Source organism: Pleuronectes platessa, chromosome 20 (genome assembly GCF_947347685.1).
Source record: "Pleuronectes platessa chromosome 20, fPlePla1.1, whole genome shotgun sequence".
Taxonomy (NCBI): domain Eukaryota; kingdom Metazoa; phylum Chordata; class Actinopteri; order Pleuronectiformes; family Pleuronectidae; genus Pleuronectes; species Pleuronectes platessa.
Genome location: NC_070645.1, coordinates 16445778 through 16516697, shown reverse-complemented (window position 1 = coordinate 16516697; position 70920 = coordinate 16445778). Strand labels below are relative to the sequence as shown.

Here is a 70920-nt window from a genome sequence, read left to right as displayed (position 1 = left end):
GGCTCGTTATATTAGCATGTTAATATTAAGTCCACATAGAAAAAACATAAAAGTGAGAATGAGCTGAAAATATGAAAGAGGTCCATTTGAGACTGAGAGGAAACTGCGTGTGTATTTTTGGATCACGCTACAAAGAAACTTGCTTCATGTTCTGCAAAGAGTGACAACGACGATTCTTGGAAGCGTCTGCGCGGTGGTGAACATGTGAAGACTGAGAGAAAACACAACGTGGCCTCTGGTCCACAGAGAAACACTCAGTAAAGAGTTTTTAAGGTCGTTGGTTCTCAAAAGTTCCTCATGCATCTTCCTTTAAACCTTTCTCAATGAAAATTCGAATGCTTGCAGCTGCACAGGATAGAAAAATTAATTGCAAAAGTCAGCTTTTCCCTTATTCAAAATGTCTAAAAAGTGAAAGTGAGTTTGTTGCTTTCTAGTCTCCAGATTCCCTCAGCTGTAGATGTGGAGTCAGAACGCAGCTCTGACTGATGTTAGTTTGCTTAACCAACATTCACACACTCCCCCACCGACTGACCCTTTCCCAGGGTGACTCCCAGGCCGAGGGCAAAGACCGCCAGTGAACCCACCAACACAAACCCAGCAGGTAAACAGACAAGCGAAACATCCCATCCTGTCCCGAGCCGTCACGTTCACCGCTGTAAACGCGGCGAATTTCAGGCCGAATAAAAAAATGATTCATCTCCCTGCAACCTGATCACTCTGTCTCTCTCCTTTCTCATGGCCCCTGTCTAAACGCCAGCATCTGTGTAAACGCTAAGGTAGTTCGCTCTCCGGCTCCCTGCTGCGAGTGCGGAAAGAGCAGAGGAGGATGGAGTCACTATCGGTTCCTCCTGGATCAGCTGCTTCTGGCTCTCATGTTAATTATTGTTTCGAGATAATACCCTCTGTCTCATTTTGTGGTTTTTGAGGAGATGTGACATTCGAATGTACATTTCAGGCTGCATAATTTCAATCATCAGGTGCTTTTCCTCCCTGTTCAATACCATACACAGGCTCACTGAGGTTAGTGGTGAGATGTAGTGAGTGAATGCACTTTGCTTAGCAGAACTGAGAAACCGTGTGTGACCAGGGGGGGCCCCAGAACACACACTATCATTGCCGCGACAATAGAAGCAGCCCCAGCTTTCACAACCATATATGCTCTGAAGGCGAGTGGCAACTTCCCCTAAACCGTGACTCAGAGTGAAGACAATGAACGAAATAGAATGAGTACATCTGAATTTTTCAATACCTGAATGCCTGCACATTTTCCACAGAGATCAATGGCAACTTAGTGTTTTCTGGAATCCAAAATAGCACTTGTTGAGTTTTATGTGGCAGCTACAGCGAATGTGAAGGGGACTCTCCCTGTGTCCAGATGTGAAAGGAGTTTATAACAGTTGACACAAAGACAAAAGGAAAAACAACAGCACAGCTATTTTTTTTATTTATTGATTCAGCAACAATAAAACGTACAAGAACAATGAAAAATATGGTGATACAACTTTATCTGATTAAGCAACACCCCATATACATCATAACATTGTCTGCACATAGAGATGATTGCTAAAACCTTTGTCATGAATGAAGTCAATATGCAGATGTAACAGTTAATGAACGTACACAGACGAGAAAAGCTATAAAAAAAATAAAGAAGTGAAATTTTGAGATCAGTCCGCATCTGAGGTGCAACACGGGTTATGTCTACACACACACACACACCCACAGCGACAAGTCTGAAAACTTAGTTTGTCCAAATAAAACAAGTTGACTCCGATTTTTAATTCACTTTCGGTTTAACATTGACCTTAAATGAAAGGTTCAGATGCGATGGAGGAGGGACAAACCTCTTCTGAAGTAAGCACCACATGACACGTGTCACTCCCCCGAAATTGTTTATATTCATAAAGCCGAAACAGGAAGGTCAAATTTAGACCAATCGTGTTGCTTCATCCGATGCAAGCGAAACCTCGCACATGCATGGTAGACGTATAACCTGTAGAGGGGGCTGTTCGCTATTTTAAACCTTTTCACCAGATTTAACCGGTGATGCCATTCATATGGGTTTTATATTTGTAAAGCCTGGTTTTGTTAAGCCTAAATTAACTTCCCCAGGGTGTTGAAAGAATACTGTCAGGCTACGAGACGTGCCTTTAAGAAATATATGTACATTAAGTGTGGAGACGAGTAACTTTATTAACTTTACATCAAGACAAGAAACAGTGGAAAACCCTGCTAGGTAACTTTCCGTGCTTTCAGGAGACGGTGTATTTAATTTAAAATGTACACAAACGTTATTTTAACTTTTCGGTTCTGCTGGGTGTATGTTTTGAACTGTGGAACTATGCTAAGCTAGGCTAAGCTAATGGGATTCTGGCTACAGCTTCATAGCGAGCATGTACACAGAAGCAAGAAAGCAACTTTTTGCAATAAAGCAATTAAGCTTATTGCCCAAAATGTCTCCTGTTTCTCAATAACTCGCAACATGACAGCTGCCAAAAGTGGAGCCAAATCCTCTGGATCACCCTCTAGTGGCTGGTTGCAGTATAGATCATTATACAGTCTGTGGGGCTAGGGTTAGCTCTGAATGAGAGGCTGAGCAGTCATGTCCGTGACTGTCCATCAACGGCAGGAGTGAGCGCGGCTCTCAAACGGAGCATTTTGATTTAAAGAGCTTTCAGTCTATACAATCTGTGACAGCTCTGTATACTTTGGTTTCACTTTTGGTTGTATCATCGTTATTTGTGAGTCGGAGCCAAGCCTTTGATTAGAGGCCGCTGTTTAAATTCACGTTGGAACTTTATAGCCTTTTACTGTGCCGTACAGTACAGAATGTTATGTTAAGAAATCTTTTTAACCCAAACAAAGTGATGGGTTTAAATGAAATAAAAGTGCCTGGCGGGGCACGGAGACCGGTGGAGCGTGATTCCTGGAGAGTGCTTTCCCATGTGTGGGCGGGCAGATGGGCTGGACGGGAGCAAGTAGCAGCCTGTGATGATGTTTGACTCGGGAGAGGGCATACTTTCCAACGCACTCCTGCCAAGTCGCAGGCACTCAGAGACCTCCCACAGCTGTCTGATTATTTTCATGCCGAGCCTGGGAACGCAGGGTTAACGGCTCACCTGCAGCAAGTCTGGACACTTTCTAATCCACACGCACACACACGCTGCTCCAGGGAGTTCAGGGAAGATCTGCTCAGAACGGGGGGGAAAAGATAAATGAGATCATCTGCAGTGAGGGCCGCTGTATAATATTACATGATGGCGGGGATAAGAAGATGCGGTCGCATACAAAGACAAAGGTGCATGTGTACACGCACACACATGTGCTCATGAGTAAGTGACCAGATCCTTTAAGTAAAGGGATTAAATGACTGGCGCTCTGAGCGGTTGTTTTAATTGAAGATTTGCTGATGAAGACGCACTAATGCTAAACGGGCCCTTTCTATTTGTATCTCACTTTACCCTCTGTGACCTTTAATAGTAGAAATACAAGCCGATAGAGTCGCAGCAAACTGTATTACTGACTTTAATACCATTAAATACGACTGCTGTGTCTTTTTAACCTTTGAAATCTGATCTATGGAGCCACGTGTAATGAAAAATACTTCAGTTTGCTTTACTTGGCGACTCTATATTTAAATTCAGCATGCAGTTTATCAGAAGTTCCATGTTCCTTCTGCCTGCAAAGAAAACTGCTTCAAAAATCAATAGTTTTGCTTGAGCATGAACTCTATTTGCAGCCTCGAGGTCACCCTGCAAGGAGAAGGGAAAACAGGGGATATTTGATGTGCCTGTGTACATGCATGTGTTTTGCTGTGTGCATTTTTCCAGTCGCGAGTCAGTCTCAGTGTCAGGGAGGCCAACTGGCTGCTGACGCGGGTTCACAGAGTGCAACTTTTGTGAATGAAGCTCCTTCCATTTATGGTGCTGGTGAAGTCTTCGGCGTAAGAGGAACTTAACATGATGCTGATGGTTTCAACTCGTCAGTTACAACTGCAGCATGTCAATGAATTGTAAAAATCCACCGCAGCATGAGTTCACTGAAGTGCACGTTGTGTTTGTGTTGAGTGCGTTCATGCTTCGGCTGCACACTGTGGTGACAACACGTTTAAAAATGTTAATACTGACTTCCTTGAGTCCTCTGGGTGTCTTGCAGTCATTTTTTTCTTTCCGGATTAACCCACTTGTGTTTAATGTAACCTCGGTGGTTCCTGTTAGTGATGATTGATTGTTCAGACTTTCCTGTTAACAAATGCACTTTTACTTTTGTCGCTCTCCAGAGTCACTGCACCTCAAAGTTTTTCATTTGACCGTTTCTCACCGTTTACTGAATAATTGTGAAACTGGGAGTGAGCATCCAGTGACTCATGGTTTCAGGTTGTTTGAGCTGCTCTTGTTAATATAATTTTCAATTTCAAATTTTGAATTGATATGTTCTGAGTCAGAGAGCTTGAGTTCTTTGAAAGAACCCTGAAGGTTGTTTGAGAGCATTTCAGTACATTGTGTTGTTTTACATTCAAATTAATAGGAAATAAAATGTCATATAGTTTTAACATTGTACAAACGTTGTGCAATTTCCAACTTAGGAAACAAGTTTGAAGATTTCCTCGAGTAAGACAGTTTATAAATATTATATTGTAGTGATTTCACTATTATGAAATATCCTTAAAAAAATTACAGTTACTCCTTTTCCCACGCTGAAAATATTTCCCACGACACGTCAAAGCCTTTTGTTGAACGCTTGGTTGGCTTCCAGATTTGTTGTTATGTCACAACCTCATCTTGCACCTACACAGGGTAAATTTAAGACTATAAATAGCTTCAAATGTCAAACTCATTCTGCTGCAGCAACATTAAGTAAAACATTTCTCAGCAGGGGGGATTTTGTTGTATTTTTCGCACCATTGATCTGCAATTTGTTGGATTTTCCCCTTTGACTGTTGCTCTTTCAAACTCATGTGGCTGGTTTTGTTTTCAAACACCAGAGGGGGCGTTTACGGCAGCTCTACCCCACACCGAGCTGTTTTTTGCATCCTTTGACCCCTGGTACATTAGCATCTACGCTTTAAAACACCTGCATGACCTGAGCTCTGCATCTGTGAAGATGGTTCTCAGTCCTGACGTGCTGGTTGCATTTGGTCGACCCCCACGACCCCCACGCCCGCTGTGAGTCATCCCTGGACCCAGCGCACCCCGGCCTGGCCGTCACTGCCACATGCCCTTACTGTGCACATTCGCCCGCGGCAGAGAAGCAACAGGAGAACGATGATGATATCGATGACAGCCGGGCAAAGTGATCCATCTTCACCAGCGAGGAGGCGCTGGACAACATGGACTCCCCCGACCAGGAAGAAAACAGTCCTCTGACCCAGTTCCCTGGCTCCCCTCGTGGTCCTCTCCTCTTCCGAGTGGAACACATGGAGTCTGACTCGACTGGTGCAGCAGAACGCCGGCCCCACCCCCTCCGACTGCTGTCCATCTGCTCGTCTGCATGTGCAGCTCCTCTCCAGGACCTCCCAGACATCATCAGCAGAGCGGGTGAAGGGATGAGATATTCCGCTGCCATCAGACCCTTCTGCGACTGACATGCCAGTCGACGCCAGGAGAGGTGGCGTATGACCCGAGGAAAGTGACGGCCCCTGTTGCGCGCTCTCCCTTTTGAGCAGATGGATCTCCACACACCCCTCCAAGAAGAATCTGAGAAAGCAGAGAGGATGAAGAGAGAGACTTTGTGTTGCGTCACAGTCTCAGTGCTCCCACGCCTCCTGCAGTGAAACGCCCCTCAGCCTCTCCTGCGTCTAACAACCAAAGACCACAGGTTCCATCCACATTACACATTTTTGATTGAAGATGCATCAACTCTGCAACAGATACACCGGACATCCAGTGAAGCCAGGGAAGTTTTGAAACTGAGAAGTTTGAAAACGCTGGGGCAGCATTTTAGTCTGGATGGACAGAAGCATAAATGTTTGGGGACAATGACAAAAACAACCATCTATCACATGAAAACAACCAGTCCTGACTGTCTGAACTTCCCGGGAAGAAAAATAACCAGCCTTTTCCTCGACTACCATTGAGGAACGTAACATGGATAATCAATTACAAGACTCACTGACCCTGTGTTCTTTGCCAACTGCTGTTGTGCAGATACATTCTGCATTCTTACAATGAACTGTTTACTTCTGTAGGAGAGGAGCTTTTATTCGTTTGTAGCCGAACCCCTTTCTGCAACTCACACCCCGTGTGACCAGGCATGCGCACACAGGACGTAACGTGATATGCTTTCTCAGGCGGATTAGTATGGACGGAGATTAAAACTGCCGCCAAAGTGTCACGTACACAACGATTGTTTTAGTTTGAAAACACAATTCGTAAGAAAAAGATGTAGAAGGATGGATGTGCTCCCAAACTTCTGAATGCATTGATGCCATTTTGATATGCGTGTGAAGTATTGTTGATCGACCAGACATGGTGAAGCCACATACCAGAATTTAGTCTGGTTGTTTATTGTCCATAACACAAATGCTCTTTTTGTTGTAGCTTAACAAAAGAGTCTGAAATATAATAACTTTTATTCTAATTCTAATTTCACTTTAAGAAAAACAGCTGCTTTGTTCTGTGACTCAAATGCAATCAGTGGGAAAATCTCAAACGAAAACACGAGAGGCACAAAGTGGAGCGGTAGGATTCTGTGTGTTGTCCCAGTAGTGACGACACTGTTGAGTCTCACAGAGCTCGGGCTGGATTTGAATGCAGGTGAGAAGTCACACCTGATTCTCTGCAGAAAGCCGCCCTGCAGCCACCGAGGTGTGACTGAGGCCGCGTGTTTTCTCACCTCCTGGTGCAAAACGCAAACAATGCGGCGGCAGCGACCGGGCCGGAGCGGGGGATTTAGCAAGTGGCAGATTGTTGAATGGGAGAGGGCAGACCGCTGGCGCTGGTGAACAAACACAGCAGCCACATCAAAAGGCGCGGGGCTGGACCAGAGTCGATAAGGTCAGACAGCCAGGACATTTTCCAAAAGTGAAAAGCTCCAGCTGATTAGGGTTAGACTGAGTGAAGTTATTATAATGCAGATTGTTTGAGTTCTTATCCTTTCTAATACTCTGTTAGAGGAAGTATTTATCTGATCTACAAGACAAACTGTGGATAACTGAACTTACATAAAAATACAAAAATAAAAGTCTCCTCTTTTTACCTTTTCCCTGCCTTTGACTTTCACTTCACCTTGCCCACCCTTCGGTGACCCGGCAAAGAGAAAACAAGAAGACATGGCAAGCTGGTTAAACTGACATTTAAACTGGTTTACTGGGCTGTAAAGCATCACAGCACGTTTTCAGCCCATTAGGTGCTCATTAAAAACTTCACTATCGGATCCTCTTTCCCAAGATCTGACATTAAAACCCCGGAATCAAATATTAACTTACAGCTTAGAGAGAGAAAGCATCTTTAGGTATTGTTTAATGAGAGTGAAGTGTCAGACTTTCTCATCCATTGTGGTGTGTGGTTTGTCGTCACATTTAGATTCTAGTGCTGCCAAACTCTGATTGACTGGAAATACAACACAACACAAGTCCGACCCTCGTAAAATCACTGATAACGGAAAGAGAAATGAACAAAAATGGAAAAGTCCTAATTGGAATAACCACAACAATTAAAACTTAAAGGAGACTTATGATGTTTTTTCCCTTCATTTTGTTATATAGGTTTGTTGTGTATATAAACACAGCTCCACATCCTCCTTAAACACCTCGTCAGTTGTGGGCCAATATTTCCTTATCATGGTGACATCAGAATCCCCGACATTTGCATAATGCACATCTAGCTCATCGTCTGACACGGGCGATATTTCATAAACACGCTGGAAATGGTCAACCAATCAAAACAGAGCAGGAGAGCGGGGCCAATCAGAGCAGACTAAGCCCCCCCCCCCTCCCAACAAAGCCCAGAGACAGGAGCTAAGACCAAGTGTTTCAGACAGAGGCTGAAAAGAGGAGCTGCAGCAATGGACAGTCTGAGGAAAGTGATGCATTTTCTAAATATCGGAGCGTGAAAACCTTTTCAACACTCATTTAAATTATGAATCTGGATATGAGCAGAATCTGTCTCCGTTACGGGAAAAGTTACATGTCTATAGTTATATTCTCACCCCTGTCCGTTTGCCTATAAGCAAAATTGTCTCCGATTTCTCAGGAAATTAAATACTGCCACGTTAAAGGGACAGACTTTATGTACGACTCCAGAAAAGTCCAGATCTAGGGCCTTTACACTAAAGCTTGATGCATCATAAATTATAAATTCAGGTTGAGTAAACACCACGAGCATCCCCAGTCATAAAAAAAGTCCCTGCTGTGTACAACTCTGTACAGAGATGAATGGTGAGTGCGTAAGTGGTGTGTCAACATGGCACTATATGCAAAGTGTGTGTGTGTTTGTGTGTGTTAAACTGTCCTGTATGATGAGGCGGCACAGCGGTGGGAAACTCACTCATCCATCACCAGTCTGGGAGTGAGTGCTGCGGTTTCCTGGTTGCTGGGTGGGCATCGATTCATTACCTGTCCTGCAGTAATTCTGCGTGGGATCTGAAGCACGACCGCACATTCCTGCACCTCCGCACAGGAAAAAAAAAAAAGGGAGTGGGAGTTTATTTTAACGAGGTTTGTGTTTGTTTAACCTCCTCGCTCCTCTTCCAGGTCCCGAGTCAACATGAAAGCCGAGCGATAGAGAAAGTCAGACATCTTGACCTGGCACAGTTTGCCGGTGGCGAACACTCATAATGGTCGTCAGATGAGAACAAGTGAAAGAGCTGCAGGGTTAGGGTTGAAGTGGGAGAGCTGAAGTGTGTGTATGTGGGGGGGGGGGGGGTTTGAGCGTGAGGGTGGGGTTACGTACGTGAAGGGGACATTAACGGTGGCAGGAGGATCTCCAGACCAGTGAGCGTGACCAACCACTCAGCTGACCACAACCAAAAGCTTTGTGCTGGGAAGTAGCGTGAACCAGCACCTGCTCCCTCGCCAAATCACTGTTCACCTGCCCTTGAGCAAGGCACCTTACCTCCATGTGATTCAGCTGCAGCTAGAAAACTGTTTGTTGAAAGGTTCACACTTGTTTTGTTAACCGAGCTGTCTCACCAGCCGATTTCAGCGTCTTCCCGACTTCAGGTTCACAGCTCCAGATTCACCAGGTGCTGCTTAGAAATGTGAAACCTGGTGATTTGAATATGTGGTAACTTTTTTGCAATTGGCTCTTTCAGGAGTCAAACACCTCCTGTCAATCAGCCAACTGGCAACAAGGATGTCTTGTAAATCGCCCAAAAAAAGGCCAAATCGCTTTTTCAACAAAACTGTTTAAATTAAAGCAGCCGCAGAGAGAAAAGCTGGTGTGAATGTGTTGTTTAATCCTAATGATCGGACATGTTGAGTGTCGGATATTTCTCCCGCTCTTTATCTGAGCCTTTAACTCCTGTCAGTTGAAATTGACATCATTAAAATAAGTGGCAGTGAAATCAATGAAGGTACAATCCAAGTTTGTACTGAAGCAAACTGAACAGACTCAACTGCTGTAAATGACTCAAATAACTCCACTGACTCAAATCAGCTGTGACTCACATTTAAAAAATGTTGAGCTTTGTGGAAACTGTGATAACTGGGAAGCCGGCAGGACGACGCCTCATTCTGAAAACAATGCTTGTGTCTTAATCTGAGGATTTTGTGAAAAGTGTGAGGAGCCAGCTTCATTGTGACGGGAACGTGCTGGAAAGAGAGAAGGAAAACAAGAACAAAGAGAAACTCACACTTTGTAAACATCTGCCAGAGAGAAACATTTATTCAGACAAAGATATTTACAAGAAAAAACACAACACATGCAAATTCAAACACATGTGATTTAGAAAAAAAGATTTGTGACTCATTCGAATTTGACTATAGTTCAATTATGTCTCTTTTCAAAAGTAGGGACACAAGTTTGAGTCGGTTTTTACTTTACGATACTGATGTTTGTGGTTGATGCTGATACCGTGCAAAAATATATATATTGATGAAAACGATGGAAATGATTCTTTAAATGTCTTCAAATCCTTTTGACAAAAATATGTAACTTGAGGCTTGAGATTTTTTATCATAACCTTTATTAGAAATCTTTGAATAAAAACACAAATACAACCAAATGCAGTAGAGCTTGAAATTTATTTAAGGTACATTCCTTTTTTTACAGAAAATATAAACACAAAGGCACCATTGTTTATTCTATAAAATAAAAGTTTTAATATTGACAAAGATAAACACAGATACTAATATGTCTGTGAAAGGCTCATATGGGTTGATTTGATCAGCCAGCTAATGAATCAATCTGTCTCCAGTCAATTTGAAGGAATTTAAATACATTTCAACTTGTTTAATTTATATTTTAATTAAACAACATTTCAATAAGCCCATTTGGTAGCTTATAACACAGAGAACACCTCAGTGATCTGCAGAGACAAGTTGCTCACACACTATCCGACTGTATGACTTCTTGCTAAGGTGAGTGAAGAGCCCTGAAAACAGAGCTTACTGTAAATGAGGCTAAGCGGCGCTGCCCCTTTAAAAGCAGCCCAGCATGACAGTTGTAACGCTAGGTACTTCCCAACCACAGTGAGGAGCTCCGCAGGGGCCCAGGCAGGGTGTATCTGTGTCCTCTCATAGAAAGGGGGAAGTAGATAGTATTAAAAACCATGCATGTGTGTTAGAGAGAGTGTGTGTGTGTGTGTGTGTGTGTGTCTCCACTCGGCCCCACTGCGTCTTAATGGATGCAGTGAAACCGAATCCAACACTGTCTGCTTCCACCTTTGCATCCTTCCCATTCAGATCAGTATCTTCTCAAGAGTCCAGCACCCGAGGGTCCTCAACACCGCCCACCCTGCAGAACACAGAGCACAGAACCAGATGAAAAAAGTGTGTTTCAGAAGAACCTGTCGTTTTCGTTATGCACCATGCAAACTTTCAGCTCTGCAGCTGAAGCCTTTTCACTATGAGCTGGGGGAGAAGTGGTTGTAAACAGTGGTTGTGAAATCCAGATAAGGGCCGACGAAAAAACATCAGACTTATCTTTGTCACGGTTCACACTGATGTACGTTTATCTGAAAGGTTAAGAAACAAAGACCCATTTGAAAAAAGTAGCGTAGTCGGCTGAACTAGCTTCCGTTAGTAAGAGATGACAGAGCAAAGAATATAAATAAGTATCGTTCTTTATTTGGGCAACATCTAATTATGTGTTTCATTAACAACTTAGAATATAAAATGTTGCTTTAGAGTTCAACTACTAAACGTCTGATCGGTAAGAGATTATGGCAAAAATAACAAAGGTGATAAAAAAACAATGGAAAATGGCAAAATCCGTTCAAAAATAAATGTGTGGACCAACTCAATTTCATTTACACTAGAGAATCTATAAATGTAATATTAGTCACCATTAGCTATACTGGTCATATGAGGCCAAATACAACCAGAGCTGTAAAACCCCCCGGTGTATTGAATCGAGTAAAGATGGATGTTCCAGCTGTTTTGTATTTATTCTTGTTAACAAACTCCAATTTCCCAAATAACCCTTTAAGTAGCTTAATGGGTTAATTATGTATAATGTATGTTATATAAACACTTCACTCAAACTCAAACCCTTTATAATTAAAACCATGGTGTTCATGTCTGCATGTTTCCTTCAAGTTGAAAATATTGTATTTTAAAACACATTTCACTGACATATTTCAAATTTTCTACCATAGACTAGAGCCTGAGCTGCAGCTGGTGGTTAAACACATGGATGAACCCAGTGATTATATGATCATTATACGAAGCTGTGGTCCACACGACAGTTTACAGCAGCTCCTCACTGCAGAGCCACAGGAAGCATTTCAAAGAAACAGCACTTAAATAGACAGCTCTGCTCTCGACTGGAGTTTCTGTGTCACTGCTAAAATCCTCCTCCACTTCCTGTCAGTGTGTGTGTGTGTGTGTGTGTGTGTGTGGTTGGGGGGGGAAAGTGGCTCAGGAATTTTAAAACAACATTCGTCATTCGATGAAGGTGTCGAGTCGTCTCACGTCCGAGTGGGTTGTAAAACACAGTTCAAACAACAATGAGAGAGGACGTCACCTGGTTTGTCGTGTTTGGGGAAAAGGTGTTTGCCCCAGTGAAATGTATATATATATATATAGCATGCACAAGATATTTGCATCAACAAGGTTTGGATGCATAGAGAAATAAAATCATGATTAAATGATGTAGGATGAAAATGTAGAGACAGGTTGATGATGAAGAGCCGAGGTCGCCACAGGAAAATGCAATTTGTTTAAAAGCAAATTGGTGCTTATGGCTCAAATATGCATTGAGAGAAGAATGCTAATTTTAATTGTTTTAGTGGCAGCCTATCAGTTTGAAATATTACAGGGAGTATTGGCACAAGACGGAACAGCCAGAGCGAGCCGTGAGATGAAGAGCTGCAGGCGACAGGCGACAGGCGGCAGCCCCCCCCTCCCCTTGACTCTTCAACACCGGCACCAGCTCCTTTCACAGGGGTCGTAAAAACCACAGCACCGGTTCTCACAGACTGATGGAAAAAGCCAATTATCGGCCCACTTGTGAATCAAAATGACAAAAGTTGGTTTTGCTGCCCCCAGAATCCGGTGAGCGGTGTCACCGTCTAACCGCCAGTGACCACAGGTGTCCCCGATATCAACCAGGGAGGAGATTGTCAAGTTAAAACAATTCATAAAGATGGACGACGGCTACAAAAGTGAAGCCGAATGTGTCTTGTTCACCCCTGGTGGCTGGCTGCAACCCTGGATCCTACGTTTCCCATAATGCACCTTGATGGCATCTTTTGTTACCTCAAAATCAGCCTCTTATTTCAAACCCCTCACATCCAGGTGGTTATGTCTCTGTTCTCACTCTCCCTCAAAGAGCCACTGAAGACTTCTCATTTTCACAGGTTAAGCAATGAGAATCAATCCAGTGGATCGTCCCTTTAAATATTAAATCCACATATTACACAGTAAAACAGTCAAAAAGTATCAGGAACTCCTCTTTTCTCAGATTCAATGTGTTTCCATCATTGCACAACATTGGGGCCTAATGTGGTTCATACAGAGGTTGAGTGGCTATAAAAGCACGAACGCCATGTGTCAGTGAAAATGTATTTCAAGGGGGCTGACACAGTATAAGAAGGAATGTGGGCGAGGTTATGACCAACACGACCTAACTGGCACGGTGCCCCGCTGCCTGCTCACGTGACCGCGCCCTATTTGTGGCGATTTGGTATCCGAGCGCGGCGCGGCTAAAACTGGCACCCGGATGAAGTGCCGTCAGTCACATGCACAGTTCACAGTGTGCCACGGCTCTTATGGACATGCAGGCGCTGCTGCTCTCTCATATCTGGGCCCGACGGCAAACTCAACTCACTTCTACGCACCACTCGTGTTTAAACATGATAAGCAGCGACCGAAACCGCCGCCACTGAAACACATGCAGGAGAGCCGCTATGACATTTCCCACGGTGACTTTGGCTCGCTGTGGGAAATCCCATTTCATCTGATGTTGATTAAACCAGGTCAGTCGCTGGGACGGCGGCGCTCGAAGGGATAGTCTCGTCTACAATGGGTCACACAAAGGCCAGCGGCTGGCGGCCGTCCACAAAACCTCTAATGCCATAATACCAGCTGGATTTCTCCGTATTAGAGGAGACACATTAGACTGGAATCTCCATCCAACTTCAAATCGAATCAGATTTAACTTTATTACACATTTATAAAAAGGTGAAATTCACGAGGTTTTGGGAGAAGAAAAAACATCTGAGACAGAAACAGCAGCTGTGGATTAATGCTTTTAACTCCAGTTTGAGGCCAGTTCAGTTTTACTGTGCAGTCTTTACATTCTAAGTAAAGTGGGAGAATGAAAGGAACAAAATGGGATTCAGCCGATAAAACAATCTCACCACATGGCCCTATACTCCTTCCTCTCTTGGAGCTTTGAACAGTTTTTAGATTTTGCCCAGTCATCATGAAGACGGTTGTGCTCGACCTCAGAAATGATCGCTATGTGTTAGTCAAGATGCAATACGTACATGGACGGTAGGGGGCAGTGTAGGGGAAGCACTTCACATCAGGTGTTTCTTAATACCAGCATGCAAACCCAGAATATCTGTACGCCCTGATTCCTGTGATACACTCTTGTGGTATTCACTGATACGCTCATGATGGATTTTTGTCGTCTGTATGAACACGTGACCAAACCCCCAGCAAGTTGTTAAAGTTCTCAATAATGTTAACTGGTGTTTCCGAAGTCAAAAAAATGATCGACAGGAAGGATGGGGCGGGAAATAAGATCTGCAATGAGCTGCTTCCAACTAGTTCAATGGAAGCAACGTCAGCCCCTTTGACTCACCAGTTACCAAACTCGCTGAACTCCAGCTGTTTCATATCTCCGCTGTAACCCGAACCGGCAGGAATGCGCAGCAGTGTGGAAGCTCGCGGCAGCTAGCCGGCTGCTCCTCGGCGCTGATCCGCGACACGTCATTCATCGACAACAAGCTCATTAACCCCAAACCCTAATAGGAGATCAGGAGTGGGCACAAAGAGTTCTGGAGGGAGGTCAAAGGTCTGAGCCGGACTGTCCCGGGTTTGAAGGACCACCACGTTGAGACCCTTCACACTTAGTACAGAGTGTGAGTAAACAGGAAGGAGAGCTGCAGATGAGTAGCTTGTTTAATGTGACGCACATAATGCTCACGTCTGACACATTCTCCAGATGTGGCGGCGGCGGCGGCGGCGGCCAGGAGATCCTCGTCACAGTTAGTTCATGGCCGGGTCTTTCCTCAAGAGCTCATTATCAATCTGTATCTCAGCGATTCACCCGCTGACACAGTGACCGACAGACAGCTGCTCCAGAGGAAAGCCAGCAGGCGGGAGGAGACCAGTAATGGGGCACTTCCTAAAATCATCCGTTTACAAAGCGGACACTTCTCCTCATTCTGAAACTGGGATCCAGAGCAAAGTGCGCTCCACGCTCCTCTCACTGCCAAACACCAGAAATAAACTGGCTCTGCTCTATTCAGCCGCTCTGTGTAATGACTCAGCATTGCTAACGTTTCTTCCTCGCACAGCTGCTAGCCTCATAAAATAAAAAAGAGGACATTTTATGCTGCCAAGGACCACACATATGAAAAAAAAAAAACGGGGGACATTTTTAGTGGTCGCTTCCTGTCGCTCTTTGAGTCGCGTGAATGGATCCAAATGAGGCCACAAGGAGAAATGATTGCACCTTTTCTAATTATTAGAAAAACTGTTGAATCAGATAGAAACCAACAGCTGCTGGCAGCACCGTGTCGAATCAGGCAGCTATCAGGTTGAAGGTGGAGCGAGCGGCCCTCACCCGCTCCCCCTCTCTCTCTCCCTCTCCCTCTCCCCCCCCGCGACGTCTTTTTACACCAGGAGCCCGTGAAGTCATCGCAGCTGCCGCGGCTCTCCCATAGAGGCCGAGTGAAAGGTCGTCCCTCCAGCTGAGGGCCGTAAATCCAAGACGTAAAATGGGCGAGACGTACACGCCGCTCAACAGGTGCAGGGCCAGAATGAATGGGCCGCCCTCTTTCTCTCCGGTGAAGGAGCGAGAACAAAGAGGATCGAGACAGGAGCATTCAAACCGGAGAACTTATGATGCTAAAGTGGCCTCGGTCAAAACACAGGTCGTCCTTCATGAAGCCTCCGCAAATTAAAGGACGGCGACACAAACTTGGCTCGTGCGACTCGATGTGAAGCCGTTAGCTTCGGTGAATGGACGACTGTAAACAATTAGAGATCTGATATTCTCCTCCGCACGCCCGCGACCACACGGCCCCGGAGTGAGATTTAAAGCCGTCATGTCCATTTGCAGAGTCCCCGCTCTTGTCAGCTCCCTATTAATAAAAGATGTCACGAGAGCTGCGTCTAATGAGAGTGAGATTGTGTCCAGGGCGGCGTCTTCCAGCGCAGACTCCAGGACCTGAATTATGCATGAATGCTTGTTTTTCTTGTTCGGGGGTTTTGTAACATTGATCTTTTTTGATGATCCACATTTAATTTCCACTCAGCCCGACAGCTCCGACATTATTCAAAATGAGCTGGCATCACTCTGAGATGTTAGTTTGTTCTGTCCTTTAAGTTCAAAAGGGATGATTTCCAATTCTCTGTGAAAAGTCCTCAGTATTAATTGAAGCTGACGCCTAATTCATCCTTCAGTCGTCAAACTGGACAAAGAGACTCGAGGAGCGGCTGTGAAATCTGGTTTTGTCCTTAATGAAGGACGGCGACTGATCAGCTCGGATTCAGTCGCAATTTATTATAAGAATAATAATTAAAAAAATATTCTGCAATAAACTGAGTAAACTTTCCAGGTCTGTTGCTACTTCTTCCATTTTTTTCCATTTGACACTTCAGGACAGAGTCTGTAAATAAAAACCATTGGCAAGGCGATGCATGTCCTGCATGTTACTTTATTAAATATTGCAATAAGGACATCTTGTGATGATATATTAAACCCTTAGATGTTGAAACAATAAGCTATTGATTGTCTCTCTGATCTTATTGGTCGTGGTGTGACATAATCTTCTGACTGTCATGACGCCATGATGAAGTAATTCAGACCAAGTCATATTCAAACTGACTTTTGGTGAATACAGATCCAGGCGTTGTTGAATTGTTGTGTACAAATACACACACATGAACAAAGGAGAAAACACAACTCTTCTCACGGCTGTTCTTGTGTCCCTAGCAAAATACTTCACATGCAAACATTCATATCTTTTCGGTGTTGTAGCCGCTTCCGCCGAGTCTGACGTGTCGGACATATTCTGAAAAATGTATTAATGTGTTGATCCATTGTAACTGATAGAAGTTTAAGTGTTTAAGAAATTGCTCTTATGTAAAACACAACGTTTCATTGAGTCTTACCAAGCCAGAAGTCAGAGTCAGAGTCGAACTGGGTCGCTTCGAAACTTGATTAACTGCTGATAATGTACATAATGTGCGGTGTTCAACCGACTTCCTCTGACAACAGGAAACTTCCCCCGAGTACATTTGTGTGAAATTTCTGAAAGACGCAGTATAAAGAGCAGGAAGAGGCAAACGATTCCTGAGGACAACTGGTGACATAAGAGCGACTGTTCTCGGAGACATTCGTGGAATTTCAACCCTGTTTATTCTTCTTTCATCTTCACTTCCAGTCATTAAGACACATGCCACACAAATCCAATAAAGACAACCCGGCCTCCCATTAGCATTCTGACGGGCCGGCGTTTATTTCCTGCTGTAAGAATGACACCATTATCTTTCTCGGGAACATCAGGCAAAACAATTTGATTTGGGTCTTCCCACATCTTGCCTCCTAATTCCATCCTCTGTCCTTCACACGCATATCTGGACTGACAGTTTCATTTTAGAGGGAAACATGAATTCGCTGCACGAGTTTAAACTGGAGTTCAAACTTGCGTCGTTTTCAGACAAAGGAGACAACTGGAGTTTGCCTTTCACGCATGATGAAGGCAGCAGGAGATTATTCACTCAGCCGTGTTTACAGCAACATAAATCTCCAGAGCCTTCAGGTGAGGGGCTGGTGCAGCAGGCACAGGCCTGACATGTTAATTCCGCTGCTGGCCCTGAGTATCTCCTACATGTGTGACTCTGAGTGTCAGAAACATCATGAACACGCTCAGTCGCTCGCTGTGAATCCAGCTGAGGATCCTCTGCTACCTTCTCACATCGGTTTTGACCAATCGGCTGTCCGGAGAAACTACCGGAGCCCCTCTCGAGAATGTCCGGAGATTATCTGGAGAATCTTTAAAATAAAACACATTTGGACAAACTGCAATTGAATTTAGGAGACAAGTGAATTTGCCGCTTGTGTCTAAAGAGGAGTTGAAACTTCTGGAAACAGACTTGTTACAACTTTCCCCGGTCTTTGAAGTTCATCTCCATTTCACCGACAGCTTTGACATTTTCCATGATGTCAGATCATGTGGTTGAACCGGCCGTGAACCGTCCGATGCTGATGAAGATACGTCTGATTTATCTAAATGTCAATTCCCGAGCAGTCTCTGTGCCCGGGGGGGGGGGAGACAGAAACAGTCTAGGCATGTACCTACAGACATGAAATGACAAATGAACTTCCAGAAGAGGTAAAGATCTTATTCATGTATCAATATCAAACTCTGTTTATCTACAAATCAAAAGAAATATGTCGTGCACAGACATTTCCAGTGGGTTTCACAGGAGGAGTCTGATTGTGAACAACAACACAGCTCCGACACTTTCAAAGGGTCGTGACCTTTCTTTGGCCGCACCGTCTGGAGGGCAGAGAACCTTCCATCTTCCAGCAACGTGCCCGTGCCCGTGCCTTAAACGACCTTCCACAATCTTGAGACGTGACCTCTGACCCTCTCCGCCCCACATCCCCGCAGGCCCGTCATTGTGAGTAATAACAAATAGCTAACTCAGCTTTACAAGACAGTGGAGCTCAAACGTGAGGCACCCAAATTAATCAACAACCGTGGTGGGAAAGTGAAGTGAATGAGAAGAAACTGGACGCTCCGGTGTCCTCTATTCCACATTAAAGACACGTTTGTGATTAATTGGCGCCCATTCACACTGTTGGTTTAGCCGTGAAGTTCCTTTATGGACGTTTAGCTCAGCTTCTTTTATCTTGGTCGCAGAAGTCGGAGCATGTCCCCCATTCATTTGCTCACCGGCTTTGAACTCTCCCGTACGGGGAAGGCTAAATATTTACACGTCGGCCTCGGCTTGTTTAATGTTAACGGCACACTCACACAGGAGAGTAACTGAATGAAAGAGCTTTAGACAAAACACCTCCAGCAGCTGATGAGTACCAGGCCGCTCGGCCGCGCCGCTCCCACAGGTCCGACCTCCTTTTCAGGGCATGGGAGACAGGGACCCGGGGGTCTGCTCGGGGGGCTCAGCGGAGAAGCACAGCCCTGCTGACACTGCTGTCTCTGTGAAAACAGACGATCTGTGCATTTAGAGTTGGCTCGGGCCCAAAGAGATTAAACGGAGGTGGGCTGGAACACCATGTGAGGGCATCACGGACAAAGACAACAAGCCATCTGATCAGCTGCGACCATATTCACCATCACAAAGGAATGAGCTCCACAAAGACGTGTGCTACTAGCAGGGTTTTTTATACTTTTTTCTTTAATGACCGTTTGATAGATTCCTTTCCAAAACATCTAGTGACAATGGGCTCAAAAGGTCGGTGAGGGATTACATTCCTCCACATAAGAGCGATTCTCCTTTTATTTAGAGTGTCGAGGGGCGTGACAGATTTATTGGAGAGTTAGAAAAACCTCAAACACCAGAGAAAAGTGTAATGAATGGATTAAACTTACTCTCTGATGTAAGAAGCAAACAAGGTACACATGCAGAGGAGTCCACAACCTCACGGCACTGAGTTAATGTTGCTCTATGTTCATTCAGTGAACGTTCACAGTGACTTCGGACACAGGATGTTTATTTGCATTTACCCATCCTTAAAATATATATATATTTGTTTCCAAAACCTGGTGTGACAGTCGTTTGCTCTATATTCAGTGTTTCATCCATTCTAAAAATAAAAAAAGAAATTGCCTCTGAACACAGAGGTCAGAGAGTGATTACTTTTCTACCAAAACATAAATGGAAAAGAAAAATAATTTCCAGGAAACAAAATTGTGTATTTAAGACACTAACCATAGCAACAGCTACTGTGTGTGTGTGTGTGGTGGGGGGTGAGTCTAAAAAGTAAATGTATCTGTTAACCTGTATGTGGTGGAGGCCAAATGGCAAGTGTGAAAATCTGCTGGACTTAACGGCCTTTTAAGCTGCTTCCTTCTGTAATAAAGAAACTCAAACTGCCCCTTTGACATTTCGCAGCCTGGTCTCCTGCAGTTTAAAGACTCACTGAGCCAAACGGGGCGAGGGGGAGAGTTTCAGTGACTCCTCTCTCTCTTATTCTTAATCCATAATCAGTTAATACGCCTGCAAACCGAGCTTATTCTCATAAATAAATTTTAAAAAAATGGGTCAGAGGAAGATGAGAGTTCAACTTCCAGGGAAATAATCATGGGAAGCAAGCTATTATTATATACGTCTGAGAAACAACAGTCAGCTGTCCGGGCTTCACCGAAATCGGTCACCAGGGCTTTGGACACACGGTTTAAAAAGCCTTTACGTTGTAAAACATTAACGAGCTCCTCCCTGATATTCTGTGGTCGCAGCAGATCCATGTAATGACCTGCATCGTGGCCCACACTGCGAACGCTTCATGTGATGTTAGAGGGAAAACCGAAGCAATCTCCCACTTGGGCACATGAATCTAATCTGTGGTGGATCAGCAGCAACTGAAGAACAGTCTCGCCCTGCTTCTCCCCGATAGAGAGAAGAACAACAGCCATCAGCAGGAAGAGGAAACAAAGTCCACGGAGGATAAAACACGTCGGGCTCTCTCAGAATCTGAAGGTGAAACACAAGGATTCCATTTTGCACATTTGTCTAGACAATTAACCGGGAGTTTTCCAAAAACCGTCGTCTTCCATCCAAGATGTAGGAGTTTATCTTAAATCTCAGGCAAACACCGACAATCTGCTGTGTGAATGAAAAGGCTCTTGAGACATGGAGGAGCACAGACGCTGCCAGCACGAGTCTGGTGCCGCATTTGTCTCATTTGGCAGAATCTGGTGATTAGATTTTACAAGTACAAGTGCATAATCAGTCAAAAATCTGGCACACGAAACGTGGAGGCACTGAAAACTGTTAAAAGCTGAAGGGTTGGAACCAAAAAATATTTAATTGGCTGTTCTATTTCTACATGGAGATTGTCTCGATCGACCAGTAGCTCAGTTCCAATTAAGAGTCTGTTGAGCACTGGAACCTGATCCTCTGCAGAACAGTCCATCAATAGATTCAAGAGATTATATACAATGTGTTTATATGAGGTGGGAAGAGCTCACAGGTTCACATTATATGAAGGAATTCAAATTTAAAACAACTTTGCAATTCATTTATTTATCAATCGAGTAATTTTCTTATGTGTAAATGTTCTGGTTTCTCTAATATAAATATAGTTTCTTAATCTTGTATGATAGAAAACCGAAGATCTTTGAGTTTGGACACAAGGAACAAAGTGAATATTACATTTAGAAAATAATAGGGGGATTAAATGATGTGAAAATAATGCTTATAATAATGCATAATGATAAACACCAGCATTGGCTCAAATCTACTTCTTTGGTATACAGACGCTTGCGTGGAATCCTGTGGAGGACCTCCTGCTGTGTTCTCACATCTGCTCCTCCACACTTTCTGTGGACTTTATACTCGGGGGGGGCCAGAGGGAGAAAGTCCACAGAAAGTGCAGAGGCCCTCACTCGGACATTTGCATATTCAGCCCCTGTGGAGATACTACACGTCTGAAATCAGCCTGATTCCCAAAAAGCCAAGCGATGTTTTCAAAACACTTGTTTTCTTCCACCCACCATTCCTCAACCCAAATAATCAGCCAGTCAATGAGCTAATCAATCAATGACCTACTGGTTTCAGCCCAATGCTTCATGGTGAAGAGACAGTGAGACTCAACGCTCTATGTCAGGAGCGACCTTTAGAGACGCCTGATGACCAAGAGGTTTACGCTGCTCGTGTGACATCTCCTGTCGACTCCTCTGGCTAATAAAGACGTAAAAATGTCCCAGAAATATCAAAAAATCTATGCTTTATATAAGAGCTATGTATATAATGTGCAAAATATTACAGTGCCCTTTAGAGGATGCATGAAAAAGCTGTAGACGAATGCTGCTTATTACTGGAGAAGAGAAAAGGTAAAATGGAACAAAGCTTCATGTGAATCTTTGGAGATGGAACGATGACACTAGTTCCCTCCAGCAGAGCGAAGACAACAAGAGGAGAACAGGAAGAGGACATTCCAAACAACCTCCACTCTGTAGCTGAAACTAATGAGCTGTGGCTTTCACAGAATCTGGTAACTTTGCGAAGGTGGACGAGCCACAGAGGTCACCTGTAGGTCAGGTGGCCGCGCTCAGGAACGTGTTCACTGATTAAGATGTAGGACGCTGAGCACATAAGGCAGGGGAGGTGCAAACGAGCCAGGGGCCCCCGGGGGGTCCATCTGTTGTGGGCAAATAAACGGGGGCTCCGGCGAGTGGGAACACAGCCCTGCTCTTCCCCTGCGAGGCCCCACCGACAGCTCCATTAATCAGGAGCGGGACGAGCCTGCTGGCTCCACAGTGACAAGTCAGCGGTGGCACAAACTCTCCTCACACTGCATCTCCATTAGAGGCTGGAGGTGTCAGCTCACTGCCACTGCTGTTCCTCCCTTGTCACTGCTGATGTTTTCACAACTGTGCTCCAAGAATAACTGGAAAGAAGTGACAACGGGAGGAGGAGCAGGGTAGTTTACGAGCTGCCATTAAACACACCAATAAATAAACATTTGTTTTAGGTGCTGGTTTGGAGCCGAGCGACCAAATGACTCTCTCAAAACATCTGACCACAAATTTAGATTTGACTTTGACTGTGCAACGGGACACTGAGCATTATTCAACTGTGTTTACCATCGCAGCTCAAACCACCTCTCAGTGGATCACGTGCATCTACCAAGGTCCAGCTGTCCCTGCAAGCTGAATAAATCTGCACCAAGGTTTACACACTCACAGATATCAGTCCTCCGTGAGTTATTCCCTGGGAAATGAATGCAATGTCTCGCAATGCTAGAGAAAGAGGAAACTACATCTTGACCCACATCCCATCCTGGAGTCATGTGTTGTGGAAATCCACTCAGTAGTATCGGTTCAATCCTGGTGACAAACAAACACAACACAACAAATGGAGAGGGTTGAGAACGTAACTTCCTGAGGTAAAACAAAATAAGCCTTCGCTGACATGGACTCAAATAAAATGGTCTCATGAGAATCCTTCACTTTGATGTTTATGGCTCTTTAAATACAAGTTTGTGACTGAGATTAAAACACAGAATTTGTAGAATATACTACTAAGATTCATCCTGGTCAGCAAGAATTCTCCAACAAGTTTTCAGGCTCTCTCTTTTGTTTCCATGAGACAGTTGTGAAAGCAGAGATAACGGTTCTTTGTCCCAAACCCTGAACCTAGTTAACTTTTACCCACAAGCAGATATTCCTGGAAGAAAGTTCACTGTGTAAACATCATAATATTCACTCGGCCAATAAGGTTCGGTTGTCAACCCTTGTTTGTTTGTAAGGATAAATACACAAAAACAACTGAATGGATACAACTCGGTGGCCGGATGTAGGACGTATGGGTCAGGGAGGAGCTTTTGAATTTTGGTGCAGATCTGGATCAGTGGTTGGATCCAGGATTATTATTGTAATATATTTTTAATGGATCTTGATGGAAAAAAGTTAAAGGAACTGATATCTATGAGATGCTTGAGTGGATTTAGATTCAGGGGACTGCTGGGTCTTGGTGGAGGTTTGCATTCTGCTGAGTCATTCAGTTTCTTCTTCTGCAACAATCTGCTGTGCACAGGTTTACTCAGATGTTTGACTCAACATGGACTTCCCTCGTGTCACCAGCATCAGCAGCAGTACCCACACCAATGCAGCCCCCTGCCATTTTCTAATGCGTTTCTATTTCCAGTCTGAAACACGGCCCGATCCCTCGTTTCGCAGAAATGTCTCCAGCATCTCTGGCAGTAAGATAAGACGTGTCCCCTCAGAGGGGAGGGGGCGGGAGTGGGGGAGAGGGCAGGGGCGGTGGAAAAGAAAGATGGAGGAGCACTTTAATAGTATGATTCAGCAGTGGTATCAATTCCCACAGATGGCAGGCCGGCTCCTATTGACTTACATAGGAGGGGGGGAGTAAAGAGGCAATCAAAACCACCCCAGGGACGGACAGTCAGCACATCAAACAGGGAGGGGATCAGCAAGCCCCAGACGCCCCAGCACACCAAAGTGGGAAAGAACGAATGCAAAGCGCTCTGAAGTCGCCCAAATACCACAGAATCCAATCAATGCAGCCATTTCAATTGAAAAGAACTGCAGATAATAAAACCCAAACATTTAAATGCCACGCTCCTCTATCTGGAGACGTGCACTGAGCTCCGCAGACGCTCTGTATTTCCTACGGAGGACATGCACGTGTGAGCGTGAAAGTCCGAGTGAGAAGCTCCTGATTATCTGGGTCTCCTAACACACAACAGTAAAGAGTGGTGACACTCACACAAAGACATTAACAGACGAAGATGTCTGGAGAGTTTGTGGCGATAAGAGCCGACACCAGTCTGAAAATCCTGTGATCTCCAAACCGGTGTTAGAACATCACTTCCTGCCTCTGTCTACTCCGCCCGGATGCTCCACCTCTCGGGTGAATAATGAGGATTTGATGCTGTTGTGAACGCGCCTGCTCAGAAAACCTCCCGCTGTCTGAAACAAGCTTTAATGTGTCCTGACTGCGACTGAACAAGCTGTGTCTGAGGTCCAGGTGTCGGAGGACGTCCTGTGACACCTCAGCACATTGTACGACAGCCACGGCCGTGCTCCTCCTGCGGGCCGCCGGCTTTCACACGTGCTCCCCAGTCGCTTTAAATAACACAACAACAGGAGGAGAAATGTGAGGAAGCCGTATCCACCGGAGGATGGAGTGACGCGGCTCTGCAACCTGAGGATCAGAGGAGGCTCCTCATCCCGGCGAGTGCTGCCGCAACACGACGGAGGCCAGTTTCACTCACAGGTGTTAAACTACATCAACGTTTTGCAGGGGGACTTTTAATCAGCCTAATGAATTCTGGCAGACAGACGGCAGTGTGACCTCCGACCCCTGATGAGTGAGTGATGGGCAGAGTTGGCACGGACGAGACACCTCATATTTTATTAACGTCGCGACAGTGATCATTAAACTGCACCGTGAGCTCCGCCCGCAGCAGCTGATCTCACGTCCTCCAGTCTGCGGCTCGCTGCTGGAAAGACCAACTGATGGAGGGAGAAGAGAACGTCTCCACCCTCCGTTCACACATGCATTTCACTCACGAGGGTAAATGTGCTAGTTCAACAGCGTCTTACTCTGACATTTGCATTCACACATGCACGTCCTCTGGGGAACATGTGGAGAAACTACAGAGTTCAGTGCACGTCTGAAAGCTGCTATGATAGTCTGATTTAAATGAAGAGATAAAACTCCACAGATTAGAGGGAAACGCAGAACCACTGGGGAAAGAGAAACCATTATAGAAACTCTTGGATTCCCACAGACGTTACAGTTTCATATTTGAAAAGGGGCTCAGGTGAAAATACTGGTCACACGTGTCGGCACATTGGCATCGAGTCGACCTCCTGTCTCCCAGTCCCGCTCGTCCTCGGCTCCCAGTCCCGCTCGTCCTCGGCTCTGTCAGCTCCACAATAGGTTTGTGAAACCTGCTTATTAACTGTGTGGGCATGTTTCAGTGGCAGGACACACAAACACAGAATGTAGATCACTCAAACAATTTGTTAGTCTTGTTCTCTCCCTGCACGCCTAAGGTAAACTGACAGACAAAATCAAACACAATGTTGTGACTCATCGCACCCGGAAAACCTGGGGGGGGAAAGTGGAGCTGGGCTCGCTTCCACCTCGACACCGCCCTTCACCCCCCCCCCACCCATCATCTACCTGCCAGCGTCGAGCCGCACAGGCCGATGGTTTGACAGCAGCTGACGATCACGTTTCCTCTCTCTCTCTCTCTCTCGTGATTGACAGGTCTGTGCCGGGGCGAAGAGGAAGCAGGAATAGAAAGAGAGAGAGAGTGAGATGTCATGGGATGAAACCATTCGGTATAATGGAACAGCCCTTAATACTGTCGGGTTTGTGTGTTACACTTAATGTGAGTCTGACAAAAACCTCTGTGCAGCAGGAAGACACGGGACAATGTCGTCCATTGTGGAAAACTCAAAGGGGAAGTGGAGAAGTTCAAGGTGTTGTTCAGGAAGTTAAACAGGATATAATTCATAACTGAATGTTGAAGAGTCATAAAAACCTTTTCTTTAAAAACACATAAATATCAACCAGGTGACCTCCCGGTTCTGTGAGGGGAAGTTACACACATGACTGTATACACACACATACCTTCTTGCTCTATGTATTTCAACACACATGGGTATTAGTCTGTATTTATATAACGCATTTCTAGTGCTTTACAATTTTGCCGTTCACACACACACACACACACAGACGAATTTACACAGTGCATCTAAGGACTCTTTCTCAAGGACGCTTCAGCAAAGAAGTGGAGGAACCAGGTATCGAACCACCTACCCACTGGAATAGTGGACGACCCGTGCAACCTCCTGAGTCACAGCTGCCTGAGAATAATCTTCCAAAGGACATTAAATCGGAGACTCGAAATTGACAGTGGGTGTGACTATGAGCTTAGAAGGGTAAGTGAGATCTGCTTTAGCTTCCCAGTTACCCTCCACGAAACCAGTATAAATAAAAATGGAGGGATGAATGATGATCTTTTTTCTGGATGAGGAAGCTCTTTTTCTAGATGCAGCACAAACATTCCCCGATAAAAAAAAGTGACTTTGGTGAATTTATTCAGTTTGAAACCAACAGGAACACGAGTCCTTCCAAAGAGCTTCACGAAGGTTACACTACATCCTCTTCATTCTGTGCTAATGGAGCAAATCAAGGCTGAACATCATCATCGGTCTGACTGAGTGAAATACAGAGGCTTTCATTCTTAATCGTGGGGGGGGGGGGGGGGGGGGGGGGGGGTAACATGTTAATGTTCATGAACAAACTGATGGGTCCTTGGATAATTTGGCTTTGTTCCTTAATAGAGCATTTACAGGGGAATCTATACACGTTACTCAATATGTCCTTCCTCTCTTCCTGTTTGGGCCTTTAAACTCAACACCACAGCTTTTATTACAAATATGTCTGAGCTCACGTGTCACATTCTGGTAATTTCAGCATGCAGGTCACATCTCTGCAGCCGGGGTCATCAATCAAAAGTCTGGCGCCAAAGCCGATGAACCAATATACGCAAGGTTGAAAACGGTTTGTCCTTCATCAGCAGCCTGCAGGACTGTGAATCATGGACTATTTACGTTATTCATTAATAATTGAATGTATAAAATGTAGGGGAAATGGTGAAGAAGGTCTGAGCGGACATCTTCAACGATAATCTCCCTGCAAAGCAAAGAAAATGTCAACTAATCAATCAACCTGCCAAATCATCTCAGCATTACATCCCTTCTTCATCGGACAGCTTGGCACAGACAGACCGGAGATAATCACATTACATCTGATTTTCCTTCTCTGTGCACCTTCTCTCCTGTCCTCTCTCAGCAGGCAGGTCTCTGAGCTCCGTGTTGAGGGGAGACTCCATCGGGAGAATCAGCTCTGACCCGGCCGCCCTGCTCTGATGAGGATCATCATTACAACACAACCCAGTGCTCCGGGTGCTCTCCTGCACACTGATGTCCCCGACAGGCAAAGAGAAAGAAAAGACTCAGCAGCTTTTAACTGAATGTAGATGAAGCAGCAGATTGAAAAGTGTGTTTGTGCCAAAGAAAAGAAAGAAAAGTCTCGTTAGAAAGAGCCGTCGTGAGATTACTGTGGTCGAGACTAAACTTTGCACCTTTGACAGGAGAGAGAGCATGAAGTGTTATCAACCAGAACATCAAGTTTTTAAACAAGAGTTCTGAATTGACATCTGAAAAACTATTTTTTTGATATTGGCTCTTTAAAGCTCCTCGTCTCTATCTAAATACTGGCTGGATTGTAGAAGCACATGAGGTCGGCTGATGACATCATTCACCAGGGGGGGGGGGGCAAAGCAGTTACATAACATCCAGACATGAGAGTGAGCACCTCACAGCACAGCTCCATATGCTCTCTATCCAACATCCACACAGCACATGTATGCAAAAAAAATGAACATTTAAGCCAGATGCTGATCTGAGGGAAACTTTTGACTCCAACTAAGTTGTAAAAAAACATGACCACAGATGTATAAGAAGTAATAAAGTTAAAAATAGAGTGGATTTTTAGCCCTAACTCACATTTAACTAAGTTGGTTCGTCAGATTTGAGGTTTCCATTGACAATACTGGTAATTGCAAGCTAGCCAGGTTACAGGAATACTGGTTATAATGCTATGAGCCTTACCAGTCAACAGATTTACCATTAGCACAGCTGGACACATTTACGAGAGACGGATCAGTCACCAGATTATCGGATCATGACAACAATCCTAAGCGTCAGACATAAACACTCATTCATGCGCCTTTACGTACGAAAAAAGATACGTCAGCATAAATTGGAGACGGTGATCAATGTGCAAAGCCGAAGTGTCATCAAGATGCTTTGGCTTCACTTTGGGGGGGGGGCGTCACGTCAGCCATCTTTATTTACCGTTTTATCCTCTTCCTCTGCAATTGTTTAATCGCACTAACGGCACAAGAATTGTTGCCATTTCCCCCGATTGTTGTCGCACAATCACTGCAATGAATCTGCAAATTCTGTGAACATTTATCATTTGGATGGAAACCTGACTCAGCAGCTGTTTGAATAACTGTTACATGTGGTTATCAAGAGGAATACATAGTTCGCAATGGTCCTAGCTTAGGTTGAATGAACAGGCGGTCGACACTGTGATACATAAACACCATGTGGGCTTGTTAACATGGAGCTCGACGGTGGATCTCCACATCTCCTGCCACGGGAAGCGGCCCAAAGCTACAAGCTAATTGTATGTTTACGAAGAAAGTTTCAGCCGCATCGGAAAAAAAATGGAAAAAATGTGCAGAACAGCTCCAGAGTTATCATAGTTTATATTCCCTCAGACAAAGAGTCTGTGTGATGTTAGGGTTCTGGCGGCGGCGGCGTCCAAACGCACACGTGTCACATTTCTCAGGAGCGTATTTCCTAAACGCTCTCACGTGGTAAAATCAAAAAAAAAAGGTCTGGCTCTGAAAACACAGAGCAGACAAGGAGCTGGCAGCCGAGCGCCGATCGTCACCGCTAATAAAAAACACTCTGACAGCTCGAGGATAGAGACAGAGCATGCAAATGTGCAAGTGAGGCGGCGGACTCCCAAAGAGGAAAAGTGATGTCATGTGATAATAATGACGCTGTAAAATGAGACGCAGCCAGAGAGAGAAGTCTGAACTGGAAAGCAGCTACACTTTCTTTTCTCTCTCTCTTCAGGAGTATCAACGGCTTTAATCGACTCCAGCTTCCAACCCTTTAAAAACACACATTACATAACAGCAGACCTCCGTGTATTCCTGGAGCTGTGAAGTATTCCAAAAAGTATGTGTGCAGCCGTTGTGGCGAGGGGGGAGCGGAGTCTGGCCCAGAGTCTGCCGGGAAAGCACACAGTCACTCTCCAACGTACCCGAGTGTTACTGTAAATCTGATCCAGGGACGAGAACCAGCCCCAGACGAGCACAGAGCTGACGTGATCCAGAAGGGAAAAGGCAGGAGGGAGAGAATTCCTTTCCCTCGCTCGAGGAATCAAACTGATCTTTGGATGTAGCTTCACGTGGAACTCCACCGACATGATGCTCACATGCTCTGAAAACACGGGCACGTCTACTCTGTCCAGATGTTGAGTCCCACAGCTGTAAATGATCCCTCTCCAAGTCTGACTGCTACTGCTGTTTCACATATTTATACATTTCAGACTTTGTGCCAAACCTTGTTTTTTAGGAGCTACAGAGAAGAATCCTTCCCTGGGAGGAACTGGCTCGTACGGATGAGAGTTTCGATCAATAGACAAGATCAATAGAGATCTGTTATTTTTCTTCCTCCGGCTTCTTGAATGTGAGGATGTGTTGCTTTTCTCTTGAACATCTTTGTGGTATGGATTAGAAATAATATATATGAAGATATCGTCTGGACTCTGGAGCGCTGGAGAACAGTGACTTGTTCTTCATCAACCCACAGATCAGTCAACAGATCAATGGATCATTGGAAAAAATACTTAGCTTCAGACAAAACGCTCATTTTACTGCCTTCACGTATGAAAAGAGATAGGTGTACTTCAAATGATGCAACCGTCGATACCCACAAAGTTGTATATGTCTTTTACCTCCTTAAAAAGTTCGGCTGTTGTTGAAATGTCTTGCTCACGTCTTATAGCTGTCTCGCTGGAACCACTGGCCACACTGCTGCCCCCCCCCCCCACGATTCCCATTGGTACTTTCTGTCTTGTTTGTTTCGAAAGCTTTCAGAGGATGTTCACAGATAAGGACCCAATGACCACAGATTATGGACAGAAGCCTCCGTCAGCATAAACGAGCCTTAAGGCGGAGTTCGTATCGCTCATGTAGCACTAGCCTAACAAAAAAAGAACTGGGCCATTTTGCAAAATAACCAAAAAGTTTCTCTGGACTCATTTGACGTGAGAACTCCTCGAATGATTTTTGTGATTTGCAGGAGTAAAGATGTCAGGATCAGAAATTAAACTGTCGTCCGAACTACATGATGAAATATATCGGATTTTAAAAACGACAGCTCATTTCAACTCGACTGTCGCCCTGCAGATGTCTGCGTTCACCAGACGTTCACCGAAGCCCAACACTCATTGCCAAATGTCATCAGAGCTCCTCCTTTAAACTGGGATTTGATGTTTTACTGGACACGTCTCCTGCAGAGTGGACGCACGTTGTCATCGAGGCTTCAACCATCCCTGCCTGTTCCATACACACCTCCCTGCCCACCCACCCACACAAGTCCACACAATAACCAACACTGACTCGTTGTGTCCCTGCTACTGTACGTCTCAGACACGCTGCTCCACCCAACTCCTTCTGCAGGCAGTGACAGAGCAGGGACATAAACACATGGGGACACTTTGGAGATACACTTCTTCTATGGGTGCACACAAACAAGCTCCGCACAGGGAATCAAACGGGCTATAAACCCAGCAGATGCTTTTTATTATCTCCTGTAATGAGCCAGGAGAACTGCACCATCACAGATAAAACAAAGCAGGGGAGCAGCAGGCTCTATGGTGCATGGAGGATATAACAGGCTGCACTGTACGAGCGTTTAGTGCAGAATATAAAAAAGTAGCAGTCAGTGTGAAGCGTGAAACCGACCGAGGATCTGCTTTCACGCGTAATAATAACAGCAGGAGTTGGGGAGACAATGGAGAAGCCAGACGAAGACACCACTTGTCCTGCATGAGAAACAATAGTTGTCTCACCAGATGGATTTTTCTTTTCCACTCAGATTCAACGCTGTTAAAGTCCCTCAAAGTCCCGACGCTCACTCTTCTTCCATCAGATGAAGTTTCCATGCGTCAGAATGGAGGAGAGAGAGATTTCCTCCCTGAGCCCATCAGGCCTGTGAGACTCTGATCAAACACTTCCACAACACGCACACTGAGATCGATAGAAAACACGAGCACGTCTCTTACCGTCTTCCTCCTGCCGCGTCTGTTTTCTGTTATATTCCACTTTTCCTCGCTGATGATCAAGTCGCGTGTCTCGCGCACAAACCTCCACCTCGGTCCATGTGCTCGCGACCGGGACCACGCGCTCAGGGGAGCGCTCGGGATACGGCGCGTGACGTCACGGGGAGACTGTGGAAAGCCGGTTAGGAAAATATATTTTTTTTTAAACACGAACAAAAAACTGTTATATATGAAGTTATATACACGAGAAATACTTTAATACACAGGAGCTCAACCCAGAAGTTATTTTTATTATATTTTAAAAATATTTTTTGTTTTGTTGTTATTGGTTAATTTCCCCGTAATTATTCAAACTTAACTTGTTATACGTGTAATATTTTAACTTTTTCCAAACAATTCTAGTCTGAAACACACATTTTGAAGATGTTTAACACCACTAAATGTTAGTTAATTATTTAGTTAAAGTAGAACCTTTTACATGACCTAAAGTGATCACAATAAGAAGTATACTTATAATAATACTTGGTATTTATGATTGATTTCATGATATATTTGAGTTTTATCGAGATGCTGCAGCTGAATGAAGTGATTATTGATCAGAAGCTGAAGCAGCAGGTGTATTTGAGCAGGAAGGTTTAGGGATGTAAGTTCAGCCGGGTAACTATATCTCATATATTATATTTACTGTTTTTGAGTTTCACGAAGATGCTGAACTGATAAATCCAACAGTAAACAAACATGTTTTACTTTGCTGCAAATCTCATCTGAGACGTGGCATTAAGTGATTATTGATCAGGATCAAAGCAGCAGTAATGTTTAAACTAAGAATGTAAACTTCACCTGGTTTGGTTTGAGAAGTTAATATCATACATTGGTTTTATTATGATGCTGCACTAATGAATGCAACTTATGTTGTATCTCATATTAAACATGACATTGAATGATTATTTATCAGTATCAGAAGCAGCAGCTATGTTTGAGGAGGAATGTTTATTTGCCTCTTTTTTTGATAAAATCCTATATTATTTGAGTTCTATCATAATGCTTCACTTAAGAAAGCAACTGTAGACCAACCTGTTAATCTTTCAAACACTTCATCTGTGTTCTTATAAATCTGAGACTTGACTTTAAGTTATTGGACAGATCTGTCATACAAGCTATTTTAGTCCAGTGACATGAAGCCCTCAATGTTCAAGAGGTAAATCCTGTGAGATACTGTTTCTGGTATATTTATTGTGTATCTGAATAAATCAACTAGTAAACAAAGGAGGGATATGGTTGTTTATTATAATGAGATGCCTTTATTAACAGGCATGGTGGCAGTTTACAAAAATTACCTGATTGTCTTGGAGACCCTTCATCAAATCTGCATTTTCCAGTGAAGATATGGACTTGACCCCTGAATCGCTTCATGTCTGACCAGAAAGAGTCAGTGGGAAATGGTCGTCTTAACATGAGCATCATCAAGCATCATCACATTAATCTGTTAAATCAGAAATGGACGTCATTCATCATGGATTTGGTTTGTCTCCTCTCTCTCTGCTGTACCCACACTCCACCTCCAACATGTACCTGGAGCTCGTATGAACATACATCTACTCATAGCAGAAGCTGTGATGGAATGTGTGTGTGTGTGTGTTTGTTTCACTGCAAGAACAAGGACACAAATTCAAGAGGAAACATTTTTTTATATTTCAAAAAGAATCTATGAACATAATGGAAAAAACCAAACACTGGGTCTGAACATCCAGACAATTGAGATCCAAAAATACATTTTCTTAGGAAATATTAATTATATACAAAACATAAAAATTTATATTTTAGTTTGGACCCCCAACGGGATGGCCCTATTTTTAATATTTTATTAATAAAAATAAACTTTTAAATATTTAATCCACCCATAACTTCTATTGAGGCAGTTTTAACTTCGAAATCAAACGAGATTTCAAAAACAACTTAATCCGTTTTTTTGCATTTGCATGCAACAAGAACTGTACACCCCCAAGTCTTGAACTTGCATAAAAAACAAAAGGCCAAAAAGTCTTGATTCAAACTTCAAGCACGGGAGCCCTGCATCTGTGCCAGTCTCTGCTTTAAAAGTTCACTTTTCCTCCGCAGCTGCTCTTTGTGCGTGAGGAGTCTCTGTTCGTCCGACTGCATGCTGTAGATACACTCCGTGGCCTTCTTCAGGATCACCACCTTGGCCGCCTTCTCGTTGTTGGCCACCTCGGGGATCTCGTCCCGCAGCGCGAAAAAGCTCAACTTGAGCTCGTTCCTCCTCTGGCGCTCCAGAACGTTATGAGTCCTTCTCTTGTCATAGTCCTCGGTGTCTGACGTCCGGGGGCTCAGACACTTGCGGTTGCTGCTGATCTGTTTGAGGACCCTGCTGTGGCCGCCGCTGCCTCCACCTCCTCCTCCATTGCTGCCGCTACTGCTGCTCTCCAGCTTCAGCCTCTTGACAGCCGGCTGCTCCTGCCTCATGGATGGATGGGCGGCGTAATTGTGCTGGTGGGTGGAGACGTGACACCTCTTCAGCACGAGCGGGCTGGGGTGCCTTGTCTCCAGCGGACTGGGGTCGCACCGTTTTACCGCCTGCCTCTTCTCCACTGTGACCACGTCGATCTCCTCCTCTTCCTCCTGGTCCTCCTCATCATCATCATCATCCTCGTCTCCATCCTCATCCTCTGCAAAACAAAAAGCAAAACAAACAGTCACACTCTGCTCCAGCATCAGCAATCCTGACTTAAATGCATGTCACAGCAGTAAGGGAGGGGGAGAGGGGGGGTTAAAATCCCTGCAATGCATTCCCCCCCCCCCCCCACATGAGGGGATTGCTTAACATGCATTTAGCTAATCTTACAGCTGTCTACAACATGACATGGCAGCATGGCTCTACCGCCTGTCTGCAGATCGCATGCACCAAAACAATAATGAGCCTCTTCTCCTCTTCATCAGTGGTTGTGATGGAGATAGATGTGTGTGTGTGTGTGTGTGTGTGATGCACAGCCCCATGCACGCTCAGAGGTGAGCAGCACAGAGGGGTGTGCCTGCTAGAGGAGACATTCACCACCCACCTGATTCACTACAACTGCTGCTGCTACTGCTGCCGCTGTTGGGCGGCGTGTCCAGCCCCAGGTCCTTGCTAGGCGGCGTCCCCGCGCTCTGCTTGGGCGTCTCTGCTATCGGATACGGGAAAACCACGGAGGGGTCGATGCATTCCGTGGCCGCCGTGTTCAGGTCCTGCAGGTAGTTGCTGTTCAGCCTCCACGCAGCGGCTGCACCGCCGGCGGGCTCCGCGCATTCGCCCGCCGCCGACTCCTTCCGCGCGGCGTGCAGGGAGGCGAGCCGCTCGGACACCACCTTCTCCAGCTTGGCCGCGGCGGAGAAGCCGCTCCACATGCAGTCCTGGATGATGATGGACTTGAGGAAGGTCTGCGAGTAGTCGGCGTCGCAGATGATGCTCTGGTTCACCGCGTCGTCGCCCAGGAACTCGGTCACCATCTCCAGCTGATCCGCCGTGGAGGGGAAGAGGCTGGACAGGGACGGCCGGCGGCTCGGGGACAGGGGAGGGGTCGGCAGCAGTTCAAATTTCTTCCAGATGTCCTCGCTCGGTGCCGGAGGCTGAAGCTGCTGCGGGTAGAAAGCCTCCTCCTCGTTGTCATAGTAGAAATACGGCTGCAGGGAATCGTAGTCCAAGTCATAGTTTTTACTCGCTAAACTTGAATTCAGCGGCATGATGCGTCCGAGCTGTGCGTCCTCGTTCTGTCGCTGCTGGGAAAGACAACAAAGGACGAGTGGTTAGAGCTTGTTTATACAGATGTGCGGCTTCAAACAGCTGCCGGGCGTTGAACCTGGAGGCAGCGCAAAGTGTAAGCAACATCACATGCTCACTCCAAAACATCCAGCCGGTGCGCACGCTGCGTGTGCGTGCAGCAGCTCAGCAGCAGCAGCAGGTGCGTAACTGCGAACCCGAGCGCAAATTACCTGCAACCAGAGGAACCCTCAGCCTGTCTGCGCTGCAGCTGGCAGCAAACACACATTGTTCATCTAAGTGTGAGGACAAGATGTCTGTGCAAGCGCCAGAAAAACCCGCTTCCCTCCTCTTACCTTTCAGAGTTCAGCTTCTCGGCCAAACCAGACGCTGGGAATCGGAGCCAAAATGCGCAAAAACGAGCAGGAGTTGTATTCCAGTGCGACACAACCATTAAATCCTTGTGCGGGGGCGTCGCGGGGCTGGAGCGCACATGAAGGGGCGAGCGTGTGTGAGTTTTAGCGAGACTGCAGCAGCGACCCGATGGGGGCGACGCGCACTCTGTCACCGGCAGCGTGAGAATCACAGCTGAGCTCCGCTGGCTGCAATAAAATAGCGCGAAGCACTTCCTGTGCCCTTCCGCCGTATCCCTCCGCGCTTTTTCGCGCGAAAACCTTCGCCGGCGTTTTAACCTGCAACAACGCCCTAAACCCCCCCCCACGCGCCTTTGCATACGAAATCGACTCCCGTGCACGACACAAATCAATGCACGTTCGAACGCACACATTTATTTAGATATTTGCGCGCCAGCTGGTGTAGTTTCCCCAGCTTTGCTCCGGGTATACTTCGGCTGAAGTGGGCGGGGACATAGTAGAGTAAAGAGCTGCCATTGACTGGAGACATGTGAAAAACACTACCGTAAGTAGTAGTGACAGATAGTAGGCTGGACTTATTTTACTACTTGATACTATCAGCGAATCGCACATACACATCAATATCACACCCTCAGCATTATTCATCTATATACCAGATCTGTCATTTAACATATATAAAACTGAATGACTAGTTTACATTGTTTTTAAATATAACATCGCTCTTTATGTGCCCATGTCTGCAGAAATGCTCCAAGTCCCGCACGTTGCCAGGTTTGTGCCTTTTACGCAGAAATGTCTGGGTAAATGGGGGGAAAGGCGCACAGGTGCAGCCGCTTACCTCGAGCTCTCTGCGGGCTGTGACAGCTCACACTGCACAGACACAGGTGATTTGTGCACAAAGCCACTGCTGCACACACACACATACACAAAACGCACACACATGCAGACGATGGTGTCTACGCGTAACGAAGCTGCAAGTTTAACATGCACACTTTATAAATAAGTCGAACCGTTCGCCCCCCCTCCGGGCCGTGTGTGTAACGTAGCCCGGGGGTTTTGGAGCCAGGGACAGATTGGCATCAATTAACTACAGGAAGGAAGCAATTAAAGGAATCAGATGGGCACCGCAGTTTGGATGGAGGTGTCTCTGCCGGGCGTGTGGAGGGAGGGAGCGGGGAAGGATTGGACGGGCTGTGAGCGCCCTCTGCTGTGCGAAGTGAGCCAGGAGTTGACACCAGCACGGTCGGTGCAGGGGTCACAATCGATCCATCGATCCATCAATCCACCAATCAATCCATCCATCCATCAACTAATGAATCAATCGATCCATCAATCAATCAATCAATCCATCCAAGAGTAAGAAAAAACTAAAAACAGAACGTAGAAACCTCAGCGAGAGCCACATGGGAGGGATCCCTCACCCAGGACTGACAGAAGTGCAATAGATGCTCAACAATGATTAGAAGAAACAGTTTTTACTATAGTGGCAAAGTGTGTCGATGTTTAAAGTATTTATACATCAGACAATGTCCAATAAAGATGGAGGGAGCAGCAATGACAAATGAAATAGAGAAGTTATTGTCATGATCCAGCACCACGATCGACATAACGTGAACACACACGAAACTAGAGAGGAGGTGCTACAAGATTTTATTTAAGTAAAAGTACACAAATACACATAAATGTACTCAAGTACTTTTAAACCTAAGATAAGGGAGAAAAAGTAAGTAAGTAGTTAATTTTAAACATACTTAATGTATTGAAAGTAAAAATACCACACAATTAAAAAAGGTAAAGTAAGTGTTTTACATATATACTTTACGTATTGAAAGTACTTGCAGTGTGTAGCCGAGTCTCTGAATCCATTTCAGGAGTTTCTTCACCAGCGAGTGATTTACTCTCGTTGACAGAGTCTAGTGTTACCGGCTCACTCTGATTGGAGCGTGACTGAGCGACTGAACATGCAACCCATTGTGAAATGTAGTGAAGTAGAAAGTACAGGTTTTTGCTGGAGTATGTAGTTGTGTACAAGTGAAAAGTACATGAAAATACACCCAGTTAAAGAGTATATATACATAAAAAAATACACTTAAGTACAGTAACAAAGAAATGCAGATAAAAACGTGAACCTCCTTGTTGGATGTAAAAGACACAAACCACGAGGAGGTGAGGGAGTTTGTTTCTGCTCATTGAGGCTGTCACACCCTGAACGTCTCAATAACAACACAGTGGGTTAGTGGGGCTGTTTATTAAGGTTACTGGGTCACTTCATTGAAAAATAGAGGCATTAAATTACAAATGTGGCAGCGAGCGGCCTCCTGCTAAAGTAGGCTGTGCTATTTATAATCAGGTTCTATTTAAAATCCTCACTTTGGCAGACAGCTGTGGGCTACAGCAATGATTCTTATAGTTTTAGTGTGTCAGACAGACAGACAGACAGACAGACAGACAGATCATAAAACCAATGTGAATAGATATGATTTAGAGCCTGTTCAGGAATGTGGTGGTCTGAGTTTTTGATGACCTGTAGCGCCTCCCTGAGGGCAGAGGGTCAAACAGGTAGTGGCCTCAGGGTCGGAAACAGTCTCTAAACAGGTGGAGTGTGTTCGCAATGCAACGTCAAATCCTCTGTCAATAGACACTTGTAGAGTAAATGTTCTTGGTTGTGAAGTACGAGCTCATGTCCTCATCAGGAGAGAAAAACATTGACCCTCGCAGAGTTTGCTGAATCCGCTGCACAGGCGACAGAAGTCAGGACGTTGGATTTGTGGTCAGAAATTGGAGAAGTTCAGAAAAGCGGCCTCTGAGTCAGGAGGAAGGACACCACACCACAGCCTGACTAATTCAACAGTCACATATCAGAACTGTGAGAGGAGAGACCCGTGCATTTCAAACATCTAAAGTACACACTGAGTCTTGAATGATTACAACACATGTAGAAAACCACACAACGTAAATCCCTTAAACCTTTCACTTTCATCCACTGCTTCTCATTTTTAAATTCTCTGATTAACTTTCTTTCTTTTGCTTTTGCTTGAAGCATCATTGTTTTGTATCTTATATTATTATTTTACATATTTCTATCGCATTCCTCTATTTGTAAAACTTATTTTTTTTACAAAGGTTTATCCTTCTTTCTTTTAACTTCTACCATTTTACGCTTTAAAAAATCGCAATATAAATAAAATGCATAACCTTGCTTTAAATAGGCGCCTTTTATTCCTTATGTAGAGAATGATGTGACATGAATAAACACGTGAATGTCTCACAAATCCTAGTGCAGTGTGTCTCTGAGTTATCTCACACAACCAACAGTGAATTGGCTGAACAGTTACTGGGTGCACTGCTGTGATAAGGTTTATTATAACAGACAATAGAGGCTGAGGCTCATATATCTGCATGGCTGATTGCATTCTTGTAAAATGCATGAATACAGCAGTTTATGTTGTGATGGGTTGTGGAAATAAAAGTATTAACATTGGTTTCCTAAATCCAAATGGAATGGAAATGTCTGCCCTGAAAAGAAGACAGTAAACAGAGCAACTGGAGTTACTTGACAGACAATCGATGGGAGGAACCAGTTTGACTTAGGGAGATTAAAAAACTCAATGAAACGTCTCCTGAGCACCTGCAGTCTGCACTTATCAGAGGAAGCGATGCCAGATCCGGTCTCACGGCTCCCCCCCCCCCCCACCCCGACTCTCCAGGCGGCTCCGAGAGTCAGTAACACAAGAAACATCCAGAGCCGATAAACACAACGACCACAACACATGAGCCTCGTGGTTATGATCACTATCCCCCCCGACAGAGAGGGTGAAGGAACGAGAGCAGAGGAAAGGAAAGAAGGTGTAATTTCAGTCTGGGGGGTTTTCTTCACTTCCTCTGGAATTAAACTGATAACATGAGAAACTCATGAAAATCTCCTCTTCTCCTTCTCCCTCTGTTGGGTTTGTTTGTCTGTGAAGCCTGAAGAAGTCGACACTGAGTCCATGACTGTGATAAAACACATGAGCCTCAGTGAGCAACAGACTTAATCTAACTGATCCTATTAAAGGGTTAAATAACACAATGCTCGATTAATACAATCTGCACATTATTTAACATGTTACATCTCTCAACAATATGTAACATGTTTTTCTTTCAGAATATGAAAATTAAATCATGTTAAACCACAAATCGAAAGATTACATCGACCCAAAGTTAGTAAAATAACATCTTTTCTCATCTATTCTATTGTATATTGTAATTCGACTACTTCTTCTTCCTCCTCTATATTTGACAGCTTGAGCTAATATTGCTTATTGACTTGACCAGTCACAGTTCACGTTTTTTTCTACTTTTGGCACTTTTCAAATCAATATTTGTTATATTTTTTACTGTCATTCGATGATACTTCCTCACTCCCACTTCCACCACTGTTGTTTAGCGACCAACTGGAGAACAGTTCATGGTTTTCCACTGAGGTTTGCATCGGCCACCACACTGTTTGACAAACATGCAGATCCAGTTAAATGCAGCCACACAGAGAAAGAGCAACACATCAGCAGACACACAGAGAAAAGTCCAGGGTGTGCTTCTTCCCACACGGCCGGGACACGACTCAGCATGATGAGGCAGGAAATCAATAAGTGTTCAGCTCAGGCAGAGGGAGGAGGCTGCCAGCGAAGCATTCGACAGTGGGAGAGTGTGTCAGACAGCTCAAGAGCTAATTGTGTCATTAATTATTGAGGGTGACAACAGACAGTTATTGACACGGCCTGAGACCTGCAGAGTGTTTGTAGATACACACACACACAGTTTATGTGAACATGGAGAGAGAGAAAACATGCTTTTGAAAAAGGAGGAAACCTCCAAGAGAACCAGGCTCAGGGCGGGGACGTGGCCAAAGAGACCAGAGTTAGATAACTGTTGTGTCTCAGCACTGTCACACAGCTTATAGATGTAGTTTTCTGATTGGCAACAACAATAATAATGCTGATATCGATAAAAGCTATTTATAGTGATATATGATAAGAAACCTGCAGAATGAGGTCAGAGACTGAGAGAAAGAGAGCGATGAAACTCTACACAGCTGCACACACACACAAACACACAAAAATAATGTGCAGGTGAAGCAAGAAAATATAGTGTATAGTCTGCCCTCATATTTTAAATATACTGCATATAAACCCCCTCCTGCTTTGACACCTCATAACCACAGTTCCACCTCACAACCTTTAACTTCAAAATAAAATCAACCCTATAATATTCTGCCCATATAAATTTCAATGCCATTGTTTTTCAAAAATGATCTTTCTTAAACTGTGCAGCCAGGCTTCTATAAAATCAATGCTTCATACAGCCAGAGCCTTTTATATCTACTGTATATTCCCAGGAGTCAATTGTCTCATAATCCATTATCTCATATCATCAGATCAGACGGCTGGATGTATCTGCTAAGTGGCTGCATGTTTATGTGGCTCTGGTGGCAGTGAGAGGTTTCGTGCTCTATTGTACATCACAGTATCATTTGAGAAAGCACTGATCATATAAGAAGCAGCTTATTTACTTCTACAGACAAAACACATATTGTTACCTGTTTTGTTTCTATGTAAAGTTTCTAACAGGAGCAGAGTTCCCTACGCGAGAACATTCTGGTATATGTTATTTATTTATTGGTTTATTTAACAGAGACAGCTAACATTGCTGTAAACATATTGGATAAATCAGTAGCTGAGAGCTGCTCTTCAATGTGCATTATTTAATAAACTGAATATGGTATGAAAATGGGGGGGGAGGTATTTCCAGCTATTTTTGCAAGGAGCTGCTGTTATCCAATTTGGCCACAAGAGGGCGCCATGTATCTGGAAACCAATGTTGAGACGAAACCTAAATTTGCACACACATAAATTGTATGTTTTTCGGCAATGCATTTTCACAATAAAAGTCCAGGTGTGGGGAAACAAATCATTGCCTTTTGATTCCTAATATGCTGTCGTCAAAATGTCAGGTTGCAAATGTTTTGTGGATGAATGAGCTCTGAGCAAATCACTGTGGAAATCTTAAATATGGTAATAACAATAACTGCTCAAGGAAAAGAGAGTTTTAGATGAGTGCTAATAAGAGACGTCTGCTGCCAAGAAAACCTTTTAGGCCTCGGCTCATAAAAACAAGTTTTCCTACAGAGAGAAAACTGCAATATCTCCAAACCACATAATAAAATAAATGTGGCAGGAGGGTTTAATAATGTGGGCAACACTGTTTACTGGGAAAAAGAACATGCAAAACAACTCCATGCAAATATCACGTGACAAAATGAAATCCTTATTTGTTTGCAAGTACAAGTTTTGCATAAAGAGAAGTAGTTCTGACTCTTGCACATAGTTGGATAAATGCTCCACTAAACAAACATCTGGATTGTTGACTCAAAAAAGACACTGCTGACAAAAGTCAAAGATATATTTTTTTGTGTTTTTATTATAGGGAACTGTGTCAGGGGTGAGCAGCTGACGTAAGGAAACAATCCAGACATAGTTTCACGTTTAGACCTTCACATTGAACTTGCAGGTACAGGCAAACAGCTGATTCCCAGGGGCTGAACACTGGTCTGTAAAACGCTGTGTCAACTTGAAGTCCCTACACAACCTCCCTCCGGCCGCAGGCAGCAGCACACAACAACAACAACTTGGTGCTTTGACTGAACATAACTCAGGCTGGTTTAACTCACAGCTCCCCCCCCCTGTAAAACAGCAACAGGTCCCAATAACTGTACAAAGAGCAGATCAGAGTACCTGCACCGAGAGAGTGTACAAGAGGCTGTGGAAATAAATAATCATTAACAAAGATCTGGACACAGGCTGGACTCATTCACCTTTTACTACGTGTTCTACCATCATGGAATGTGGTTATACATTTAGAGAAAAGCTAATAAGCTGAACTTGAACTGAAATTAAACAACACTTTTTTTTAGGATATACAGTAGTGTGATGTTTTAATGTTAAATAAATCAATTTGAGGAATTACACGTTTTTCTTTTTTGTCAGCCCAGATCTGGTTTAGTAAATATAGTAATCTATACTGAGTATTGAGTATTAACCCTAGCCCTCTCTAACTCTGATGTATTTGGGTGTATTTGTTTTTAAAAGCTGTCTAATGTTCCTTCCCCCTCTAGTCCACCAGGGGTCAGTAGTATTTGTAATTATAGGTGCAACTTAACTGTTTATCTTTCATATAATTACTGTCCTGAAAGGAGAGGCACCATTTAAACATTTAGATATTCTGTTTTTCTATCTAAAGATACATCTGCCACATTAATGTGTTGTGTTTTAAAACAACATTTAAATGGAAAAAAGGGACATGGCTTTAAATCAGTGATCATTTAAAATCACAGTCTTTGTAACAGAGTCAATTCACACATTGCTAATTTTAAATGTCTTCTATATATATATATATATATATATATATATATATATATACATATATTTATAAAAGTGCAAGAAAAGATTTGTCAACACGAGCAGTGCAGCCTCTGTGGAGCCTCTGCTTCAATGTAAACACACATTATGCTGCACTGTGTGTTTACCGTGTGTGTGTGTGTACTTATACCTTTGTGAGGACCTTTTTTTTCAGCATGGACATTACAGAGTGAGGACATTTTGACATGTCCTCACTTTTTGACCCACCGTTTATTCACTGTTTGTTGGTTAAGGTTTTGTTAAGGTTTTGGTTTAGTTTAGAATAGGTTAGGGTTAGGGCTATATGGCTATAGGGCTATATGGCTATAGGGCTAGGGCTTTAGGGTTAGGGTTAAGGTCAAGGTTATGTAAGGGGCCAGATCATGCATAATTCCAATGAGTGTCCTCACTAAGACGGATGTACAAACATGTGTATACGTGTGCGTGTGTGCATGTGCGTGTGGCCAGATTTAGACCTGGTGCTGACGTCACGACCGGGACGCCAGGCCCACGTGCTGGAGGCGGCGGGTTCCAGGCTCGTGCGGGGTCGACTCCCGCCCCAGACCCTCAGTCAGTCGCGGAGCGTTCACACACACGCACCGACTCCCGGTCCCTTCCGTCGCCGCCTCCTGCCCGTCACTGCCCCGCGGCTCCAGCTCGGGACGCCTCCCCCCACCCCGTGTCGCTCCCTCCCACCGCCTCCACCATGATTTGCGGGGAAGATGCGCCCGTGTGAATCTCCCGGTGACCTTCGCCTCCGCTCGGCAGCATCGAAGCAGTGCGACGCGCCGCCGCCTCAGGAGCAGCAGCAGCCGCAGAACAAGCAGCAGCGCCCCGGCCCCGGCTCCATCCCCGGCCCCTCACCTCTCCTCCCGGGATAGAACACACACCCCAGGTGTCCCCTCTCCGTGTCTCTCTCTCTCTCTGTGTCTCCAGCCGCTAAAACCTCCGAGTGTTCCCGTCAATCCATCCAGAGCGAGGCAGATGCCCCTCGCTCCTTCCCCCCGGCTTCTACCATGGTGGAGGCTCCATCCCTCAGCCCATACTGGCCCCTCGTCCGCTTCCTGGTTCCTCTGGCGATCACCAACATCGCCATCGACCTCGGGGAACAGGTAAATGTGTTGCGGGGTTTATTTGTCCTCTTCGCCGCGGCGTCTCTTCGCTAACCGCCGCTAACCCGCTGCACTTCGCTGTTATTTATTTATTTATTTGTTTATTGACGGGATTCGTGTTTCTGTTGTTCCACCCGCTGCCGTCGTTTTTTCTGAAGCGGCAGAAATCACCGACCACCCTAACCCCCCCCCCCTCCCCAAACCCGTCACTGACACCGGGTGTCTCCGGCCTGTGTTGTCGGTTGACGTTGGGTGTGTGTGTGTGTGATGTAGCCACCGTTAGCTTAGCTGGCAGCAGCCGGGGGTGTTGTGTGTGTGTGTGGCGATAAGATCCGTTAACATGTTTTATTCAGGGGGAGGAAAAACACACTCACTCACGGGAAGAGCCGTGTTTATTCAGGGGGGTTCAAACACACAAGTAAACAAACACACAAATAAACAAACACACAAATTCACCTTAATGTCTGAGCTCCTGTGGATATTTTTCCAGCTTCAACCTGGTTTGTCGTTTGATTGGAGTCACGACCTGTTTGGAGAAGATGAGTAAGATGATGATGGAGGATCATGTGCTCAGACTTAAGGGTGTGTGTGTCTGTGTGTGTGTATATGTGTGTGTGTGTGTGTGTGTGTGTGTGTGTGTGTGTGTGTGTGTGTGTGTGTGTGTGTGTGTGTGTGTGTGTGTGTGTGTGTGTGTGTGTGTGTGTGTGTGTCACCGTCACCTCTTTAGGACATTTTCCAGTACATACACTGACCTTGGCAGGACCAGGTCTAATGAGTCATCTCATCATGTCTGAGGTCCATTTGTTAATCGTAGGGTTAAGATGTGAATTGTGGTTAAAATAAGGTTTTGTTCAGGCAGCTCTGTAATGAATGGAAACTGCTGCAAAGTCCTAACAAAAATACACAAACTTGTGTGTTTAATTTCCTGTGATTGTCATGTTTTCCTGTCTGCCCTCTCACAGCCATACGACTGGTGGCTCGTCCCTCTTTACCCAGGAGACAGCAGGCGGATAGTGTGTGAGCATGAGGCTGGGAGATGTCAGGATTAAGCTTATGTAATGGCTCTGTTAGCCGGTATAAATAGCACACAATCCTGCAAAAGGAAAAAGGGGGGGGGGGGGCAGCTGTTGTAGTTGCTCTGAAGCTAAGAAGTGAATGGAAATCATTTTTTTAAGGATCAAGTGCTGTGGGTGTTTCCCTGCACCGATATATTACAGTGGCACCAGCCAAAGGTCGGTTTTTTATTGTCTGTGTAAAAAGCACGTGCAGGTATTTTATTTTTCTGAAAAGCACGATGGCTCCAGGGCTGTGGTGGACCAGCACGGTGCCATCTGGTTAGAGATAACAGTCCGGCAAAGTCACGGTCATGTGGCCTGGTCAAGAGCTGAACTCGTCCTCCTCCTCCTCCTCCTTCTTTATGTGCTGTCTCACCCTCTCTCTCTCTCTCTCTCTCTCTCCACACCCACCCCTTGCCTTATCTGTTCCAGGCCCTGAACCGGGGTATAGCCACAGTCAAAGAGGATGCGATTGAAATGCTGGCCAGCTACGGCCTGGCCTACTCCCTGATGAAGTTCTTCACGGGGCCCATGAGCGACTTCAAGAACGTGGGTTTGGTGTTTGTCAACAGCAAGAGGGACCGGAGGAAGGCGGTGCTGTGCATGGTGGCGGCCGGAGTCATCGCATTCATCCTACATATCCTGATAGGTGTGTGTGTGTTTACGGGTTTTGCGTGATGACACACTGCGCTTGAACCACATCCTGAAGTGTTTATCGTTGTAGCACCCTTCTCACCCTTCTTCAACTTCCTCTATTGTGAAAAATCACAACTCCTGCTCTCTGAAACAATGAAACAATGAAATGCTTACCTGCGGTTTCCTCTTATTGTTTTTGTTTTATCTCTCTACAGCTTACACAGATTTGGGGTACTACATCATTAATAAGCTCCACCATGTGGATGACTCTGTGGGGAACAAGACACGAAAGGCCTTCTTATATCTGGCTGCATTCCCTCTGCTGGATGCGATGGTGAGTGCGCAGTACAGCAGGATTACTCTGCAGCAGCAGTCAGACATTTTATCATGCGAGAGATGGATTTAAACACATCTGAATCAATAATCCCCTGTTCATTGTATAGCCCGTCTCAGCCGTGGTTGAGAAAATGTCCAGCTTTCTAAACGTGTGTCTGCTCTTCTGTTCTGCCTGAAGGCGTGGATTCATGCAGGGATCCTTCTCAAGCACAAGTACAGCGTCATCGTGGGCTCGGCCTCAATCTCTGATGTCGTGGCCCAGGTAAAAAACGTCCACTCCAACGTTTCTTTTCCCCATGTAACGCACAGGAGAAATCCAGTTTTTGTAATGTATGATTTTTGGGGTGTTTCTAGACTTTTTGTTGTCTCTTCCTGCAGATTGTGTTCGTGGCCATCCTCCTCCACAGCAACCTGGAGTGTGTGGAGCCTCTACTCATCCCAATCCTCTCCCTGTATATGGGTGCCTTGGTCCGTTTCACCATCGTGGGACTGGGTTACTACTGTAACATCCACGACAACATCCCAGACTCCAGTGGACCTGACGTGGGGGTGAGTGCTGTTTATTTTACTCTAAGGTGAAAATGGGTCAGAACTAAACTGAGGGTTTGTGTTATTCCTATATTTCACTTGACAAACATTCTGGATACGCCACTGGGCCCAAAGGAACAGTGGTGTTAGTTGATGACAGTTGAATATGAATTATGTCTTTTCTGTGAGTGAGAGAGTGTCTGGCAGTGATTTACTGGGTGTGTTTTGGTCCCTGCAGGGCGATGCCACCATCAAAAAGATGCTGAGTTTCTGGTGGCCCCTGGCCCTCATCCTGGCCACTCAGCGCATCAGTCGACCCATCGTCAACCTCTTTGTGTCGCGTGACCTCAAGGGGACCTCTGACGCTACAGAGGTGGGTGTGTCCCGGATTTCATTCATCAAATAAATCTGAACTTTTAGAAATGCAGTTTCCTACATCAGCTAAGTTTAATATTTGATTGAAGAAGTTGTTTTATTTTCACTTATTAAATCTGGCTTTTTTATTTAAAAACATTTGTTAATGGTACTACTCGTAGTATTTTCTGATGTAATGGATCATTAAGTGGGAATTTACAGCCACATGAAGCAGGTGGACTAACTCACCCCTCAAGTTATTGCAGATGAAATGCCAGATGGTAACAAACTCCCTCTGGAGCGTTCTGGCTTACAGAGACCCCAACTACTAGAGACAATGCAAAGCTGTTTACCAGAATGAACTGGAAATCATCAACAACACTGGCTGCCAGTGGTTTGGGTGATTCACCCTGTCCATGTGAAACTCAGGGCAGGATTACACCGAGTGATAAACATTCCCACACGGCGCTGCTGCTCCTGCGTGAAGCCTGCCGCTGCCTGTTGTTATTCCGTGCACCAAAAAAAGAGCTCCGGGCTGTTTATCCAATTATAAACTTGAAGAGCCGCACAGTCGCGGAAAGTGAGAGACACAGCGAGGATTTCAAGTCGGCTGTTATTAGTCACCTGTCATTCATTTAACCGTATGTGCTGTCTGTGGTATTTTAAAGCGGCAGCGAGCTGATGACTTATAGCCACCGTGTCTCTTTGTCATTCCAGGCTGTTGCTGTGCTCACAGCCACGTACCCTGTGGGTCACATGCCCTACGGCTGGTTAACTGAACTGAGAGCAGTGTACCCGGCCTTTGACAAGGTAAACCACTCCCACCTACATGCGTTTGTTGCAGCGGGGACAGTTTAATGTAGATGGGTTTGTTTAAACCTCTGATTTTCCCTCTTTCACCAACAGAACAATCCCAGCAACAAGTTGAACTCCAGCCACTCAATCACCAAGTCCCATATTAAAAAGTTTACATTCTGCTGTCTGGTCCTGTCACTCACGGTAAGATGACGCTGAATCTTTTCACATAATGCTCTGAATTAGGTCTGAGAGAAGTGGGGGTTGTGTGTTTGTTTTTCCTAAATGGCAACATGCTTTTTTGACAATATAATGATATGTTTTTATAAGAAAAACAAATCATCCAGTTTCCTGTCTGGGATTTCTGTCATTCAGACAAAGTGTTATTCAAACTTGTGGAGACACTTTGACAAATGACACAGTCAGGGTAAAGTTTCAGTTTTCATTCTCATACTAGGCAGCCCCTCCCGTGCACTGTGTGTGTTTGTTTACAATCTAAGGTGTCCTTCATTGAGACATGACCTTTCCTACAGTGGGTGTCAGTTGTCCTTCCATGGACGTCCTGCAAAACCTTATAAGCTTTGCACCCTTTTCATTTTAACATGCATCATAATATCAGATTTTTGGGACTGCAGATGGCTTGTTTTTGGAGGCGTACACTTTCAGACTTTGTGTTGTGTTTTTGTCGTGTTGACATTTTGTTTTAATCTGCTGTATCATAGATTAGAAGATACTGTCAGGATTCCATGTCCAGGACTCGTCTAACTTGTCTCTCAGGCTCCTTGTGTTTTCATATCTTTAGTTATGTTGGTTCAGCAACTTGCTTATGTTCACAGTGATTGGTTTGGGTGTAGGCTCACTGAATGTACTTTGCTGTCATGTTGTGGTTTCAGGTTGCACAGGGAGGGAGACACATTAAGGGGGAATTTGTGAAGACGCAAAGGGACTTTTGTCCCTGCAACACTCCCACCCAGGCTTTAAGGGCTTAATGAAATAGGTGTTCACATAAAACCTCTCCGTTAACTCACTTTTAAAGCCCCTTGCAGGTGTACTTTCCCGTTAAGTAATGAGCGTGGCAGTCGCATTACGGGTGCTGAGCGGTTTTGTTTTGGAATAAATGTTTTTATTATTACGGGAGCAGATCGGCAAGAACATAATATAATCCAGGCTTTCTTATATCAGCCTCCTCGTCAATTTTAAATGGTCCAAAGTGAATTAATGTGAAAGTAAAATGGAGCCTTTGCCCCAGATAGTTGTCCTGGGAGCTGAGACAAGAAAAACAGGAAGTGTGCGGCCGAGGTTGGGCCTTTTTTTGAGGAGGAGGAGGAGGAGGAGGTGGAGGAGGAGAGTGGCCCACCAGATGTGCAAGCTCAAGGTTGAAAACATGTGTGCGAGGGTGTGCGTGTTCAGCACCAAACAACAGGCACGTAGGTATGGCCCGGGCGGTGTTGAACCGGGACATTGCCTGCCCGGGCTTGTCCTGGTGAAGGAAGGACAACGGCTCGAAAAGCAGCCGAGAGCAGGAACACGAAGGGAAATGAGGAATGTACTGCGACAAACAAATTTCATCTTGTGAAAACAGACGTCAAGGATGCGGAGGCAGTGAGTGTGGACGTCTCACCTTGTTTAGACTAAACCAGTGCTGAGTCAGGGGAGACAGTGGTTTCCAGTTGAGCTATACAAATGAGTTATTACGACATCGTTCTAAAAGTGAAATCATCAGTCACAAGTAATTTATTCCTCTAGGTTTGATTCAGGAGATCAAAAATTAACAAAACTGCAGTAAATGCTTGTTGTGCAATTAATCACCTTCTGCTTAATATGTAATACTTCAATAATATTAAAAAAAATACTTGAAAGTTTGCAGTTCACAGAGAATATAAGTTGAGTGGTTGCTCTCGGAGGAGTCGGGTCTTCAAACAAGATTTGAAGACGGAGAGCAGGAGGATTAAGAGGAGGAGATTAATCTGACCCCCCCGAGTTGGGTAATTCGTCATCTATCAAGAGACGACACAGGACAAAAGTTTGGACAGTTCCTTCCTGTAGATCTGTACTTTCGGTTCCTCATCGCTCGTTTCACATCAGAGTGAACAAGAATACTTTATGAAAATGTTCTGTGTTTTGTTACTGGGATCACTGGTAGCCCTTCCAGAAGGCCGTCACAGCAGTCAAGACGGCCAGTGCTTGAAAAGGCGTCGAGCACAGACTCTGTACAGTGTACATGGACTCGACAGTGACAGATGGATCAGGCTGAGGGAACGTTAATTAGTCATCAATCATGATGTTGAGATCTGTTGGAGAGAGAGAGAGAGAGAGTTGGAGCTGGGCTGGATATTAATGAGTTGCTAAACATAAGCACCAGCTGGGAGCTCAGTCTTTTCATAGAAAGAAAGACTTTGTATAATCAGCACAGCAGTGGTAAGAATAACCAGGTGGTGTTTATTGGAAAGAGAAAGGGACCAAGCCTCGATCCTTGTGGTACACCAGTTGAATGACAAGGGACACCTTGGCTTTTCTGCTGGCCGTTTCGAGTCTTCTGAGGTTACACCCTAAATGCTTTTCATGCTAAGCAAAAGAAGGTTCCTGCTTTTAAACATATCCAGATTTGAGGTTTGAATTTAGAGCAGCTACTAGTGTGAGGACAGCAACAAGTGTCACAAAAGCATCCAGTTGCAAGCAGTGTGAACGTGTTTGTGTTGTCAGTCAGACTGGAACCAGTAAAGCATCTTTTATGGATCCTGAGGGGCCTTGATGTTTGTTCCATCTCCATCTTTTTACATTTGCTTTAGACAAATTGATGTGTTCTTATTCCGATCAGGCGAGTTCATTCCTCTGTTTGACGCTCCCTGGTGTTGTGCTCATACAGTCGTAGCCCGGAGATGCTTTGGACATTTTGCCCGCTGCTTCTAGAAACAATAACATTGTCATGTGTTCGCTCCCTCGCTTATTTTGTGTGAGCTTCAAAGGCCGACACTCAATCTGAAACCCCCTGAGTTAATGAACTAATGAGATCTAATGAGATCTAATGAGGCGTGCCGGGCGACTCTATCGTGGTTCAGCGGATGCAAAAAAATGAATTTGCCTTTGCTCGCTTTGTGTCCAGCTTTGTTTCGTGGTGTTTTGGAGTCCACACGTATCAGAGAAGATCCTCGTCGATGTCATTGGAGTGGATTTTGCTTTCGCGGAGCTGTGCGTGGTCCCGCTCCGAATTTTCTCCTTCTTTCCCATACCAGGTAAGACCCTCTGATGGTGTTTACTGTTATTTACCTTTTACCTGCTGCATTTTCCCTCCTGCTGTGGCTTTAACCGGGGCGTAGCTCGGACCAGTGGGGTGATGTTTCCACTTTGTGTGTGTTCCCAGTGACTGTTCGGGCTCATTTGACTGGATGGCTCATGACCCTGAAAAAGACCTTTGTGCTGGCCCCCAGCTCGGTTCTCCGCATCATTGTCCTCATCACCAGTTTAGTTGTGCTGCCTTATATGGGGTAAGTCAACACTTCAGAGAACACTGTCGGGGTCACGCGGGTCAGCACCGTGACTCAGGCCCACTGGTATTTATTAGTGTTGTTGTGTGGTGTTCTGGTAAAATGTTTTTGTTGCACCTTTATTCCTCAAAACAGGATGCATGAGGAAGATAAGAATATGAACTCACCTCCAAAAAGCATCTGAAAACGTGATGGTCTTTGTTTTTCAGGGTTCACGGGGCCACACTCGGGGTCGGATCCCTCCTGGCCGGTTTCATAGGGGAGTCAGTAATGGTTGCCATTGCAGCGGGCTATGTTTATCGACAAGAGGTGAGAAAACCCCAGTTCAGGTCAAAGCAGACGCACAAACACGCCTTATTCTGTTCTTTTGGAAAATCCTGTTGGCAGCCATTTTTAACTGTGTCTCAGTTATGATCATCCTGTTTGGTTTGAATGGGGATGTTATTGAAAGTGATCAAACCATGAATGCACGTAAGGAAACTCTGAAACCTTTTCATCGATCCAGATCCGATTTGAAATGTAATGACTTGTTCCCCTTCGAACAGGTTTTGTGGTAGTTTGTCCATTATGAAGACATAACTTCCTATCGTAGGTTACTGGGTTCAGGAGGCTCTGTTTATGATTCTCTATGATTACATGTGAGGACCACACGACTCACACTGGCCCTCCACCCTAAGAGTCCAATATAATTTAGTTTTCGTTCTGTTGTCTTCAGAGAAACAACGAGATGTCCAGCGAGCTGGTGGTGGAGGGTGACGACTCTGCCCCGATGAGCGAGGTGTGCTCCAGGACGCAGATGGACGCCATCGAGGAGCTCCAGGAGGAGGAGGAGGAGGAGGAGCAGCAGTGAACTCTTGACAGCAGGCGGAGGTAGAGCCGAGCTCCTCGTGGGGCTTTGCTGAAGAGGAGGCGACGGTACAGGAGAGCCGAGAGGACCCGAGGATGAGGTTTCGCTCGACGGACTTGAACTTTTGAGTACAAGAGTGACGAGGTCTCCTTCGTGTGACCCACACACCATTTTAACGCACACTGTAAAGAAAGCCATGCACTTCAAGTGTTCATCCATCAGAGTAAATACCTTTGTCTTCCGACGTTTCCAACAGTTCTCATAGTTTTGCATCATCACACTAGCGGGTGTAATAACCACTTTTCATGTGTTTACTGGTAAACAAGGGAAATGCACAAAGGAGAACTTTTCCTCCTCACCAGCGGGAAGGAAGCGTCTGTCGAGTGGTGGTGGAGTTGCCAAATTACGGAGTTCATTATTTTATGTTTGTTTTATCGAGATAAAAAGTGGCAAGGCCTTGCTTGAATTCAAATATAGATATGTTGTGGGACTTGTTGGGTTGTGCAATCGTGTTTTACATACCATGGTGTACAGATTATTGTTGTTTTATATAGGTAATGCAATGTGTATATTTAATTGCCTCGAGGGGTCAGGAATCCCTCATTATATCATTGCGTGTTACAGGATAGTTCTGATTGTTCACTCTTCATTCAGTCTGGGAGTCGCATCTACTTTTGTTTTGCCATGCATTTTCCTGGTAGTATTCAGACTGTCGTACGTACTGTATATACTGTACAGGCATTCTTATTTGGCATATAAATTGCTTTATTATTAACTCCTTGGCTTTGCTGGCACTGGCTTCACTTTCTTGTTGTATCTTTTTTCTTATGAACTTATAAAAAGTAAAATGTGTTGGAAAAATAATTTGCCACAAAAATGATCTTATACAAACGTTGAAGGTGAAAGAACGGTGCCTCTCGCCCAATGGCCTGACAGGACCTTTACAGATAATGAATGGACGGGAGTCGAAATGACAAACAACACTTTTGCAAAAATTGTACTCCCATTTTATTTTTAAATGCCGTCCAAAAGTATTACAGTGCGAGATCGTTCCTGCAAATTGGCATAATCACTGTTTTACTGTTGACTCATCACCTTCACCGGCTCTGAGACCAGGGCAGGGAAATGGCCTCGAGTCATCACTGACACCCAACATTCATTCTTATTGTGCATTATTTCTAAGGCAACATGGAGGACCAAGCGAGCCTTGTCTACTGAATCCAGTGGCTGGTGGTTTGGACTGTTGCCAGCGTCTGAAGCAACATTGGCACATATTTTTTTTTCTTGTCCCTTCAGGACAGCTTGGTTAAAGGCAGCATGTTACACATCGAGTTTACACACACACTCGCAGACGTACACACACACACACACATCACACCTCTGACACAGAGGCTGAATCATCTTCAGAGTCCTCTGATACCATCGGGTGTAAACCTGATAAATCATTCAACTCCTCTCAGACTAATTCAGCCGTTTCACTTCTGACTGTCATAGATCATTTAAAAAGCATTTTTTTACCACAAAATAAAAACAATTATAAATAAACACACAACTCAAAGTGCCCAAATTCCAGTGTAAACACCAAACATCTGATGATCTGGTGCCGGTGGCTCAACTGTGTTTTGATCAGGATTTCAAAGAGGCTGCTCAGAAACGTATTTTTCTCCTTCAAAACAAACAAAACAAAATGTTCCCCACATTATTAGATACACATTTACTGTATGTACATGTACTCAAATAGAAAACTCTCTATACAGTACAGTGTGTACAAATGTGTGTAAACCACAACTTGTACAGGGTCTCGATCAGCATATTTCTTTTTAAAGAATCGCTCCAACATTTTAGGAAATTGGCTTATTTGCTTTCTCACATATGGATGAGAAGATGGATATCATGTTCTGTATATATGACAGAACAGCCGGCAGCTTGTTAGCTCATCTTAGCATAAAGACTGGAAACAGGACAGTATTTTCTTAAGTCAAGTTCATATATTTGGTTGTATTTGTTTTTTCTTTTTATTTACAGTTCTCAAAGTTAATGGTTGAACTGTAAAATATCAAGTTACATCTCTTTGTCATAAGACTTTATTAACATCTTATGAATCACTCCCAATTCTTTTATAAACCTGTACCAGGATTCTTTTCTCTCTTATCTCGGTTAAATCTGTGGGTGGGGCTGCCGTGCAGAAACCCAGCGTGATAGCATCATCTTCTCATCTTACGTCTGAGCAGACCAATGAGCATCTTCCCTAAAATGTTGAACTCTTCTTTGAATTGGTGTAAATCTATTCATCTTGATCAACCTGAGGAGTGTTTTGTTTTTATGGCAGGAGATTTGTTTGGAGTCAGCTCGAGTCCAGCTCCTCCTGCAGCTCTGCAGCTTCCATCACTGGGACGTTGTAGTGGCGGTCGTCCTCAGTGACGAGGCACACCGACGGCCAGTCGTCCTTGTGGTCGTCCGGGTAGAAGGTGACGAACTCCTCCGTGTCGGCCTTGTACAGTCTGTAAACTTGAAGGGTGCAGTGCAAGGCGTAGCCCAGCAGGAACATCTCCACCTGCACACAGCAGGGGGGTAATTGCACAGTTACAGAGGAACATGCAGTCCACACAGCGCAGTGTTTAATCAGAGGCTCAAGCACATGATATTAGTGAGGTGGGGTTCCTTTGTCCAAAATCACATCCTTGCTGAAACCTCCTCATCACATGCATCATGATGCAGAAGCACTGCAGCACAGACAAGCCCCGTAATAATTTTCCGAGAATGTTACACATCCAGTCTCCTGACATCGCACATTCATTGTGAGTTTTTAACCAAGCGTGACAAACATTTACTGGCAGAAATTCTCAGCAGCTGATATCTGGAAGAGTTGTATAACATAAATGGTTTATGTAAAACTGACCAGAGTTTTACTGTAACCAGGTCAATCTTCAACCGTGCGGTTGAGTGATTAACAAATGAAAACCGGGCCCTGGTGGATTCCTCTTACCTGCTCCAGCCCGGCACTGAGGCCCACGTGGCTGAGGTGGTTGCAGAGGAAGGAGCGTGGGCAGTCGGACGAGTCGCGTGCGAACAGCAGCCAGCAGAAGAGCGGAACATCTCCGCCGGCCTGCATGCAGCCGTGCAGCTCCACCGCTCGGCCCAGCATCAGCAGCTTGAGCGCCTCCAGCAGCCCGAGCTCCTCCTCGCCGCCCTGGAACACTCGCTCGCACAGCTGATGCCGCTCGGCAGCGGAGGAACAGTCCACGGCCGCCTGCCACTGGAAGAAATCAATTACATTAATCAATAACTGCTTTGATTAACAAGCATGGAAGGAAACTTTAGCTGCCATTTGAGCTTTACTTTCCCAGTACAATCATTAGATGAGATAAGCAATTTGAAGATGAAGTTTAAGATCCTGTGAATCTTTGCTGTGAACATTTTCTAGCCCGAGCAATCAATGAATTACCAGGAATGAACTGATCCAATAGGGAAAGATGTTGTAGCCCCAACAGGATCTGTCCAGATTGTTGTATGAGAGCAAAGGTGATTTAAAACCAAATTCTCTTGGTGGGGGGGGGGGGGGGGGGGGGGGGGGATACAACAGTCTGACTGTTAGTGATGGGCAGATAATTATTCAGGAACTACTCAACATCTACAGAAGCAAGAATTTTAATCTGCAACATTTGTATGTTTTGTTTTTGGCCCTTTTTTGCCTTTAAAAAGGGGTCAAGGGTCGTTTCCCACTCTATATGATCCAGACCCTCAGACACAGCTTCCTCTCATTAAAGCCACTGACTTAGAAAACCCTGTGCTGTAAACACCAGCTCCTCACAAGCCGCCTGTTGCAGAGGGCGACTATAAACTCAGCACAGGCCTCGGACTGTTGGAGTTAAGACGCACTGTGGTTTTAAGAGTTGAAACTACGCCTTTGAGGTTGAGGGTTCATCTTTCTCTGCAAATGCTTTAGAGCAAAACAAGGCCGAGTTAATGACACAGGGGAAAAAGAGAGAGTCTTGAGGGCCGGAGCCGTGCAGCACTGAGGAAACTGCCCTCCCTCTAACATGTGGAAGCAATCACTTCCAAAAGCCTTGCAGACACCAATACCCTCACTGCACACGGATGGCATTGAAGTAGTGCAGTGGTTCTCGCTCCGCGTCTTTAAAATACTTTGTCATCACGCGTGGGTTAGTGTGCAGATCCACTACCTTATTTCGGAGAAGCTCCATGTAGCTTTTGAGCTGCTGGGTGACGTCCTCTGGTCCGTCTCCCCGCTGGCACTGGCCGGGAAACGTCCACTGACTTATGAGACCTTCCTGTGTCTCCAGATGCTCCGGCAGCTGTAACCCAAATATAATAGAGGTAAGATGAAAAATCAGCTGAATAAACATCAGCTGAACGATAAAATGACATAAACACAGACGTTACACAAGGTATCCAGTCTACTGGAAAGTTTTTTTATTTAAATATATCCTGTTCTTTTAAAGATTCATTATAATTAACAGTTAGCATCCACAGAGACTGTGAATCTCTGGTAGATTGAATTTGTTAGAGAAAATGAAAGAAAAGGAAATTACACTGTAATTAGTAGATGCATCTTATTCTTAGGTATGAGGAATTTCTCAACCTGGGCTCAGAACTACAGGAGTTCTAATAAACGATTATAATAAATCGTGTGGGGGATAATTTCATATAAATCTTTTCTATAATAATTTTTTCTATAATCACTCGTATGACTCCGTTAGCACTGGGGCGGACCACCTTGGAATACTTTATGAGCACTCATAAGTTTGACCATTGAGTGTTTCCTTATTCTGTCAACATTGCAGGAATGCAGCTTTAACCACTGGTCAACTGGTCGGATCCCCTAAAGGTGTGGGATGGGGGGGGGTTTACCATGGTAGCGTCGTCCTCCTGCAGCCACGCAGGAAGCTGGGTGCTGTGGGACAGGACCTGGAACAGCGTGGCTCTGAGTGCACAGTAGTTGTCCCCCCTCACTCTCCTCAAGCTGCTGAACCTCTGGGACATCTCTTTATAACCCTGCAGCAGGACACCACAGGAAGTCATTCGTGTGAGAACATAAAAAACAAAACTGTCTTTAATCTGAAAACACTTTGTCCTAAGAGCTACAGGCACCAACCTTTCTAATGAGAACACTTTTGGCAGTATTTCCTTTCCACTCCCTCTCGCTGTACCACAGAATGTCCACGGCCGGGGCCAAACTGCATCTGTCCTCCACCTTTAAAACTGAGCGAGAGAAAGAGACGAGTAAGAAGACATGATGGACGGAACAAAAGGAGCCCTGTGTGCGTCCTACGTGACAAAACAGAGGTGGTGTTGTTTCTAATCCCTGATGCAGTTAAAGTCAGTTGATTTGAAAGTACTGACGTGTTGTTTCAAACACAGATGTCGGTCCTGGTTCATTATGTTGAGACTCTGAGAGTTCCTCCGCTCCTCTGTACAGGTCTTCATCACTAAAGGGGAAAAAAGACACATGTGACTGAAACTCACGCCCTCAACACTTCAGCCGTACAAAGACAAAGTGCAAAAACTAACTTCAGACAAAGTATTTGACATGTTTCTTATTACTAACAGGTATTTCCCCTGTGGGTGAAGTGTGATGTAACTGATGTCTCTGTGCCATAGACCTCAAATGTCAGTTTTTGAGTCTGTGACTACTTCCTCCTCAATTGCAATAAACGTGTAGTTTAGTTTCTTTGACTCAATCCTACATGCACAATCTCTGGTGCCCTAAAATTAAAAAAAAAACAAAAAACAATATACAATATGTATTTGTGACCCATGTTATAGTTTCAGTAGGAACCAATGGGCTTCAGTCTGAGAGCCACAGACAGGACAGAGGGTTCAAGACAGACAAGAGGTTTGTTTGTTGACTAAATGAAATTCAACATCCTAGTTCCTCCAACTCACAGTAAATTATTCATCAATGTGGTGGCTGATGTTCCAAATCATGAAATATTTAGATTAACATTATTAGTACTCATTTTCTTCATTTTTCACAGAATGGCACCTCCACTTCCAATCTGTGTGATCGAGAGGGCGAATAAAACATTTGCTTCCAGTAACAAATTAAATCTGCACCGTGGCTTCTCGTGCAGTTTGTTGAACTTTGATTCATGGAACTCACTTTGTGTGAGTGACTTTGCCCCAACTCCCTAGAGAACTGTAAATTATTGGTTGTTACTGTGTGATGTGCGAGTGTTGATAAACAGACATTAATAACACATCTCTCCGTCTCTGGGAAAGAATTTGAGATCTTTCAAAGCAAAAGATTAACAAGAGCCACTTCCTGTGTTGTGTCTTCTGTGTTATCACTGTCTGTCACTTTTGGACAGCACATTACGTGTGAAGTCTAAAATAAAGTTTAACAAACCTATCCTGCAGGTGAGCTTCATCCGACTCTTCCTTCTCCGGGACTGTCTCAACTTCAACCTGGACATCAGCGGCTGTACTTCCTTCCGGCTGCTCCTCTTTTCCAGTTACTTCCTGCATCTGAGAATCCTTCACAGCCTGAGTCTCAGATGGAGCGTTCTCCTCCACCTCCACCTCCTTCTTCTCCTCTTCCTCCTCCTTCACTTCATCATCCTTCATTTTGGCAACATCTTCATCTTCATCCTGCTCTTCCAGCTTTGTTTCCTCCCCAGTATCTTGTCTGTCGTTTTCCAAGGAAGAGACGTCCTTCAGGTTTGTGTCCGAACACTCAGACTCTGGTTGGACACTCTGATCGGACTTCAAGCTGGACAGAAACATATTTCTGTTACTTTTTCTGCATTACAGACATAAACATAAACTTCACGTTTTATATTTGAAACTCATATTACAACAGAATTACACAGAATGTGTGACTTGAATAACATCTCATTTTGAGAGATTTATATTACACAAATATTTACAGAAAAAGAAAAGAAGAGGTTGAAAGACTGAAGAATGAAAACACAGGATGGAATACAAGCTGTGGTTTCTCTACACCCCCTAGTGGTCAGACTGAGAACCAACAGATATCCACACTATACAAACAAGTGCCTTGTTTTGATTTCACTGACTCTGAACCGACTGACCTCTCGGTGGCTTCTGCCAGGGCTGCGGTCTCTGACTCCCCGAGGGAGTTGACAGAGTCTCGCTCCTCGCCGCTGTGGTCGCGTCCCGATCCAAGAGACGACTCAGACACATCGTGGCTTTCTATCGCTTCAGGAACGACCTGCTCTAACACTGAAGAACAGCCATCTTCTGAATCCTCCGTCACAGCACTGGACACAGGGCAAAAGACAGAAAGGCAGGGTTAATAAAGTAGTACGTTAACGTTTTTGTGTACAAGTAATGCGACATAGTACATAAACAGATACAACTTTTTAGAATTGATTACAGGAATTTTTCCATTTTAAATCCTTGACAAATCAAGTTAAAATCCTGACTTTTATAAAACACACTCAATTACTTGATTTTGCAGCTCTGCTCTCGAGGACCTAATACAGCCATCTATATAAAAAGGATAATGACTTGGGCAGTGACCCTGATACAGAAAAACTGTCAAGAGACGCATGATTTACTGAATGTTGACAAATCCCACTCAGACATGTTGCAAAAACAACCAGAACGCCTCGATTTTCCCTCTAAGTAAATATTCTGTTAAAAATATTCACATGTTTACTGGTTGAGTGGTTTCTGTTGTTTTTAGCTCGTGACATTTTGAGGATTGACCTCAGCTGAACTTTTGTAAACAACGACCATTGACCACCAGTTTGATGGAGAGGTATTTAGAAGTTCTCTTATTCAAATAGTTTTATTTTATTTTATTTTATTTAATACATTAAACAAAATCTTATTTATAGGATATTTTCTATCCTTTTAAGTATCTTTCAGCTGCTTTGGAGAGTCTTGACTTGAGCTGCAGAATTCGTCGAGGTTTTATTTTCTATGAAACCTGAAAACAAAATTGGAACATGGGCCAAGAAGAAAAGAGCTAGTTATTTTAAACACAAACTCTATGTTTTCTCATCCTTTTTCTGCTTTTCTGGCCCTTAAGCTGCTTGGGGCGGTTTATCAATTCATCAAATTGTTGAATGCCAAAAAATGAATCAGCAAGTGTTAAGGTTTTTAAGCAAAATTGTCAAATATCTACTGTTTCTTCCCATATATGAGGAATCAATGGGTTTTCTATACCATTTTCAAGAAAAACTGCTGAATAATTATAATTATCAAAAAGAAATTGGCTTCATATTGACCCTAATTTTATCAAATCATTCTCCCATATGTTTTCCATTTAGTTTAGACATGAGGAGTTTATATTGTCATGTGACTCACCAGCTGGGAGCCTCTCCATCGGCCTCCTCACTGACCACAGAGACCGGCATCACCTGACCAGCTGCAGCCGCCGGCTCAATGTTTGGCACCGACACTTCACTATTTGCTGATAACTCCCCCGATGGCTCGTTTACAGCTTCGTCAAACATAACCTTGGAGCCGGCTTCTTCCTCATCATCATGGTGAGAAGTGTGCTCTGTCACGTGCTCTGTGTTTGAGGTCGTCTCAGGAGGCGGTAGAGGCTCTTCAACGCTGACTGACTGGGCTGTTAGTAGAAAACCATCTGTGACTTCGTCCTGCACCGAGGCTGGGGTTTCTTCTTCTGGCACCACATTTGTTTCCGTAAAAACCTCCCAGTCAGCTGCAGCGTTGACTTTCTGCTGGGAGTCTAAAGTGCCTTCCAGAGGTTCAGCTGGTTCGCCGTCATCTGAAGGTTCCTTCAAAACCTCATCTTGTGCTCTTGTGGAGTTTTCTTCGAGTTTAACATCGTTGCATATAGTGGAAGGAGGTGCTGTCTGGATGCTCTCCGTCTTCAAGGGTCCGTTCTCCTGAGTGTTATTGGGCTCCGTCTTTCCGTTCTCAGGACTTAGCTTCACCAGCACAAGCTCAGGCTTCTCCTCCACCTTTATATCAGCCTTGTCATGGGTTTTCCTGAGTGGCAGAGCACAGAGAGGAGGTGAAACATAACATAGCACAGGACAATCTCCACTGAAATTTAAACGAGTGGAAAAACAAATGAGTAATAAAGATCAGAAACCCCTTGTAGATGTGTGTGTGACCAAAACAGAGATGTTTCAAGGTTGTTTCTGTACTGTGGGTGGGGAAGAAACAGGGAAACTCTGCTTTCAACTATCATCTGTATCTTTTTGCACATGCAGGAGTGAAATGTTTTTGTCCTCATTTTGAAACCTTTCAAAATCTCTGGAAACCCCCTCGTCTAAATTGTGACTTCAGCGCTACTAAGAGACTTGTAACTTAGGGGGAAATCTAAGCTATCATAATCCCTTTATCTTTAAGCGTATGTTTGTCGTCTAATATTTGTCGTCTTTCTGCGTGCAAAGATGAAATGTTTGTCTGAGTCAAAAGCAACATTGTAATCTTTTACATAAACAGACAGCGAGAAAGACAAAATGTCTTAGTAAACATTTCAGTGATGACAAATAGACAATTTCATTTGCTTTTCCTTTGAGTCATACTAGTCAATTGTGCCATGAAGTCACTGGGGGAAATTTAAAACGATCTTTTCCTCCTGTATCAAGTCCCGAGTCACACAGAGAGATCAGGTCGTCTTACTGACTCCCAACCCATCTAAAACACAGATGGAATTTTTCCTTAAATTCACATATAGTAATACAGTAGCTGATTTCACAGATAAACTACAGAAATAATTTGGATTATAAGGCGTCTTCTACGTGTATGCCACCTTGTTTTCATCGTGAGATATTTGTACTCTTACACTTTAATGTCTGTTGCGTTCTAGAAACGCCATCAACACGCCAATTTGCTCAATTTGAATGTATCTGTGATATTCCTGCTGTTTTCATATATGCACTGATATTTTCTGGACCCTTCACTGGGGGGCTGGCAGGAAAATTGCCGGAAAATGTCAGCAGCAAAAGACTCGGACATTTGCGTTGTCACTTTCCGACTCATCCAGAAAATGTCCGGACTCCAGTGCGTGTCTGAAATCCGGACAAGTAACCAAACCACCGAGTAGCAACAGTCAATCTCACCTCATGTCATCATCTCCATCAGGACCACACGTGCCCTCCTCCACCGTTCCACCCGCCGGCACCGTGGCCTTGGAATCATTTTTCAGCAGAACACTTCTTTCCTCCGCGCTGCCACAGGGACTCTCATTGCGACAGCAGCTGTTCCCCATCTGATCGCTCCCTCTCACCCGGGACGTCAGACAGGTTGTAGGCTGAACAGCGACCTCGGGTCCAGAGCAACCACGGAGCGACCGGACGAGTCGCTGCACCTGAGGACTTCAGGAGTCCATGTCGAGGAGGGTCAAGCTGCTGCTAACGCCAGGGAGTGTCCATGTTCAGGTGCCGTGAGAAGGTCGATACCTAGAAGGCAAAAAGACACAACATGAATAAATGAATTACTAAAACACTTGAGATGAAATGGATGTACCAGGAAATTCCGTGACCCGGCTGAGGAAGTTTTTTCATTAATGATTAAATGATGACTGGGTCAAATCTGATGAGGCTGTTGAAGATATTGTTAAAATCTTCTTCAATATAAAGCATTGAGCAACTTCAAGTATCAAAAACATTACATATATATAAAAAAGAATTGCAGCCGACCAAAAAATAAAATGCTGATCGAGACAGAATGACCCACGTGGATTTGAAATAATAAATCTATATAATTTAATGACCAACCAACAAACACATTCAGTTCCTGGTGTTATATAATCAATCAAACCCTTTACATTTGCATATATGAAAATCTGGAACCAGTAGAATGACTGACTCGATTAATCGAAAATCAAAACAGTTCAGTGACCAATCGTTTCTGTTCTGTCACAACAAATGTTCTATAATATTTGATGGCAGGTTGGATTGTAAAAATCATATGAACAGAATATTGGTAAAGAGATATTGGTGAATTACACCAATACAAGAACAGCACGTCATGGTGTATGGATAAAAACATGTTGCTGTGGTCACGAGGCTAAAATTGTACTTCATAAAATCAGATGTCAGATCAGTTGTGAGGGTTTTAAACGCAGCTGGAGTCCGGAAGGAGAAGTGACAGCTGCGATAACGACAGGAACAAACCTGGAGCTCGTGCGGTTTCGGTTTCACTCTGTTAGCTGCAGCTCGAGCTGAAGTTAGCTCGAGCTGAAGTTAGCTTGCCTGCTAGCCGCACTCGAGCTAAACACAGAACACGCGCCGAAGTCACCGCCGCTCCGGGGAAACTCCGGAGAAAGTCCTGCCGGCCGCGCGGTGCCCTGCTGCCGCTGCCGCTAGCGTCCGCTGCGCCACATTCCGTCAAACTGCGGAGATCAAACTGCGGAACATCTGCGACGCTTCAGCCCGAGCAGCGGGGTCACGGCTGCGTCAGAGCGACGTCATGACGTCGAGCGGGGAGCTACGGTGGCCGGGAGAGTTCAACTCGATGCGAAGGAAGTAAACACGTGCAGAGAGAGGTACACGTAAATATTGAAGAAAACACAAGCAAATGTAAATGTTTTTACAGTTTTCTATATATTATGTAAGAATAAAGCTTTTGTTTATACGACTCTAAGAAGACATACTTTGCAAAAGCTCAAAAAACCTTCCAACATATAGCAGCAAATTTGTGTAAATTCTTCATTGTTACAAAATATCTATTACCAATCATAAAAATGGGGAAATATAAATAGGGTTTTCATTTCTTTTTCAAAATAAGAGTGAGAACAGAAACGCAGTACATTGTAGCAGATCCATTTTTATTTTCAAACATTCTGCAAATTCTAGAATGAAAATATCTATTTGACATTATATACAACAAAAGTATTCAATTGCTTTGTAAGAAATGTACACGTTTATCAAAGTTTATAGTTCAAGTGTTGTCCTCCTTGGGTTTTGGTCCCTGATCTTCAGCCACTAGATGTCCTTCAGCTCCTGTATGTGACTGAGCAGCTCCTCCGGCAGCTCCAGCTCCGACACCAGGTCCATGCAGCTCTGCAGGAGGAGGCTCAGGTCTTCATCTGAGCAGGACGAGCGGTCAGCTGACCCCGAGCAGAGCCTCTGTGGTTGCTGAGGAACGTCCTGGTCCATTTTGTCCCCACGGCTGCAGCACTCCGTCTCCTCTCCGCACCCTCCGTCCCCACAGCAGCTGGGATCTGCCTGCTTTACCTCCAGGTCCTCCATGCTCTCGGAGACGTCGCTCACGCTGGGCGGAGGATTCTCCATAGACTTCCTGATGCCGTCTGCGATTCTGTCTTCGTGCTGCGACACCCGCTGCAGGAGCTCGGTCACACGGGCCGGGACGGGGGTTTCCGGATGCTCGATCTGGCACCAGCACCATATAGCACTGGGATGAGACACACAAAGAGGCAGCAGCGTCATGTACAATAGCTCAGCGAAGGGACTGGGCCCCACATCTGCTGGACAGAAAAGAGAATTCAAAAATGGTCGGAACAAAAAACGTTGTGATGCTTCTGTGTGAGAAAGAGGCTGAAATATTTTACGGGAGATTATCAGACTTTTTAAAGCTTTCATCGTGGAAAGGTTTTACAAAAACATTGAAATAACTTTCCCAGAATATCCTAACATGTTTAAAGAACAATATTATACCATGTTTTAAATATGCATTAACTGAACAACTGCCCAGACTCTATTTGTGTACTCATAAAAGTGCAGATAAAAATAAGTTAAATATGACAAGATGTTTAAAATCCTGTTTCTTCCCTGATCTGAACCACAGACACAAACCAATCTGTATCAAATGTAAGGCTGCAATGACTTGATCAAAATCAGGTGACAATGATCGGTCAGGGTTGTGAAGATTTTTAAGCAGCAAAGAATGTAAGTATTTAACTTTTACTAATGTTGTACAACCACCATTGTCTTTTTCTCGAATTTCCCCCCTTTTATTGTATTTTGTACCATATTTAGCCTTTATCTGCATTATTTATTATTACCATAGCAAAATTATCTCATGTTTAACCATCTTGTTGATTTATACTTTGCAAATAAACAAATTTCTGCCTCCAGTTTCTCAAGTAGAGTCAGTTTGCTGCTTCTCTCTGTGTAATTATATAAAACTTTCATTCAGGTGTTAATCTGTGTGCATAGGTTTGGAGTCTGGCAACTTGCAGATTTGATCAAATAAGAACTGATCAACTTAATCGATTATTACCTGATGATTCCCTTGAGTCGACCCACAGCCACAGTCCGAGCGGCTCCTTCCCGGAACCCCTGGTTGAATCCGAGCTGAAGCGCCGCGTCCTCTCCGGCATTGACCCCATCAACATACCCGTCCTGACCGGGACCAGAGCAGATAACCATGAGCCCAGTGAACACTCAGCTTCCAGGTGGATCATGGACGAGGAGCAGGAGGAAACTCACCTTCACTCGTTTGTTCATGTTCGAGCTCCACTCTTTAGTCTGGAGCTTCATCTCGTCTCCAGCTTCATCGAACACGTCCTCGGCGCTGAGGGACGCAGCTTTCAGCCAAGACATCTTCAGCTTCTCGGGGAAGATCGAACGCGTCTCAGCGACGGTTCGTGTTGTTTCTGCGGGACGAGAACACGCGAGGGGCCGCAGCAGCGTGACGGCTGACCGGGAGACGTCATCACCCCGCGACGTAAACAGAAGAACCGCCTGAAATCTAAATCACAAGAGAAAACATCGTGTTTGTCATTAACTCGTGTTTGTTATTAACTTAAGGGACATTAAGAGTCCTGATGATGACCAACATGAAACTCCTGGGACAAACATTCTAAATGACGACCTGTAGTGCAACTAAAAGAGACGATATTACTATGATTAATAATTTAATTATTATTATATTTAATTATAAAAAAAATTTATTATTTAAATTACAATGTTTCTAAATTCATTATGATTTGTATATTCGGTATTTAGCATTTGTAAAACTTTGGTTTTGGGGCATGCTTCTCCACACTTCTTCTGTGGTGTTGACAAGAGAAGCTGAAAGCTGCTGCACACTGCCACCTAGCGGCAAGATGCACCAGATAATAATAAGAATTATAAGAGTAATAGCATTTTTCATCCAGGGAGTGGCGCTAAAGCATCACTGTAAAACCTGTCCACAGAGGTTCACTGCAGGACTCAAAACTCATTACATGGTCAACTCTGTTAATATAATAATATTAATGATAATATTATATGTTATAATATGTATAACATAATAATGAAATGATCATATAATCTCAGTTTGTCCTCTAGGTTAAATAAAGGATATTCTCATAGCATTTCAAAATAGTGAGAGATAAAATGTCAGCTGGGTGATTTTTTCAACCTTTTTAATTAATGCAAGTTGTGATATTGGGATTCTTAGTAATTGATTTGCATTAAGGTGGATCAGAATCATATCAGAGAGAAGGTCATGATTCATATTCTCAGAAAACGCAAAAATTAAAAAAAATTTAATAATTTTCTGATAAGATTTCATGATTTTGATCTAACACAATACAAATCAATCACCCAGTATCTGTAATTTACATTGATCAGATTTGCATTTCCATAGACGACCTACACCCACGTGACATTTTATAAAGTGCTTCATGAAAACATCCGTTCTTTAGATGAAAAACATGCGAAAGGGGTGAAATCCTCAGATTGAATCCGTCGTGTTCTGGTCAGAAACACGTCAGAGCTGAAGAAATCATGTCTCCTGTTGTGTTTTTTCCTCCCACTCTTAAGAACACAGATGTTTAGTGCAGTCTGAACGCTCCGGCTGCTCAAATCAATGTCCGCTGCATCTGTACAGCTTCCTGTTTAAGATTTCAAACGTTGAGACGTCAACCGTCACGACAAACACATTATTCATTCATCAATAAAGCATCTCACTCTTCTCTTCTCTCTGTTGGGTCAACAAACGAGGGGGGGGGGGGGGATCCTCACGGTTTTATTTTCAGATCCTCTCAGTCCTCGTGCCACGCTTTATGGAAAACACAAGAGAGGCCGGGTGGCGGGCAAATGCATTTCACCTTGGTGGAATGCATTTGCAGCCGCTGGACAACAATGGCCTTGAGAATACTCTGAGGCCACGGAGGAGTCGTCTCTGTGCAGGAAAACGGAGTCGGCCCCGAGGCCTCATTCGCAGCAGCCACACCTTCAGTCCCCCCGCTCGCTCAAAGAGTCAAAAACAACCAGCCGGGGCAATCACCTGACACATTTCCATCCAATTTCCACTGCAGAATGTGTTCATTTTCAGGCTAATGGCATGTCATTTTGCTGGAGCCTTTGGTCAAGAATTAATCCTGGAATCAAAACAGATTTTCCGGGGAGCAATCTTCCATCAAGTATTGATTTTTTTACACTCACGGAGCCTGTACTCCCTAATTTAACCTGACAGCCAGCAGCACAATGGACTGGGAGCACCTTGGCATCTCACAGAGGGAGCTCTCCTCCTCCTCCTCCTCCTCCTCCTTTTCATCCATGAAGAGAAAGAGAGATTGGGGAGGAGAGAAAGAGAGAGAGAGAGGACTCCTGGATGGATAAAAACAAAGGGAGCTGCTTATAGAATACACAGAGATAAAGCTTCCGTCTCTCTGTTTTACCCCTAATTATGTTTTGCAGGATAGTGCAACTTGGGCAGGTGAGGCTGAGAGGGAGAAGGAGAGTGTTCTGGGGCCATCAGCTATCATTATGGGCCTGTTGACATCTCCCTGTCTTTGAGTGATGCTCATCGGTGATTTCCCCTCGGCCATTTTCCACCGATGCACCGAGAGGGGGTTTCATCACGGCCAGGAAGGAAAGAGCCCAAAGTGTACGGGTCCTCACTAATAAGAAAGGCAAGATGTGTCCGACCATGTCACTGCTCTAACATCCATACCTGCTCTCCTGATGCCTTCAGATATGCAATCATTCTCTTTTCACCCCCCACACCCCATCCCTCTCTGCACCCCCCTCTCTCTGCATGTGCTGTAAGTATACTACGGCGAACACAGAGGTCAGTGGGATGAGAGGATGATGGAGGGCAGGGCCGGCGGCTCTCAGAGCTGCGGTGACCCCGACGCAGGAGAGTTGCACTTCGCCGAAAGGGTTTTTCTAAACTCTGCGTGCAAACTACCTGACGAGGGGAAGTGATTCCACTTTTGCTGCTTTTAATCATGTGCTTGGAGCAGAAACGTGTTGTGATGCTGTGTTTTAGATAAAGTTGGACATTGCTGCACATTTTAAAGCTACAAAATGTTACTGCTATTTATGAGCAGGGCCGTATCTACATGGAATATGGAATAATGGGCACCTGGTTACCCTGGGACACCCCAACCCCCCCCCCCCCCCCCATCACCAATTAGTGCATCGTTTATTGTAAATTTGTTTTGGCTCTTTTAGTTTTTAGATTTCAGTAGATTTAGGTGATAAATCTTAACATTTGTTTTATTAGTAATATAAAAAGACAGCTGCTATTATGCTGCAAATGAAAAGTGAGAGTTTAACTTTATTAAAAAACAATTTATACTTTCCGCGTTCACTAAGGTCCTAATGATGTAAATGTCATTATCCAACCAATTATTACAATTTAATGAAGCGTTAGGCCGAGACAAATATCAATAATCAAATTTACAGGAAACTACAAGGCCAAAGTCTGACGGATGTTGACAGATTCAAATTAAATTCATTCAGTATTATTAACTATTGACTTCTATCTTAAACATCTCAGAAATCGATATCACATTTTGAGTTTTTTGAAAACAGAAGAAGATTACCCCTTGTTACCACCTGTTTGATTCTGTCAGGACAGAATCCTGCAGAGAAACACTGAGAGAAACCGAACAGAGACATCACAGCCCAAATAAAAGCTACAAAGTTAAATGGACTATGAGCTGATGCAATCAGCTGCTCAAGTCAGACAGGTGTCTCTGTAAAGAACTGGGCTATTAACTCCTCCACCTGCAAACACCTCGCACAGTGTCACTGCTAATAACGCTGAAAAACACCTGAAACAACGGTGGAAAAGCAAAAGGGATCATATGCACGGCCGAGCCCGATCGCATGTGAGGATTGGTAATTGCACCCCGAGAGGCATTTGGGTGTGCGGAGCAGCAAAGTGGGGAGACGGCTGAGCGGCTTCACAGTCGGTGTAGCAACATCTCAACCTTGAGCAGGAAGTGAAAACAAGGAGGCGGAGGAGCGGGGGGGGGGGGGGGGGGGGGTGAGGGATGTACAGACAGTTCATTTACCCAGAACATCAGCCCCACCGCGTGCCGCCGCATTGTCTGAAAGATAAGGAAAGTGAATGCTTCATGCCTGATTGAAAACAAAGGCAGCAATTTAAAACCATCTGCATCCAACACGTGCACTCTCTCCCTCCACCTCTGCGTTTCTGTGTCCGGGCTGATATTGAAACATAATCCATTTGGAGCGCCGACATGTCATAATGTTTTCTACCCGGCCTCCCTCTCCCCGACCGCGCGGGACAATTTCAGGAGGCTGCAGGTTGAACGGGAGCGTTTCGATTTCAACAAGTCAGACGGTTGGAGGAGGCCTCGGTCTCTGCTTTGAGTCTGTCGGGAGGAAAAACACAGAGAGAGAGAGATGGAGGGACACAAAGAAGAAGAGGAAGAAGAAGAAGAAGAAGACCTCAGCTGCTCCTGTACAAACAAGATGCAGAGATCAAAACATGTCTTTACCGTCTGGGTGTCTTTCAGTAGAAACACCCGACAACACTAAGGACGGGAAGTGAACTAAACTCTCACATCTCTGCTCAGTGTTGTGAAGAAAAAAGAAGAAGACGTAATTGATTCAGCAGTTTAACACAGAGCTTCTCATTGTGACACTTGTACTGTCTGTAAATCTACTGTAAACTTGAAATGACTGAAAACAGGACGTTTAACGACTTCTGAGGCTCATAGTGCTGTCAAGTGCTCAGAGGTTGATTTTTGCATCTTATTTGAATATCTAAAGACAAAGGTTGAGTTTATGATTCACAGACAAACTGTGGGTCAGAGCAAATAAAAGTCTGTTTGTTTTCTGTGAGTGAATAAATCTCTGTCACTGCAGATTTGGATGATTTCACATCGGAGCAGAATAGAGTTCATTTGAGCTGCTGCTGGAAAATCTGGTTTGGTTAAAGACGGTTTGACGTTGAGCCGCTGACGCTGTGACCGATGTTGGTGAAATAGGTCACATGTCCTCAGGAGAACCACTAATGTGAGAACCTTCCAGACAAATATATTAAGAAGAGTTTACTGTCCCAGTATCAGTTACATCAGTGCTGATCACAGACTGAACTTAAAGATATGAAGATGGCAGCTCCCCAAGTGAAGCCGAAACATCTGGATCGCCCCCTGCTGGCTGGAGGCAGTATAGGTCGTAAACCCGGCCCTCCTCCTCGTTAGTGGATGGGACCAATCTAATCCAAGTACACTTGTCGTTTTAGGTCATACACTTACAAAATGAAAAACCCATGGGGACTTTGAAGTGATACAACCATCTAGTATTTACTCTGTTTAATCAAAGATACCGTGAAACTTTTTAAATTGTGCAAAAGCAGGAACAAAACTTTTCAGTGAGACTCACTTCCAAGAATGATTGATAAAAAAAAAAGAAGCTCTGACACTCACGCCCTTATATCTGTGTTTGGATTTCTTTTAACCGAGCTGTTACTCTCCATCAGAGAAACTCTACTGGGTGTGGAGAGAGAGAGAGAGAGAGAGAGAGAGAGAGAGAGAGAGAGAGAGAGAGAGAATGGAAAGCAAACTTTTTTATCAGCGGCAGAATACAAACAGTTTTAGAAAACAGATATGGGTCAGGGGCTGCATCTGCACAATTACACCGCTAATG

General features: G+C 44.5%; 4 protein-coding genes across 5 annotated transcripts; 1 reads left to right on the top strand and 3 right to left on the bottom strand.

Annotated features, from left to right (window-relative positions):
- Nucleotides 1-33109: 33109 nt before the first annotated feature.
- On the bottom strand, nucleotides 33110-35767 carry myca (MYC proto-oncogene, bHLH transcription factor a). 2 transcript variants are annotated; one of them, XM_053412983.1, is made up of 3 exons: nucleotides 35549-35767; nucleotides 34516-35212; nucleotides 33110-34125 (listed from the first exon to the last, which is right to left on the bottom strand). In XM_053412983.1, the coding sequence occupies exons 2-3, from the start codon at nucleotides 35174-35176 to the stop codon at nucleotides 33497-33499; spliced, it is 1290 nt and encodes a 429-aa protein (XP_053268958.1). In that variant the 5' UTR covers nucleotides 35177-35212; nucleotides 35549-35767; the 3' UTR covers nucleotides 33110-33496. The 2 variants fall into 2 exon arrangements, with proteins under 2 accessions (XP_053268958.1, XP_053268959.1); XM_053412984.1 differs by having other exon boundaries at nucleotides 34516-35209.
- An 8033-nt stretch (nucleotides 35768-43800) lies between these two features.
- On the top strand, nucleotides 43801-52922 carry ankha (ANKH inorganic pyrophosphate transport regulator a). Its single transcript, XM_053412124.1, has 12 exons — nucleotides 43801-44111; nucleotides 45599-45815; nucleotides 46018-46136; nucleotides 46317-46400; nucleotides 46517-46687; nucleotides 46905-47039; nucleotides 47738-47830; nucleotides 47927-48019; nucleotides 50919-51048; nucleotides 51177-51300; nucleotides 51510-51609; nucleotides 52016-52922. The coding sequence occupies exons 1-12, from the start codon at nucleotides 44016-44018 to the stop codon at nucleotides 52148-52150; spliced, it is 1497 nt and encodes a 498-aa protein (XP_053268099.1). The 5' UTR covers nucleotides 43801-44015; the 3' UTR covers nucleotides 52151-52922.
- A 209-nt stretch (nucleotides 52923-53131) lies between these two features.
- LOC128425507 (protein IWS1 homolog) lies at nucleotides 53132-63399 on the bottom strand. Its single transcript, XM_053412123.1, has 11 exons — nucleotides 63235-63399; nucleotides 62179-62517; nucleotides 60446-61096; nucleotides 59203-59391; nucleotides 58518-58880; nucleotides 57512-57597; nucleotides 57264-57370; nucleotides 57020-57163; nucleotides 56332-56463; nucleotides 55134-55403; nucleotides 53132-54701 (listed from the first exon to the last, which is right to left on the bottom strand). The coding sequence occupies exons 2-11, from the start codon at nucleotides 62325-62327 to the stop codon at nucleotides 54492-54494; spliced, it is 2301 nt and encodes a 766-aa protein (XP_053268098.1). The 5' UTR covers nucleotides 62328-62517; nucleotides 63235-63399; the 3' UTR covers nucleotides 53132-54491.
- Nucleotides 63400-63866: 467 nt separating this feature from the next.
- On the bottom strand, nucleotides 63867-65717 carry otulina (OTU deubiquitinase with linear linkage specificity a). The gene is made up of 3 exons (XM_053412126.1): nucleotides 65512-65717; nucleotides 65303-65424; nucleotides 63867-64474 (listed from the first exon to the last, which is right to left on the bottom strand). Exons 1-3 carry the CDS (start codon nucleotides 65623-65625, stop codon nucleotides 64045-64047), a joined length of 666 nt encoding a protein of 221 aa, XP_053268101.1. The 5' UTR covers nucleotides 65626-65717; the 3' UTR covers nucleotides 63867-64044.
- Nucleotides 65718-70920: the final 5203 nt, after the last annotated feature.

What these genes read in the sequence shown, in the direction of transcription:
- myca (XM_053412983.1), bottom strand. Translation starts at nt 35,176, where the DNA reads ATGCCGCTGAATTCAAGTTTAGCGAGTAAAAACTATGACTTGGACTAC. An exon ending in CAGCAGTTGTAGTGAATCAG is followed by an intron (nt 34,126 to 34,515) that starts GTGGGTGGTGAA and finishes TTTGTTTTGCAG; the next exon opens with AGGATGAGGATGGAGACGAG.
- ankha (XM_053412124.1), top strand. Translation starts at nt 44,016, where the DNA reads ATGGTGGAGGCTCCATCCCTCAGCCCATACTGGCCCCTCGTCCGCTTC. An exon ending in CTCCTTCTTTCCCATACCAG is followed by an intron (nt 51,049 to 51,176) that starts GTAAGACCCTCT and finishes GTGTGTTCCCAG; the next exon opens with TGACTGTTCGGGCTCATTTG. An exon ending in GTTGTGCTGCCTTATATGGG is followed by an intron (nt 51,301 to 51,509) that starts GTAAGTCAACAC and finishes TTTGTTTTTCAG; the next exon opens with GGTTCACGGGGCCACACTCG.
- LOC128425507 (XM_053412123.1), bottom strand. Translation starts at nt 62,327, where the DNA reads ATGGGGAACAGCTGCTGTCGCAATGAGAGTCCCTGTGGCAGCGCGGAG. An exon ending in CTGGCAGAAGCCACCGAGAG is followed by an intron (nt 58,881 to 59,202) that starts GTCAGTCGGTTC and finishes GTTTCTGTCCAG; the next exon opens with CTTGAAGTCCGATCAGAGTG. An exon ending in GAAGCTCACCTGCAGGATAG is followed by an intron (nt 57,598 to 58,517) that starts GTTTGTTAAACT and finishes TTTCCCCTTTAG; the next exon opens with TGATGAAGACCTGTACAGAG.
- otulina (XM_053412126.1), bottom strand. Translation starts at nt 65,625, where the DNA reads ATGTCTTGGCTGAAAGCTGCGTCCCTCAGCGCCGAGGACGTGTTCGAT. An exon ending in ACATGAACAAACGAGTGAAG is followed by an intron (nt 65,425 to 65,511) that starts GTGAGTTTCCTC and finishes GGTCCCGGTCAG; the next exon opens with GACGGGTATGTTGATGGGGT. An exon ending in CGACTCAAGGGAATCATCAG is followed by an intron (nt 64,475 to 65,302) that starts GTAATAATCGAT and finishes GTCTCATCCCAG; the next exon opens with TGCTATATGGTGCTGGTGCC.